The sequence below is a fragment of the Pseudopodoces humilis genome, chromosome 26 (assembly GCF_049639895.1).
Source record: "Pseudopodoces humilis isolate 2021_Gansu_Grassland_sample_001 chromosome 26, ASM4963989v1, whole genome shotgun sequence".
Lineage (NCBI taxonomy): Eukaryota > Metazoa > Chordata > Aves > Passeriformes > Paridae > Pseudopodoces > Pseudopodoces humilis.
The window spans coordinates 3,816,237-3,884,705 of NC_142225.1; the positions used below are offsets into that span (position 1 = coordinate 3,816,237).

General features: G+C 56.3%; 1 protein-coding gene across 7 annotated transcripts; it reads left to right on the forward strand.

The window, feature by feature from the left end:
* The first annotated feature begins 4,454 nt into the window (after window positions 1–4,454).
* On the forward strand, window positions 4,455–60,093 carry FOXP4 (forkhead box P4). Of its 7 annotated transcripts, XM_088067010.1 has the most exons (18): window positions 20,955–21,026; window positions 21,127–21,202; window positions 23,659–23,875; window positions 31,425–31,514; window positions 38,686–38,808; window positions 40,464–40,550; window positions 45,654–45,801; window positions 46,409–46,613; window positions 46,879–46,983; window positions 49,351–49,438; window positions 51,082–51,171; window positions 51,678–51,879; window positions 51,969–52,045; window positions 52,182–52,283; window positions 56,225–56,346; window positions 56,453–56,519; window positions 56,873–57,039; window positions 57,877–60,093. In XM_088067010.1, exons 3-18 carry the CDS (start codon window positions 23,675–23,677, stop codon window positions 58,019–58,021), a joined length of 2,019 nt encoding a protein of 672 aa, XP_087923136.1. In that variant the 5' UTR covers window positions 20,955–21,026; window positions 21,127–21,202; window positions 23,659–23,674; the 3' UTR covers window positions 58,022–60,093. The 7 variants fall into 7 exon arrangements, with proteins under 7 accessions (XP_014113559.2, XP_005529402.1, XP_087923138.1 ...); XM_014258084.2 differs by lacking the exons at window positions 20,955–21,026; window positions 21,127–21,202 and adding an exon at window positions 4,455–4,635; XM_005529345.3 differs by lacking the exons at window positions 20,955–21,026; window positions 21,127–21,202 and adding an exon at window positions 4,457–4,635 and having other exon boundaries at window positions 51,082–51,165.
* Window positions 60,094–68,469: the final 8,376 nt, after the last annotated feature.

Genomic DNA, 68,469 nt, shown 5'->3' on the forward strand with positions numbered 1-68,469 from the left:
CTGTGTGGGAGCAGCACTCCCAGGCACTGGGGTTTCCCTCCCTTACCCTTTTCCTCCAGCTCCCTAAAACCTGGCTGAGTCCAACCCTCAGTGTGCAGTGGGGGAAACTGAGGCACGGCACAGCCACCAGCCGGGGATCTGAGGCGGTGAAAGCCCCACTCAAAACCCACACTGAGTTCTGACCTGAGCCCAAATTGCTGATTATTTCCTTGATATCCCCTCTCTGTGCAGCTCCGGGAATGTTGGGATCCCCCTGCCCGGGGAATCACCGGGAGTTCCTGTCCGAGGGTCCCGGGATGCCTCTGGCTGGAGCAGGGGAGCAGAGTGCCAGCCCCTGGACAGGCAGCAGCCTGTGGCTTTCCCGGGGAGCCAGGAGCCTCTCATCACTTACAGGAACTCGGTGCATCATCCCCTGGCCTTACGCAAGAGGCGAGCGCGGTCCAAGAGCTGCAGCGGCCGTGGCCTCGCCAGCACGTCCGGGCAGAGCCGGATTGCTCCGTGTGCTCACAGCCTGGGAGCGTGGCCATGCCAGCACCGACCCTCAGGGGTCTCTGGGGGACCCCCCGGCCTCTCCAGCCCTGTCCTGGTTGGGGGTGCAGCTCCCAGAGCGGGGATTGCCCCGGGAAGGGTTGATCCTGCTCCGTGCTCTGCTCACCCGCGATGCCCCGGAGGGTGTTTGGGGGCCGGGATGAGTCCTGGGGGTTCTGACCTGGATCCTCAGGAGGGAGAGGGCAGAGGGCTGGGCTGTGGGTGCTGCTGGGCATGACAGGGTGCTGGGGTGAAAATTGATGGTGTAATTCATGTGGAAAACCAAATTTGCTGCTCACCAGTTGAAACTTCCCCCTTGGAAGGGATGGGAATTTGGAGTTTAGCTGTGTCAAAGCACAACACCATCCCCCAAACACTGCTGTGGAAGGGAAAATTAACTTTCTTCCCTCATTCTCTCCATTCTCCCATCCCCAATTCTCCTCTTCCTCATATTTCCATTTGCTTTTTTTCTTTGTTTTGCCTCAGAAGCAGGAGGGAGAGAATCGATTCAAGGCAGGAAGCAGAGGAGTTCAGGAGGACTCGGTCCCATCACCAAACACTGATTTTCCAAGCGACCACATTCAGAAATCTCAGGTTTTGTTTCTGAAGTTGCTCTTCCCATGGAAGAAAAAAGAGAAACCAAAGGAGATGTTCCCCACTACCAGAAATGCCGGTTCAGAACCTGTGGCAAACAGGCTTTGGATTCATCTTGGAGAGGACTTTCCTGGAAGGATGAGGAAGTTTCAGATGAAGTGATTCAGAGCTGCTTTTCCTTGGGTGGCATTCAGGAGAAACCCAAACTGACCTTTTCCATGGAAGATTTCAGTTTTCTGACAACCTTACAGCAAACTGGGGTTGTTCCCATTCCAGGCAAACACGGGATCACCATCCTTCGGCTGAAAAGGTTTTTTTTTTAGGTTTTAAAGGTTTTCAAAATCCTGGTTGTGAGATCAGACAGTCCCCAGAGGGAAAAAAAAACCCAACTTTGTTAGGAAAAACAATTTTCCACAGCTGGGAGTTCGGGGGTGGATTGCAGATGCTGAGAGTGAGGGTGAGCTGGGAAGAGGTGGAAGGTGGAGTTTTCCTGGATGAGCTGAAGGACTCGGGGTTTGGGGCTGATCCCTCACGCTGCTCTGACTCTGCTGCTCTGCCCACGTGGCTCAGGGCTTTATATCCACACAAAGTGTTTCATGCCAGAGCTCCAAATCCTCCTGCCTCCGCTGGACCCTTTGGAGGTGATCCACGCCCGAGGCTTTACCTGGTGCAGAACAAAAGGAAGTTTTTTTCCCCTTCCCTTTTTCCCTGTGTCTCTCTTTTGGGAGCTCAGCACTGCTGCAGGAGCACCTATGGTCTCCTTCCTGGGAATTTCTTCATCCCTGCAGCCTCCCTGATGTCCCCATTGGTTTTCCAGGAGTGAGGTGGTCCCCCAGCGACCAAACCCCACCAGGGAAGGAGCTGTACCAACCCTGTCTGACCCCGATCCATCCGTGTCTCCTCACCCAGATCCCTCCTCCCTGCTCTGCCTCATTTCCAGGCTGACACAGTTGAACAAAGAGGGATTTTGGGGCCACACTGGATTCACAAACTCCCCTCGGTGAAGGCTGCCCACGTCTTTTAGTGCGGCTCCTTCCCTCTCTGATGATATTTGATGTCTTCAAAGGGGCTCCTCTGATGCAGGGAAAAGAGGGCAGGCGCAGGTTGGACGAGGCTCATCACTCAAAGCTGGTTTTTTGCTCAGAAAAGTGCTGGTTTGGGATGGAATAAGTGTGGGTATTGTGTTTGTCATGGACTGATGGCTGGGTGTAAAACTCACAAAGGTCTCGGAGCTTCCAGCACTCCCTGGGTTTGGAATGTGTCAGGAGCAATCTGGGCTGAACTGGGGGGGTTGAAGCTGCTGCACTTCCCATGTGGGGACCCTCTAAAATGAGTTGGGGTGTCCCTTAACTCTGAGTGCTGAGCACGGAATGGATTGAACCAAGGATTGATCCAAGGGCTGGATCTCCCCTGTCATACTGGGAGAGCTGGGAATGTTCAGCCTGGAGAAGTGAAGGCTCCAGGGAGACCTTAGAGCCCCTCACGTCTAAAGGTGCTCCAGGAGAGCTGGAAAGGGACAAGGACAAGGGCCTGGAGTGAGAGAAGTGGTTGCTCCGTCCCTGGAAGGGCTCAAGGCCAGGTTGGATGGACTTGGAGCAGCCTGGTCTGGTGGAGATGTCCCGTGGGTGATGGGCTGGGATGCAGAGCCCTGCTGGGCCATCCTGGCCCTGGATCTGAGGGTCACCCAGAATCCAGAGCTGGCTGGAGAGGTTCTCCCTGGTGTTTGATAGCAGGGGAGAGGGAATGCTGTCCTCCCATGAAAGGAGGTGCTGGCAGGAAGCGGAGCCGCGGCGCTTCTGAGAAACGGGGCCTGGGGCGCCTCTTCCACGAACGCCGGGCTCCGTCCACCAGGAGTGGGCTCTGCAGAAGTGGGAGCAGCAGAGGCTCCCTGATTGGGAGCTCCAGAGGGGACTGAAACCAAGCCAAGCCCTCTGGAAAATCCCTGGACTCCAACAGGGGTAGGTGAAGACCTCGGTTTCAGGCTCGGCACAGCCCAGGAGCTTGCCCTCATCCTGTTTGTCCCCTTGAAAGGAGATTTCTTTGGACAAAACCAATAGGATATTTCCTAGGGCCATCAGAAAGTAGTTGTAGAAAACCAGCTTTCCCATCTCACAGAAATTCCCTAACTTTTCATTCAATAATAGATTATTAAAAAATAACCAAACCAACCATAAACAGTCTTCCTGTAAAAAAAATCAAATTATAGGGGGAAAAAAAAAATCCAGGTGTGTTGAAATACTTTTCATTCCAATTTCACCTCTTAAAGATACTTTAGCTGTCCATAAAACGGAAATTTCAAAAGAGCTACTTTTGAATTAAAAAAAAAAAGGGAACAGAGCAGCTGCTCTTTGGTGCCATCAAGACATAAGTGGCTTTGGAAAACTTCTCCATGTGGGAATGGGATTGTCCATCCCCAGCCTGTGCAGGTGGGAATTCACCCCCCAAAGCAGCGCCACAGCGGCAAGGCTGGAACGCTGGTCCCTCCTCTCCTCCAGCTGTGTCACCCTGCCCCGTGTCCCCAGCGCTGGGCCAGGGTTGGGAGCAGCACCTGGTTGCTGGTTTGGGTCCAGCCCCCTCACGGAGTTTTGGGGCCTCTCTGCAGTGTTTGGGTGCAATTTCTGGGTGCTGGTTTGGGTCCCTGACACAGCTCTGCTCACCCAGGGGCTCTGGGGGCCCTGTCCCTGCTGTGGGATGGGATGTCGGGGTGTCACGGGGAGTGTCACACAGCGGACTTGGGGCTGTTGGGGTCACCAGCTCAGCCCCTCGCTGTTCCCATCTGTAAATCGGGCTCAGCGCGCCTGTCCTGGCTCTGCCCCGTGCGTTGAACTCGACGTTCCGAGCGCTCTTTCCCCACCCGGCCGATCCTGTGATCCCAAGGAGCGCCTGGAGCCGTGTCCCCAATCCCCCCGTGCCTCAATTTCCCCGCCGCTCCCCCCTTCTCCGAGCCCAGGGCTTCGCCGCGCGCCGGGGACCGAACGCGGCAGAAACCAATTAGCGCAGGCATTAATGAGCAAAACGCGGGGTGGGGGTGGCAAAGAACGGCGAGGTGGGGTGGGGGAGGCTCCATCCAGCGGGGTGCTCCAACCAGCGAGGGGACCCCCCCAAAAAAAAAAACCGGCCCAACACCCCCGAGCGAGCGGGGGGCGCGGGGGGGATGCTCGGGCGGGGAAAGCGGCTGCACCTGCTTTAGAGGAACTATGGTAGGGCGGCCGGCGCCCGCCCCGCGCCGCCGCGCCCGCGCCGCCGCCGGGCCGCGCCGGACCTGGGCGCGGCCACGGCCCGGCCGGCCCCGGCTGCCCGCGCCCCCCGCCCCGCACGGCCCCGCTCCGCCGCCGCACGGAGCCCCCCCTCCGCCCCCGGCCATGCCGCGCCGCCTCTGAGCTCCGGCCCCGCCGCGCCCGCCCCGTCGAAGTTTGGGGAAGGTGCCGGTGCGGGGAGGGCTGTGCAGGGCTGGCGGGGGAAGGAGCGGCGCGGCTCATGCCCGCCCCGGAGCCCGGCGCTCGGCGCGACCAGGTGGGTGCGAGCGGCGCGGGAGGGTCCGCGGGTGTCCCCGGGGGAGGCGGGACCCCCCCGGCAGGTGCGGGGGGTGCGGGCCGTGCCCCCCGTGTCCCCCCCCGCTGCCCCCGGCCGGGCCGTGCCCCGCGCTCGGCCGCGCCGCGCTCGGAAGTTTTGTTACGGCTCCCGGACAAAGGGAGCGGGGCCGGCGCTGGGGGAGCCGGGGGTGCGGGCGGGCCGGGGCTCGGGGGGCGCACCGGGGTTCCCCGGGGGGGGGGTCCCCGCGCTCGGTGCGCCCCGAGCAGCGCGGGGGTCCCGGTGCGTGCGGGGTGCCCGGCTGGGGGCGGGCGCGGGGGTCGCCGCCGCCCCCGAGGCGTTCGGGCGGCCGGCAGCGGGGAGGGGGGGTCGCAGCCCCCTCGGCGAGGGGGGGTCGGGCCCCGGGAAAGTTGCGCTGCCGCCGGCACAGCCGCGCTGCCGGTGCCGGATCCGGACCCGCCTCCGCTCCGGCGCTTCGGGGGCCCCGCACCCCCCGAGGGGGCAGCGCACCGGGGCTGGGGAGGGGGGGCCCGGCCGCCCCTGCCCTGCAACCGCCCCAGCGCTCCCTTTGTTGGTGCTTCCCATTTCCTCCCCATCTTTTCCTTTCTCTCCGGCAGTTTTGGTTTAATTCCGGCTGCTGGAGGGCTTGGGTGGGTTCCCCCCCCCCTTTTTTTTTCCCTCCTCCATCACATTTTAACTCAGCCTCGACCCGCCGCTGCTTGGGCCCGGGGGTGTGATTCCCTCCTTGGAGAGAAATCCGTAAGTCTGCCCCAAGTTTTGCAATTCCTGGGAGAAGCAGCAGCCGCCGCCGTCCCCGACAACCTGCAGCCAGCCCTGGGAAAATCCAGCGCCGCGTCCAAAACCCTAACCCAGACTGCCAGGTGAGGGAGAGGAGGACGAGGCACGGCTTCGGATGGAGCTGGAGAATATTCCCGAGAAACCCCCGCAGGTTTGGATTCCGGAGGGGCTGACGGCAGCCGGCTGCCTCGCGGCTCAGCCGTGCCTGGCTTTCACCCGCTTGTAAAGTTTGCGGGGGTTCCGAGCTCCTTTGTTTGGACGGGGAGAGAGGTTGGGGGGGCTTTTCCAAGGATTTGGGGGGGGTCTCTGTAAGCCGGACACGATTCCCGGTGCCGCGGGAGCTCTCGGCGGGGACGCTGCCGGCAGCGGCTGCTGGTGGTACCGGCGGTGATAACGTGTTTGGGAAGAGTTTTTATTACGGAGCATCGTCTTCTGGGAGTTCCGAAATTCCCGGGCAGATAACTCGTGCTGGCTCACCCGGAGCTCTGGATCAGCCTCCGGCAACATCCCCTTCCCACCCCGGTGTCCGCCGTCGTTGCGATGCTCTCCCGGCGCTGGCAAAGTTCAGGGATTTCTATTCTTGCCGGCTCCGTGGGATAAACAAACGCGCCTCTGTCTGCTCTCCCCCTCTCCGGGAGAAAAGGATGGCTCTGGATATTTGTCTGGGTCTAGGAAATCTGGTTTGAGTTGGCAGGCGCGTTCGGAGGTGTGGATGGCAGAGAACAAGTGGAGTGGAATTGGGTTTTCTTTTTCCATTTGGGAGCGACGCTGGTTTCTCTTTCCCCGTTTAAAACGCGAACAAGCCAAGGGCCGTGTGTCTCCCCCTCTCTCCCTCCTGTGCACTTCTTAATACAAATTAAAAATGTGCGGAGGAGAAAGCGGGAATAATTCACAAACCCCACTTTCCTGGGAGTCGTGTTTGGGAAGTGCCCGCTCGGAAAACTTACACTGAGATTATTATTATTATTTTTTTTCCTGCTGCTCTTAATATAGTCCTGGAGGAATTTGTGTCCGAATTCCTGCCTGGAATCATTCCTTAGCTTCAGGCAGCTCTTCCCTCCCCATCAGTTGATACCCCAAGATTTTCCTTTTCCCACCCTCCACCCCAACTTCCATCGGATTAAGACCTCACTTCTCCGCGAGCGTCGTAAAGCTGTGGGGCAGACAATAAAATTCTTATTAGTTTCTGTATTAAAAGCTTGGGTTGTTTTTAACCCAAACCAGAAGGAGGATTTACTTTTACAAATTTCTGCTGGTGTGTTAAAAATTTACACGGGGAATACGTTCCGTGGAGGGCAGGGATTTGATGTTAAATCAACCCAACATGTGTCTCACGCAGACACCGGTCCCGGGTGTCGGCAGGGATGTGTTCCCTTTCATGCCTCCCCATATCCTCGATTAAAACCCAGCAAAGTCTCAGGGTTTTTCAAAATCTTAACTCTAAATTAAGCATTTGAAATTATTTTTTTTAATTGCCACCCCACCTTAAAGTCCATCAAAAATAAATTGAACAAGCTCCAGGAGCGGGTGCGTGGAGGAAATAATCAGGTTTGGAAAAATTACTCTGCTCTCCCACTTTTTATTTAATTTTTTCCTCCTTCAGGTCGCTTAAATTGAACTGGGAGAGGGGAAAACGTGGGGGAGAAGGGGCAGAATTCCCTGTGCCAAGCCAGGGAGCTTTGTGGAGCCCTGGGAGGCTCTGGCTTCTCCTGCCCTTTGTGGTGTGGGACCGGGGGCTGTGGAGAAGATCCCGGAGCCCTCTGCTCCCAAATAATGCTGGGAGCTGCTGCTTTGAGCAGCTCCCCGTTTATTTTGATGTGTGATTTTAATTTATTATTTGTTTTTGGGGGGGAGGTTTGTGGGTCTCCCCAGTCCCAAAGCCCCTTTTGCATGGGATTCTCAGCGTGGGGATGGGGGCGCGTCCGTTCCCGGCCGGATCGAGCATCGCTCCGGAGGTAAAATAGAAAATCCAAAGTGGCACCGGCGAGCAGCACAAAGTTGGATTTGATGGAGGGAGAAAAGTGCAGGAGAACGGGAACGGTGTGGAAAATCCACCCCCCAAGCCCTGCAGCCCGGGATGCGTCGCCCAGCGGGGTCAGGGAAGGAGGAGGTGCGGGGTGGGCTGGGGGCTGCGGGTGGGGAGGGGGGAAAGGCTGAGCAAACGGAGCGAGGTGGGATAAAACGGATTAAAGTTGCTGCTGGGGGAGGTGAGGAAGGGGCTGGAGAACGGATAATATCCAAAATATCTGTAAAAGCCGTGTCCAGCTCCGCTGTCCTGCCTGGAAACCCGGCAGCCGTAGGTTTTACATCCCCTTTGGAAAGGGAAGAGCGGGGAGTGTTCGGAAAACAACAACTACAAAAAAAAAAAAAAAAAAAAAAATCAGCGCAATGTATAAAATCAAGTGACACTAAAATATCTCCTCGGGCCCTCGGCCTTTCTCTCCTAATAACCCGGCAGGAATGCGAGTGCACTCAGTTGTGAAGTTGCTGCCCGGAGAGCCCGGGAGCTTTTCTTTTCCGCCGCTGGCTCGGGGGATGCTTTGAGTCTGCTGATGTTTGTGTCTCGCTGTGGGGCTGGGGAGGGGCCGAGGGGCTCCGGCTTTCAGGGTTTTCTCTCTCCTTTGATTTTTTTTCTTTTTTTTCCATCCCCCCCACTCTCTTTTCTCTTTTCTTGTCGGTCTGGCGGGGAGCGGGGCTGGAGGGGGAGACTTGTGGGGCTGGGATTGCCTTTGTGGCAGCAAGGTGGGGGGCAACGGGAACGGGCTCATTCTTCTCACCGGGGAAAGGCGGGAGGAGAAGCCCGGAGGTCCCTGGGTTTATAACTCATACACATTTATGGCTCCTTGCCTTTCCCCTCACTGGTGAAGTTTGGGGGCTTGAAGGATTTGGGAAAATTCTCTTAATTTTGGGAAGGGAGAGCTGGAATGGTTTTGTTCCCCCTGTGGGTTTGAAGCCCAGCGGAGTGCTGGGATGGGGCTGGCAGGTGGGTTTGGGGTCTCCAGGGGTTGTTCCCCATTTCTGGGTGCAGGGAAGGTTCCCACCTCCTCCTCCAGGGCCACCCTGGGTTTTTCCTCCGCTCCCAAAATGACACTGCCGGCATCACCTGCCGCTTCTGGAAGTGGGAACTTGAAATTTCCTGTCCCTTCCTCTTTGGTTTGCAGCTCCTCCAGCATGGACAGGGGGATTCTGCAGGGTGGGGAGCTCGGTCCTGCTCCATGGGCATCTCCCCACAGAGAGATGAGCTCCGGTAGCGGGAGAGGAAAGGAAAAAAGGAGAAAATAAAACCACTCAGAGCTTGGAATTTCCATGTATTTGCCTCAAAAGGTGTAAAAATCCTCCATGAGCCACTCCTGGATGCACCTGATTGAAACTCAGGGGGAGCAGCTGGCTTGGAAATAACCCCAGGGACTGGGACATGGCCCTGCACGGATCTGGGGACCCTTGGGGTGGCCCCAGAGCCCCCTGAGTGGCCGTGGGGCTGTGACCAGCAGTGCTGGATCCTGGGCCAGCTTAGGGCAAGGACTTGCACCCATTTTATCTCTTACAAAACCTCCCTGTGCTGCACCTTTTCAAGTCAAACAGAACTTGTAGATCAAGATGGGGCCGGGCACAGCTTGAAAAACTTCCTAATCTTTTTTTTTTTTTCCTTTTTTTTTTTCCTCCCCCCTCTCCAAGTGTTTGGGAGATAAAATCCAGCCAAGACGCTGCTCGAGGGTTTGTTTTTGTTTTTTACAAACTTTTCCTAATTTAAACGGCTCTTGGCATGGCTCAGGCGAGGCTCCAGCATGAAACGTGTTGCGGTGATCCGGCTGCCCGTGACAAAAACGTGTTTGGAAGTGGAATGGCATCAGGGAAAAGGGAGAGAGGAGAGGCAGGAGAAGCAGAGGAGGAGGCGAGGAGAGGTCCAAAGCCACGATTTATTTCACAGGGATCCTGCTGGAGCAGGGATGAGCTGGAGGGGAGTCATTAAGGGCACCGGGATGCGCAGGGAAAAGAGCCCGGCGTGAGTCGGGATCCTTTCTCCTGGGGTTTATTTATATTTTTTTAAGGAAAATGCAGGCTGTGTTTGCAGCCCGTTGTGCTGGGGTGGGGTGATCCTGTGCCGGCGTTCCCAGCCCTGGGTGACACTTCCCGGCGGCTCCTGTGCCCTGGCAAGTTGGCAGCAGCCGCTGGCAGCGTGTTCCGGCGGAAGCCGTCCCTCCTCCTGGATTGTAGAGCCAGGTTGGCAGCAAAAGCAGGGATTTTTCCTGGGAAAATAAGGAGCAGAGGGTGGATGCGGAGGAAATCTCACCTTGCTCTGCTCAGGGCTCCACGCTGGGTTTATCAGAGGGAGAAGTCGGGGTGAGAAAATGATGTGATGGAAGATTCCTTTGAAAACTGTGGAAAAGTGCACAAAAATATTTAAGGTGATAGAGGAGGGAAAAAATCGCGTGTGGGGGGTGATTTGGAAGTGTTTTATTCTTCCTCATTGGGAGAACTCCTTCAGCGTGACCGGAGCTGGAACGGGCTGGGGAGCACCGGGAAGGCCCCTGCAGGAGGAGGAGGAGGAAAACAAAGAGGAGGAAGCCCCAGTGGGATGGGTTTGTGCTCTGGGTGCTGTGCAGCTCGTGTTTGGCAGCTCCAGAGCTCGGGGAGATGCTGCTCCCGTTTCCACAGCCATGGATCCGTGGCCAGGATGAGCCGCTCGCCCTGAGCAGGTGCTCATGGAGCGACTCCTTGGAACAGCCCTTGGCCAGAGCTGGGGTTATCCACAGGGATTTCACTGCTCCAGGGCTGATGAAGGCACACAAATGGTGCCATTCCAGCTTCCTGGCTGAGCATCCCACTGACAGGTTCCCTTGGGATCTGTCAGCTCTGATCCCAAACCCTGCGGCCCTTCCCTTGCTTTCTCCAAGTCCTGCTTTATTCCACAACCTGTAGATTTTAGGTGAGTGATTTTCCTTTTGCTGCTTACTGGGAATCTGGGAGCCGGGGCCTGGCTGCAGCAGGATGTGGATGGGACCACCCGGGAGAAGCTGTCATGGACTGGGAAAAGAGGGAGCAGTGGAGGAGGGAACAGGTTGGAGGCTTAATGCAGAGTACAAGGCCAGGATTGTGCTGTGGAGCGAGGGATGAGCCGGGATCCCGTGTTCCCAGCAGTTCCCTCTGTCTGGAGGCCCTTTGGATTCAGATTCTGGGTGCCTGGGAGTGGGGATGTGTCCCCTGCTGCTGCCCCATGGCCCAGGACAGCTCCTGGAGCTGGCACCGGGCTCACGGCTCCACTGGTGCCTCCCATTCTGTGCTGGGATCACGGTGCATCTGTTGGGATGGGGATTCCGGCACAGGGGATCCCACGCTGTCCTGGAGCTGCTGGGAGGATGCTCCTGGAGCAGGAGGGTCCCCACAGCCTGTGGAGATTCCTCAGCTCCTGGACTCTGCACCTCCAGCTCCCGGGAGAAGGGAATGCCTGGCAGGGATGGCAGGGAATTGCAGAGGACATCCCAGGATGGGGGTCCCACTCAGCCTCAGGAAAAGCTTTTGGGGCTCGGGTTGGAGGGCTTGGAGGAGCCACCCGGGGTGAGGGGACAGCTCGTGGCAGGACATACCCGGCAGATCCAAGGTTCCTTGTTGAGGATCTGGAGTTTTGGGCTGAACTGGGCCAGGATCCGGGCAGGAATATTGGGCAGAGAGAAGAGCTCTCCCGTGTCCCCTGTGTGTGCCACTTGCCAGGCTGTGTCCCGTGTCCCAGCAGGGAGGGAGGAGCTCTGTGCCCCCAGGAGCGTTTCTGGCACCCAGCAAGTTGGTCCTTCCTCCGGGATGCTGCCAGACCTGGCAGTGGGAGGGAAATTCCCTGGAGCGTGGGGTAACTTGGATCGGGAAGAGAAACACGGCACCACCAGGGCTCTTAAAAACAGAAGAAGAGCAAATAAAGGCATGGGGAGAAGTGTCCTGTAAGTTTTAAGGCAGGAAATGTTGATTTTGGAAATGTGCTGGGCCAGGCAGAGCTGCAAACCCCTGGATTTTTCCCGGGGTGGATTCAGGTGGGATTATAAAGTCTCCAGCTTTGCTTTTCTCTGGGATTATTTCCCAAGAATTTACATTTCTTCTTTACATCCCAACCTGCCTTCCCTGCAGCTTCCTGGATGGATTTTTATCCTGCATTTCTGCAGCATTTCCAGGCTGCTGCTGCGACGGGGTTGGGTTTGTCCCCCCTCCCCATCCCCTGCTGCCCTGCCCCGCACTCAGCCTCGGCTCTGCCCGAGCGGGGTTTGGGGAGCCAGGCTGCCACACATGTTCCCCATTAATAAATCAAACCTTCAAAATCAACAGTAATTCCTCATTTGGAAAACAAGAGAGGCCCTTGTCACCTGCTGGGTGGGAAAAGCTGGGGCTGGGGGGTGAGGAGGAGGAGGAGGGTGATGCTCCTGCTCATCCCATCGCTCCCAGTTTGTCTCGGCTTCTCGGCACCTGTGGTTTGGGGCACTCATCCTCAATTTCTCCTCTCCAGCAGGACCCGTTCCTGTTCCTCTGACCCCAAAGCACTCGGGGTTTGTTGGGGGTCTGCAGGGGTCTGGGTTCAGCAGCAGAGCCCTTGTTCCCCCATGGAGGTGGAGGAGAGGAGGAATTGGGGCAGATCTCCATCATTCTGGCTTTTTGTGCATATTGGGGAAGGGATATTCCCTCAGTGTGCTCTCGAGAGAAACAGGTGAAGGGAAATGGCCAAAAATGCATCCTGTGAGAGGTGGGAGCGCAAGCGTGCCGGAGAAACCCTGGGAAGGGATTTCAGGCTGAGCTCTGCTCTCGTGGCACGGCACAATCTTCACTTCATCCCCTTTTTCTGAAGTGCCAGGAGTGAGATTTGTCTGGAATTGGGATTTGACTTTCCCAAAGTCAAACCCCAACGTGCTGGGGGCTGCAGGGTCCAGCTCGGCTCTTTCCCACGGGATGGATCTCGGGGCTGGGCTCTCATCCTGAGGGATGCTCGGGACCCTCCGGATGCGGCAGCACAGCCCTGTCTGGGTTATTCCCACTTCTCCTTTTAACCCAGGTTTTATTTATAAAAAGATACACGGCAGGGCCTGTTCCCAAACCCCTTGATTCTGGTGGGCTCCCACCAAACAAATTCCATTTTCCCTGGGAAGTGGAGCCATGGCTCCAAATCTGGGTCAGACTTGGGAGGTGTCGGAGCAGCCCCGTCCATGGATCAAACCCCTCCTCATTCCTGTGTCCACAGGTTTTCCAGCAGCTCTGACTGGCACGGGGGCTGTGCCTGGGAAGGAGGAATGCTGGAGTGATCCCCCTGCTCTGGGGGTTTAAAATACTCCCTGAGGAAGAGTCTGCTGTGTTTGGGAATGCAGTGGGAAGGAGTTTGGTGGGCGAGGGGGTGGTTTGGGGGTTGCTGCTGGCTGATCCCTCGTGTCCCCACCGTGCTGGAGCATCGGGGGCGTCGCTGCTGCTGAATTTCCAGCTGTAAATTTGGGATGGAGCTGCGGGAGGAGAGAGGGCCGTACCCATCCCTTGGGGGAAAGGATGGAGGGACAGACCCCTGTCCCCTCAGGGGGCACACACAGCTCCTTCCTCTGCAGCCTTGGTCCTTTCCAAGCGCTGTTGCAGACACAAACGCTCTGGGAATCGTTCTGGGACTGAGCACAAATTGCTGGGTTTGCCTGGAGGTTTAGGATAAATAACTGGGGGTTTGAAAACTCCTGGCAGGGGGCAGGACTGTGCTGGGGCTGGGGAGGACATGGGGGACACGGGGCCAGGGATGTGGCTCGTGTCCCTGAGGGATTTGGTGTCCCCAGCTGTGTCCTTTTCCCACCTTGTCTGATCCTGTATCCTGGTGGTGCCTTCCCTCACCACCATGAGTTGATTTTTGGTCTGGGGACAACGGGGGACATCCCCTGTGTTGGTGCCCTGCCCGTGACAGCCCCTGGGACACCACGTCCTGCCGTGGGTGATCTCAGCACTCTCTGCCCACCCAGGGACAGTTTGGGGACAGCTCTGAGTGCCCCTGGCTCTTGGGGGATGCGGGAAGAGGATGTGGCCGGATTGTGGAGGAGCGGGGACTCGGGGGCTGCCGTGGGACAAAGGTGGCACCCAGAGGGTGGCACCAGCCCGAGGTGGGCACCCTCACCTGTGACCTCGTGCCAGAGCCCTCGGCTCGGGGATTTTGGGATCTCCCCTAAAAGAGCAGCTTCCAGTTGTGCAGTGGCGAGTCCTGCTCAGGCAGGGGACACATTGGGAGCCAGGTGGGCACCAGGGACCTGGAGCTGCTCACAGGACCCCAGGACTGCAGGAGGGTGACAGCAGTTGGTGAATCACTAATTAATATTTTTAAAGGATGAGGGTTATTTTTAGGAGGGGTGGAGGGAGCCCGATTCCTGGGAGTGATCCCTGGGATTTGCACGGTGCCGTCTGTCCCGCGGCAGTGGGAAGGTGCCGGGGGCTTCCTTGGCCACCGAGCTGGAGCAGCAGCAGCCACCTGGGGACCAGGACATCCTGAAGCTGGGCTTCAGGATCTCACCATTCCCAGGAGGAAGCTCTGCCTGGGATGAGCAGGGATTCAGGACACGGATTCACTTCCCCAGCTCTGTCCCAATCCATGGAGCAGGGATGTGCTGGATTTGGGAAGCAGCCGTGTCCCACTGAGCTGTGAGGATGCTCAGGAGCCTGGATGGAGCAGTTTGACCTGGGAATACTGAGCATGACCCCGGAGCAATGCTGTGGGACCAGATCCCATCCCCGTGTGCCCAGCTGGCATCCAGAGGGACGCTGGAGCCGTGGAAGAAGAGGTTTGCTGCCATCCCTGCAGGATACACCTACGCACCTCCCGGATTCCCCATGGAAGAGCCACAGTGGGGGACGTTCCTGGGAAGAGGACGTGGTGGCTGGACATGGCACATCCAGGTGACACCGAGAAGGGAACCCCGGTGACCTTTGGATTTCAACACAGGGTCCTGGTGGGAAGCGCTTCCCGCAGCCGAGGGATGCTCCTGCCTCTCCTGCTCTCTTCCCAACACCTCAGATACTAAATGCACCACCCCACTCCCCTCCACGGGCACCCAGCAGCATTCCCAGGTAGGATCCCAGCACAGCCCTGCCAAACACGCTGCTTCCCAGATTTTAGCAAAGTGCTGGAGAAATCTCCGGGGTTATTCCCAGCCGAGCTGTCGGGAGCCGTGTTCGACTGCAGGGCTGGCTTTGCTCCGTGGGGGTGGCAGGTGCCCAGAGAAGCCAGGAGATGCTGAGGCTGGCCACGGAGGAGCCAAGCTGTGCAGGAATAAAATCAGGGAAGCTGTTTGGAAGCGTGGAGCTGGGCTCTGGCAGGGCTGTGAGACGGAGCCGGCCTCGGGTCACGCCGCCTCCGATCGGGATGCGAAGGAAAATGGACTTCAGACCAGGAGTTTGAAAATGCCCAAGGATAGTTCTCCCCCCCACTGCCTTTCTTCTTCTCCCTCCTCGTGAGCAGCATAATTTCTGGATGGAAACCAGGCCTCTTCCTGCATAGAAATGGGATTTGCCGTGGAAAGCATCGGGGAGTGCATTAACCAGAGCCTTTTCCGGATAAATTTTTGCACAGACATGACGGAGTCTGGGAAAACCTGTGGCATCCGAATTCCTCCCTCGTGTTCCATAGGTACCATGCCTGTTTTTTCCTCCCCTCTGGATTATTTGAAGGCCAGGAGAGACTTTTAGCAACTTCCAGTCTGACTTCCCGCAAACTCGGCTGGAAAATTCTGCTCGGGGTGGGACGTGGGAAGTCGAGTCCCAGCCCTGGCATCGCTCCTCATCCCATTCCAGAGTGTCCCTCACCTGCTCCAGGGCATTTCTTCCTCCCTGGCTCCATCCTTGCTCTTTGCAGCCTCTCCTGAGGGGATGGGGCGGGGGGAACTCCTGGAGTTTGGGGTTTATTTTGATTTCAGAGCTTTCCCCATCGCTCCTCTTTTCCGGGAGCTTTTGCCCTTCCCAGGGATGGAGCCAGGACATTTTCCTGCTCTTCCTCACTCCCACAGGGCAGTGTCCTTTGTGCCTCCATCCCAGAGGGAGATCCCTCCTCTTCCTCAGGTGTCCCAGGCTCTGGAAGGCGAGCGTGGGACCGTCCTGGCTGTGAACGGGAGGCAGGAGCAGATTTTGGCTGGAGCGTTCCGTGTGCTCCAGGTGGGATGAGGGTTCTCACGCTGCAGCAGGAATTCCAGGTGGGATTTGCACCAGGGGGATCTGTCCCCAGTGCGTGAGCGTCAAAACCAGTGTGAGCCGCGTGGGAGAGGCTTGAACCGAGCCGGGATTTATGGGGAAGTGCTGGAAAAACCTTGGGAAAACCGGTGTGGGTGATGCCGTGTTGGTTGCAGCTCTATCCCACACCAGCCACGGGAGCTGCTGGTAATTATTTTAATGGGATTTTGGAGGGATTGTGCTGAAAACCTCATCCCAAATCCTAAAACCCTCATCCCGTGTGGGAGCGCAGAGCGATGGACGGGAGTTGTGTGTGCTGGGAATCTCACCTTATCCCGTGGATTTGGGTTTTTTTTCTTTCCTGGGAGTTTGGAGGGCTTTTTTTTTTTATTTTGTTCCCTCTGAAATTTTTTCCCCACCCTCTTCATTATCATTTTTGTTAATTAGATTGTGCTGGGGAACAGTCTCTATTCAAAAGCTCAAAAAGCTCCGAGATGGGTTTTTCCAAGTGCGGCTGCGTTCCGGGAGAAGGACGGGGAGGGGGGGAGAACGAAGATGCTTGAAAGAAATATAATTTTTTAAAAATAATTTCTTCATAAAGCTTTTTAAAAAGAAAACCTCGGGCCCCCTTCCCCCACCATGGCCACCTCCCCTCTTTCCCCCCCCCCTAATTAAACGATTTGAATTTCCACGTTAACTGCTTGGTGCTTCCTCGGCGCCTCAGATGATTAGAAAGGGATATTCATTTATGCCTTTTAAACGCCGCCCCGATTAAAATCAGAGAGATTTTTTCCTTCATCAAAATCTAACATCCTTGAAAAATTAATTTGATGCCTCTTGTTATCAATTAATTGAATCTCGTTGGGAGAGAGGCTCGTGCGGCGGGTGGTTGGAGCCGGCCCTTCTGTTCTTAGTTGCTTTCCCCCCTCTCCGCTCCCTTCCGCTGCTTCCAAACACTGGGACATTATAAAACTCGGCCTTTTTTATTTTAAATATATTATTTTTACTCATCTCATAAAATAAAATAAATGAATAAAACTTGCTCTCTCTCTTTCTCTCTTCCCGCCCTCCTCCTCCATTCCCCCCGAGTTCCTCTCGGATGAAAGACCCTTTTTTTCCCTTCCTTTCTCTCATCCCTCTTTCCTATAACTTCCAAGAAAGGGGGAGAGAAAGAAAAGTTGGGGCTTTCAGTAATTTCTCGGCGGCCAAGGTCCGTCTTTCTTCCTTTCTTTAACGGGGGATATTGGATATTTCATTTGAATCTCCCTTTTTTCAATTAAAAGTGCCCCGTTCCTTCTCTTCCAGCCGCTCCATTCTCCTGCTCTGGCTCGGCAGCCGGAGAAGCGATTTTCCTTTCTTTAATATTTCAGCTCTTCCCCTGAGACGGGCTGCCTGCCTTATTTTTTTATATTTTTTTTTAATAGACTTTTTCTCCCTCTATTAAACTTTTCCAATCTTCGTCCCTTTATTTTTTTTCCCTTCCCACCTCTTTAAACAAAAAAAAAAAATTAAAAAAAAAAACGAAAAAATGAAAACCAGGGAGGAAAAGTTATAAAATGGGAAGAACTGGGTCATTCAGGAAGTTATTGAAATAACTTCAAAATTAGGCTTCACTTTCACTCTCCTTGGAGTGGTTCTGCCTTTGGATCCAGTCTCTTCCCTGGTGGCTCCGCTGTTGATGTCCAGTTGGGAATTTGGGGTCAGAGGTTTTGGGGGATAACCCAGGTGAGAGCAGGGAGGTGGTTTTGGTTTTCTTTGAGGGAAGGATCTGGGATGGGATTTGGTGGCTGTGTGCCATGCAAGGACTCCTCAGGGATGGTGAGGGGATGTGTCCCCCCAGTCTGGTGCCCTAAGGGGTGATTTGGTGTCAGGACCCCAGTGTTACCTCCCCTGTGCCCTGCGCTGTCCCCTCGCCTCTTGTGCCCAGCTGGATTTGGGATCCAACAGGTGAGAGGCTCTTCCAGCCCTACCTGTCCTCACTGAGGGGCCTCTTGTGCTCCTGTCTGGGGTCACTGAGGATTTTGGGGTTGGGCAGAGGGTGACCCCGATCCATCTGCACAGAGGGAGTGTTTTGGGATGTTTAAATTCTCATTTGGATTGTGTTGGACAGAAGGAAAGTAAGGTTTTAGGAGGATGAGAAATTCGGGGATGCAGGGCTGGACCTGGCACTGTGGTGGCTGATGTAGCTCCATGGGGGCTTCCTGGATTTTGGGGCGTGCCCCCAGTGGGCATCCTGCAGGATTTGGGTACTGGGCCTGCATCCCCAGCTGATGGGACAGAGGTGCCAGACCTGCATCCTGACATGATGGGATACCAGGCACGGGTCTTGCATCCCAGCCTCAGGGGACATGGGTACCAGACCTGCATCCCACACTGAGGTGGCACAGGTACCAAACCTTTATCTTGACCACTGGGACATGGGTACCAGACCTGCATCCCAAACTGAGGTGGCAGAGGTACCAAACCTTTATCCTGACCCACTGGGATGCAGGAACTGGACCTGCGTCCCAAACTGAGGTGGCACTGGTACCAGACCTTTATCTTGACCATTGGGACGTGGGTACCAGACCTGCATCCTGACCTGATCGGGAGCTCATCCTGCATCCCGACCTAATGGGACCTGCAACCCCACCTGATGGGCCACTGCTACCACACCTGCACCCCATCCTGGTGGGACACAGGTGCTGGGCCTGCATCCTCACATGGTGGGATGCAGATATTGGACCTACATCCCAACCTGATGGGGTTTGGGTGCCAAACTTTCATCCTGACCCACTGGGACATGGGTACCAGATCTGCATCCCAACCTGATGGGACACAGGAACTGGTCCTGCATCCCAAACTGATGGGACACAGATCCCAGACCTGCATCCCGACCTGATGGGACATGGGTACCAAACCTTCATCCTGGCTCAGTGGGACACAGGTACCAGACCTGCATCCTGGCCCACCAGGATGCTCCATCACCCCACCAGTGACCCATGGTGGGTGCAGAGACCAGCAGCACCCACCGAGGGGCTGCCCTGCTCAGGATCCCCAGGTCCCCACGTGTGGTGGCTCCAGAGCAGTGAGGTGGGAGCCCCATGCTCCACGTCACTATTTAATTAGATGTCCCTGATTAACAAAACTTGGCGTTCACTTCCTCCTGCCCTCATCTTTCCTGGCTCCGAATCAATGGCTTTGATATGCTAATTAGGGAGTAATTTAATTTCAAAAGGCCGCAATTAACAAGGGTGTTGTGGACATGCTGTAGTTAAGCGGCGTAATCTAATTTGCATTAGTAACAAGCAGGGACTAATTAGAAGCTTAATTAGACACTTAGACGGCTCTTGTGTTTACTTTCTTAATGAGATGGAGTGGGGTTCCTTTTTTTTTTTAATCTTTTCAAGAGCACAGCGAGGGAAGCCGGGATGGAGCAGGATGGAGCAGCAGCCCCAGTGCCCGGCACGTGCTCCGGGATGGAGCAGCAGCCCCGCTGTCCCAACACTGGCCTGGCCACCTCCAGCCGGTCCCACACCCACTCTGGGAGGGGTTTTGTGTTCCTCGAAGCTTGGCAGGCACTGGGAGAGGTGCCAGGCGGACATTGGTGTCTCTGGGAATGCCTTGTGTGGGGTGGGCACGGGATCTCCTGTGGGGTTGGGCGCGCTCGGGGCAGCTCCGGAGAGCAAGGGATGCTCCGAAGGTGACAGGTTTTGAAGACGCAGGTGGGGCTCCCAGGAGCACAGGAACAATCCCAGGGCTTCCCATGTTGGTGTCTTCACACTTGCAGGTGCTCTCCAGCTCCCTGAGTGAGCTGATCCAAGGATTCATGATTTTTGGGGAAAGGAGAACCTCGCTATGGTTTGCAGAGAGCAGCAAAGGCTCCTTGCTGCCTGCCAGTCCCTGGTGCCCACGAGTGTGGCTGGGCTGGGCTGGCACCAAGGCAGGTGAGGAGAGCCAGGGGTGAAGGTGAAGCGCCAGAGGTTGGCTCTTCCCAAAGAAGTTGCTGGGAGCAAGATGAAAGTGGGAGATGAAAGTGCCCAGAGGTGAGATCCCATTAAAGCAGTGCCTGGGCTTAGCCAGTCCCTGGTTCCTTAAATATCTTCTAATTTACAGTAATGCTCCGGATTCCTCTCAGCTCCCCCAGACTTTTATTTTAATCCCCTTTCCACATTTCCATGTGTTTATGTGTTAATTAAAGGGTAAAAAGCCACTCTCGAAGCAATCCTGGGCTGCTGCTTCTCTTCTATCCGAAGCCTTTTAGGATTAGCAGCCGCTTCCCAAAGCCTCACGGTGCTGGAGCAGGACAGGCAGGTTAGGTTGCTCAACTTTCTGGAGCTGGGAGCAGATCCAGTGCCTGAGATCGAGCTTTGCCGAGTCCTCTTCTCCTTCCAGCTGTGCAGAGGAGCATCCTGCAGATTTCCGAGGGTTTTGGGGGGATTTGTCGGGTCCGTTCTCCTTCAGGATCCGCCGGTACCAGGGGAGAGGCCACCTGTTCCCCTCCACCTCCTGGGGAGGCTGGAGCTGGGAGGAAGGTTCTGGAATACTGCTTTGGGACTGGGATGTGGTGAGAAGGGTGGGAAGAGCCTCTGGAACATCTCAGTTTGTGTCGTGTCACCCGTGCTGTTGTGATGTGGTGGGAGAGTTTTCCCAGCGGTGTTTCCCACTGTTTTTCCTTATCCCTTCCTCCTGGGTGATGCTTTAGGAGCTCTTGGATTTTGTGGGCAGGGTCACCCACAGTGGCCGAGAACAGGGACAGCAGGGTGGAGGTGACACTGGCTCCGGGTGTGGCCCACAAAGGACAGCCCAAAATTACGGAGCTACCGAGGGTTGTGATGCCGAGGATAATGAAAAAGAGGGAAATCTACTGAAATTGGTGTTGGGGCAGTGGTTTCTGAGGAATTCGTGGCTGTTCCAGCAGGGGCTGGGAAGTGCCACTGAATTTCCATGTCCATGGAGCAGTGGCATCGCTTCGGACAGGTCTGGATAGCCCAAAATTCCTTGGGAGCTTCTTGTGGGGGAAATCACTTCTTCATCTGCTCTTGCTGCTCCTAAAATCCCAAATCCATTGCTTTGAGTCCATGGTTTTGGTCACCTCCACGTTCATCCCTCCCTCCTGGAGGGCTCCGTGGCACGGCACACTCGTGGTGTTCCCACGGGAATCGTGGCACACGCGGTGGGAGCCGTGTCCTCAGCGCCTGCTCCAGCCCCTCCCTCCCAGGGAAACTCCGGGCATCCATCAGCCTGTTAATTGCGCTAATTAGAGAGTGCGGAGGTGTTAATTGGAAAACCCTGGGATCGTGCCTGTTTGCGGGAGGGATGGATGTCAATAAAGCGGGATTGATGACTGGGATGGCGCGTGCTCCGCGCAGGTTAGCGGCGAGTCGGGGGATGTCAAGGAAATGTTACTGCTCAGATGAAGCAATTGTTAATTAAAAGCCACGGTAATTAATACACCCTCGTTGCCATATGGTCCTGCCGAAGGCTGGGGGATTCGTTGCTCCGTTTGTAATTCTCCGTTTCCTTCCCTTTGTCCTGTGGAAGGTGCGTGGTTGGATAAAAGGGGGGAACAAAAAAGGCAGAGCGGTGGTTCGGCGGCGGAGCTCGGGAGTCTGAAATGGTAATTAATGGTAATTAACGATCCATTTGTGCAGCTTCTGTTGCTGTTGCCGTTGGAAGGGGGCTCCTCCCTCCCCTTTTAACCAAACCCACCCTTCCCCACTGGATGCGGGTGGTGTTGGATCTTCCCGCTGACTGTCTGGACACCGTCCCTGCCTCTCTGCCTGGGGGAAGGTCTGATCCTGCCGAGCCCCTCCGGATGCCGCGTACGGAGAATCCCTGGAATATTGCTCGTGTTTGAACTGCGAGGGATGAGCAGCAGGAGCTGGGATGCTGCGGATCCCTCCCGGCTCTGTGCAGGGCTGCACGTGTGCTCCGGCATCGTTCAGCCGAGTTCTGCTCTTCTCAGTCATCCCGGATCTGTCCTGGCTGGAAAAGTGCTTGTTCCAAATTTAAATCCACTTCATAACCTCGCAGACACCGGCTTCGTTTTTATTTTTTTGTTTTCTCCCCCCCCCCCCCCTTTTTTTTTTTCTTTAAGGTTTTGTAAAACTTTTTATAGGAATGGAAATATTTCCATTATTATGATGATGACTTTCTTTTATGACTTCCCTCGCAGCGTTGTTGGGATCCCAGACACTCCAGCATCCCAGAGGGGTTTGGGAACGGGAAGTGGAGTTTTACAGGACTTGGAGAGGGAACTCAGCTGGCCCGGTGTCCCCAGCTCCGGGAATCACCCGGGCTGCAGGAATCTGCTCCAGCATCCCGCCTCTGGCAGGGGCTGGAACCACCAGAGCGAGCCCACAGCTCCTCCAGCAGCAGAGATTTCCTCCTAATTCCCAACAGTTAAACTCCAGTTTATGCCCGAAGCCAGGAAAGTTTTATATCCTTTCCAAAACAAATTTTTTTTTCTTTTTTTTCTTCTTTTTTTTTTTTGGCCTTTTTTAATACTTCCTGTTGTAACTCTGGATATTCCTGTTCTCCGTGTAAAAGTCAAATCCCTGCTTGAATCCTGACGAGTTTCTGGCCCTGGTGATGCCGTTGGAGTGTCAGACACGGAGCGTTCCCCGTGGATTTCAGAGGGAAAATGGGAACAGGAACAGCAATAATCTCATATTTCTGAACTTGAAATCATTGAAATTCTAAGTGGGGAAGAAAAAAACGTAGTTTTAAGGCAAAAGGTGAGGGGTTTATTGTAGATTTTTGCTCCTAACTCAGCATCCTGTGAGCATCCCATCCTTGGGAAGCTTCTCCAACCACGCCGTGCTCCAACCAAACCCAAATCCCAATAATCCCCTTAACCTTGGGCTGTCCCACAGCCACCGGTGTGTCAGCCCCAGAGCCCTGGGACAGTGGGAGGGAGCCAGGAGCTCCCCTTGGGAATGGATGTCACTCATATCCCCTGCGGAAATGACTTTTGAAATGCAGATAATCTCCAACATGCAAATGAGCAGCTTGCTGCTCCCTGTTTAATATGAATGATCAGCCCCTGAATAGCGATTATTACACGCCACATTTCAGCAATTATGTTGTTCCTGGTTTGTCTCGCTGCCTTTTGGGGTGTGGAGGGGGGAAACAGGGAAAAAAAGAGTGGGGAAGGAGAAAGGGAGGTGGTGTTTTTTCATCCCATCCCTCTGTTTTTGTTCCTGTCTTGTTACAAACTCGGCGAGTGGTGGTGGGTGAGCGCTGAGCCCGTGCTGGTGGGATGGAGGGGTGTGGAAATAAAACTGCTTTTCCAGGGAGGAAAACATGTGTTGGGAAGGAGGGAGAGACCCTCGCTCTGGGTGGATTCTGTGCTGCCACTTTTCTGTGTCAGGGCTGGATGTGGCAGAGACTAGTGGTGGGTGTGCTGGTCCTGTTTCCTCCAGTGCCAGCCCAAATCCTGGAGTTTCTCCCAGAAAAAGGCACCCTCAGCTTCACAACCACCAACCTGCTGCTCATCCAAGCCCACTGAACAAAAACTGGGAGCAAGGAAGCATTTTCCAACCCGTATGTCACTGTGCTCTCGTTTCCACATCCCAGCTCTGCCGTTCCTTTGGGTTTCCTCAGCCTGGCACCTTCTGCCAGGTGGTTTTTCCCTGCCAGGTGTTTTTTCCTGCTGGGAAGTGGTGGTTTGCTGGGAGATGAAGCACTTGGAGGGAATGTTTCGACTTTGTTAGGATTTTCAGGGTGGAATCTGAGGTGCAGGTTCCCTGTGCTCGGTGTGCAGCCTCGCTGGGGCTTCGGCTGTGCTCTCACCGTGAAATACTTTGGGATTTGGAGAAAACAAGCGGATTCCTGGAGCTCTGTGCCTTGCACCAGGCTCAGGGAAAGCTGGAATTGTGAGTTTTCCTAAGGAGTGGGTTGCACTTGCTTCACCTAGAGATGTGCAGCATATTTGTGGCAGCTTCAGATTTCTCTGTTGGGGTGAATTGAGCACAGCTAAAACCCAACAGGGTTCGACACCCCATCCCACTGGGATCTGGGACAGCCAGGGATGCCAGTCCCCATTCTCAGGCTCTTCTCTCCCCTCTGTAGGTCCTGCTAGCGAGTCATGATGGTTGAATCTGCCTCGGAGACGATCCGTTCCACGCCGTCGGCGCAGAACGGGGTGAGCAGCCTCAGCAATCAGCCCGATGGCGGCGGTGGCGGCAGCGGGGGCGGCCCCGGGGGCGGCGGCCGCGACGGAGCTGCCGGAGCCGAGGCCAACGGAGAGATGAGCCCCGTGGAGCTCCTGCACTTCCAGCAGCAGCAGGTAGGCCAGGAAACCCGTTCCTTCGAACCTGGCTTACAGAGGCATCCGGGTCCTTTGAGGATGTGGTTTGGGAACAAGAGCAGGTTTTGCCCCACTTTGTCCTCGGGGTTGGGTTTCCACCAGATTTGGCCGTTCCTGGTTGAGCTGGGGTGCAGGTGCTGCCCCGAAAAGCAGGGGTTTGTCCTTGTCCCACATCCCTTGGGAAGCAGAGCTCTTCCATCCCCACAGCTCGTGGGCTCTTGCTGTTCTGGGGGGAAGGTCCTGTCTGCTCTACCACCCATCAATCTGAGGGACACCAAAAACCTTGGCCGTAACTCCAGGAGCAAGAGCTCCCTGAGAGGATTTTGGTCGTCCAGGAGCTGCTTTCCCATTCCCTGGGGGAATCTCTGGGAGATTGAACCTCAACCACATGGCCCAGGACACGTGTGACAGTGACACGTGTGTGCAGCAGCTCTGGATGTGCCCCTCGGGTCGCCCCTGCCACACGCGTCCCCTCTCAGCCCTGGGGACTCACCTTTCCAAACAAACTTTGGCAAAAAAACATCAGTTTCCCTCCTCAGCTACTAAATAAGGCAATGATCCCTCTCCTCGTGCGGAGATCGCTTCCCTGAGCCATAAATTCCAGCGTGAAAGCTGTAAAAAATTGCTGTGTCTGATACTTTAGTAGGGAGTGCTGTAAATCCATTACCTGGATAACAGGCGTTCCGCACGCCGCTAAGCCCCTGTTCCCCGCATCCAAAGGGTAATCATGCGTGTAATGCTGCTGCCAGGGCCCCTCCGAGGAGCTGCCTGCTCTCCCTCCTGGAATTCCACCGGATAACGGGAGATCCGTGTCCCCCCCCAGCCAAAAAGATGCAAATCGTGGCTGTGAAACGAGGGCATCTCCTCCAGAATGTCGGGTTTGCCATCCTTGTGGATGCTCCCGGTCAAGGCTGATGTTTAATTTCACCACCTTGGCGTTTCTCCTGGTGGATTCCTGGTGGGAAGCTGGCTGGCACATGGGATTGTTAAAGCAGAGGGTTTGGTGAACTTCCAAAAAAACCAAGTGACACCTTCACTTGTATGGAAGGGAGAGGACCTATTCCAAGGATTATCCATCTTCCTGCTTCAGGGAGCAGGCTGAGCACCAGCTGGGGTCAGGAATAAATGTCCCCACCGCGGGAGTTTTGGACAATTAGGTGCTTGATGGAGGCTTTGCTCCATCCCCGGGAGCATCCAGCGTTCTCAGCGGGTTCTCGGGCGGCTGGGCTCTTCCTGTGTGCTCGCTCATCCCGGAGTGTCGGCACTCAATCCTGATTCCTGTGGAACTTTGTGAAATCCCCCCCAAGAGCCCTGCAGGGGTGGGATCCACCTCTCATCCCGGTGGGCCTAAAGCTCCATGTCTGTGGGGATTTCTTTCTTGGGAGCCCGTGCTCCCATTTTGGGCTGGATTTGACCTTTTTTGGTTCCTGTGACCTCGCTGCTTGTGCAAGGGTGAAGCCAAACAAGTCTTTGCAGGGAATTTTTGGGTTAAAGCTCCTCTCCAAGGGTGCTGTCTGGAGTGGGGTGGGGGATTGAGGCCATGGGGGTGTTGTGGGGTGTTGTTTTGGGGTGTGTGGCAGCTCCAGCCTGGATTGTTGAGACAGGATCACCCAGCTCTGTTGCACTCTGGAGCACAACATTCCCTCGCCATCCATCCATCCATCCATCCATCCATCCATCCATCCATCCATCCTTCCCAATCCACGCCACTTCCAAGCATCCCGCAGAGCCTGGGAGGGGAGAGCAGGAGGTCGGTGGGGTGGGGAAAGGGCATCCCCCTCCCCTTCCTCCCCTCCCTTCTCCCCTCCTTCTCTCTCCCGCAGCCCGGGGGGCTGGCGCTGGGGTTAAATCCCTGGATTTCAATGCTCGGGATGGGGCTGAAAAGCCTCAATAGCTCGCGCCCGCTTTGTGCCGGGGCTGGCGGAGGGGAGAGGTCGCCCGGGGGCACCGGGGGGCAGCCCCCGGCCCGGGACCCCCCCGCCGTTGCTGTGGGAACGTGGAGGGACCTCCGGCACTGCCGGGCTCCAAAGGGATCCGCCAGCCCCCCCTGCCAGGCTGGATCCCCCCGGAATTCCCGGTGGAGGAAGGAAACAGGGGCAGCGGGGTGATGGGGCTGGCACATCCCTGTGCTGGGGGATCCTCTGGAATTCTAGGGGAGTGGGGATAACAAGCGCTGCTCAGCCACGATTTGGGGTTTTCCAGGGTTATTTTTTTTGCTGACTTCCTGCAAAAAATTCCAACTTTTAGCCAGCAGCTGGTGTTTAAATGCATGGGGTGCAGAGAATGGGGTCACTGCAGCTTTGGGGTGCAGGGAATGGAGAGAAAGAATGGAAAGAGATCCTTGCAGGCACGGCAGGAGTTGCACGTGGAGAACCCAAATCCCTGCGAACCTGGTGGAGCAGGGATGACCTGGGAGAACCGAGGGGACAATCCCCGAGTCTGACATGCCACAGGAGCTCCTTCCAGCTCTCAGTCCATGGAAAAGGAGATATCCGGAAAATCCAGCTGCTCTGGTGTTCTTTGGGGTTGTTTCATGGTGCAAAAAGTGCCGAAAAAAAATTGCAGCATGCTGCAGACAGACGTCAAAGAAACGAGGAGGGATAAACAAAAATAAGGCTTGTTTTGCAGAAGGAGCAAACAGGACTTTTTTGGGAGTTGGGGCAGGGTGTGGAGGGGGAGGAGAGGCACTTTGCTGCCCTGGGAGAGATACCATTCCATAAAACATGTGATCACATCTCAAATATATTGTGTAATCCTCTATTATTAGGGTATTTAAGATAAAAATGAGGCCGGAGCACTTAAGAGAAACTCATCTCTCTCTTCACTTCCCTGATTCATATTTAATATTTCACTGAGGACAAATGCAGGAGCAGTTTTTCTTTTTATTCCCCTTTCTTTTTCCCCTTTTTTTCTCCCCTTTCCCCCCTTTTTTTCTCCTTTTTTTCCCCTTTTTTTCCCCTTTTTTTCCATGGGCTGGGATTGTCAGGAGCGTGTTCCTTGTGCTCTTAATTAGTGGGGCTGAGTTTAACCCCTCGCCTGTGAGGACTGAGGAGTCAGGAGCAGAGGAATAAAGTCCAGGAGCACTGGAGCAGGGCAGAACAGCTGGAGCTGGGCCACAGACACGGAGCTGGGTGTAAAAAGGACTTTTTTTTTCCATTTCCCTGTGAGGAATTGTGTCATTTTTTTTGTTCATTTGGATCTCTTGGAGCCATTTGGTTGTGGTTAAGTGAGGCCAGGGCTGGGCTGGTGGAAGTGCTCCTCAATATGGCATCATTTACTGTTAATATCCAGCTAAAAATATCCCTGTGTGTTGTTTTAATGGTGCTAATTCTGGAATGTGACGATGTCATTTTTATGAGGTTAGTGTAAAAAATCTTCCTTTTTTTTTTTTACCTTTCTTTTTTTTTTTTTTTTTAAGCCCTTCCCAACTTCTTTCCACCCTCCAAAAGGATTGGAGGGGAAAGGGAAAATAAAAATTCCCTTCCTCCCTCTTTCCATGCAAAGTTCTTGCTTCAATGGAATTTTTCAGGTGCTTTTCCTCTTTTTGGAAGGTAAAACACCATATAAAGCTCTGATCCAGGTGGAAAATCCCTCAGCTGATTTTGGGCAGCTCTTCCCAGCTGGAGCATCCAGGCTGGAATTAAAAACTCCATCCTCATAAAGTGAAATATCTGGTTAATGAGGCACTTTCAAATACCCCAGGCAAGATTTTCCTTTGTCCTGGGATTATTTTGGGTTGAATTTTTTGAGGGGGAGGCTGTATGACCCATGGATGTCTCCATGCTCTCCAAACTTTTTTTGGAGCTCTTGACCCATTTCTTCCCAATCAGAAGGCTTCAGAGAGGCTCTGTTGGGGCAGGTTTGGAGGAGGAAAAGGCAGGGATGAGGATTAATCCAAGGTGTGGGGTGAGGCAGCTCTCCCTGGGCTCTTCCAGGGCTGGAACCAGGTGTTTCCCCACGGCAGAAAGGGAGTTTGTGGTGTTTACCATGGAAAAAGCAGCTAAAATCTGCCCTTCCTGGGGTCTGGAGTAGCATCCAGCACATCCAGGGGTGGATGTGTGAAGTCCTACAGGCTGGAGAGGGAAAAATCAGGATAATCCTCAGGTAGGCTGGGTGGAAGTTGGAAGAAGGGGCTGCTCCCCTGCTGGAGGATGAGATGTCAAGTTGGGGATGGTCCAGAGAACTGGAGGGATTTGGGGTCTGAGAGGAGGGAGGAACATCCCTGGGGGGATCCCGAGAGCCGGGAAACCTCCGGTGCTGTGGGAGCAGGTCCTGGCAGGGTGGGATTAATCCCTGCATGGTTGGGCTGTTTATTGACCCCCATCCCTGCACACACCTGCCAGCATCTCCCACCTTTCCCTGCAATTTCCAGGTCTCCATCCTCTTCCTCATCCTGGAATGTGCTGCTCTTGGGGAGAGCAGAGCCAAACCACATCAGCCCTGGCTGGGTCTGAGACACTGCAAACTTCTTCTGGGATCAATGGGTGATCAGAAGGAGCCATCCAGGCATTTGGCACCAGGAATTCATTCACAGTTCTGGCTGATGTGCACCTGGATAACAGCAGGCAATGGGATATAGGTTGATTTTTATTTATAAATAACTTTTCCTGTAGTTCACAGAGGTAAAATCCCATCTACTCCCACAGAGAAGCTCTTCCTCTGCTTCCCACCTCCTCAGCCCCAAGGAGAGGCTCTGAGTGACACTTCCCTATGGAAAAGCTTCATCCCCCCACCCCCGGGCTGCTCTTCCTGCAACAAATGCAGCTGACAGGTGGCTCTGCATCCCAAAATTCCATCCTGGGTGCTCCACGTGCTCTGCCCAGCCCTGCAACAGGTTTCCATCACTGTGCACAGGCTGAGCCCAGGGAGGGGGCAGCTCCAGGCACTCCCAGAGAGGCCCCTGTGTGCAATTGTGAGGCCATGTCGGGTTTCTTTTCCTGTAAATCTTTGTAATTTCGTGCTTCAGAGCACAGCAAAGTGAGGGAGCCAGCGGGGAGTGAATTAAATTCCCCCCTGAGAGGCAGCGCAGTGGGGCCAGGCCGGGCGGGCACCCCAGGCTGGCCAGGCCTTGGGTTTGGGAAGAGAAAATTCCAGGAGAAGTCTTGTGCAGCATTTTTTGTGTGCTGGAATTCTGTTCCTGAGGCTTTTCCCTCTCCGTATTTTCAATCCCTGCTGTGCTGATTTTTGCCAGGCCAGGGCAGGGGCCTGCCCTCACTGGGTCTCCTCTGTGAGGTGGTGCTTGCAAACACAGCAGGAATTGCACATGGAGAAGCCAAATCCATGAAAAACTCATCTAAAAGACCCTTGGAAAAGCAGCTAAAGCCAGGCCTTGGGTTTGGGAAGAGAAAATTCCAGAAGTCTTGTGCAGCACTTTTTGTGTGCTGGAATTCTGTTCCTGAGGCTTTCCCCCTCTGTGTTTTCAATCCCTGCTGTGCTGATTTTTGCCAGGCCGGGGCAGGGGCCTACTCACGCTGGGCCTGCCCTCACTGGGTCTCCTCTGTGAGGTGGTGCTTGCAAACACAGCAGGAATTGCACATGGAGAAGCCAAATCCATGAAAAACTCATCTAAAAGACCCTTGGAAAAGCAGCTAAAGCTCAGGGATTTGCTGTGGGGATGTGGGATGCAGCCCAATGCTCCAGCACCCATCGGGCCTGGCACTGAGCTGCCTCCAAGCAGATTCCTCCACCTTGACTTTTAACTGGAATTACTGTTTTCATTTCCAAAAGTAATTAAAATATCAGACCTTGAGCTGTCATAACTGTCACAGGGTTTTTGTGCTTTCATTAGCGATGCACATCTATCCCTGGTAATAACAGGGAAAATAAAATGCCCGTGGAGAAACACTGGGGCTGAGGTGGCTCTGAGATCTGGACCGTGGGATTTTTCCAGCAGTGATTCCCAGCTGGAATCACTGGAATTCAGCTGGAATTGCTGTGTCTGTCCTCAAGGATCTAAGTTTTAAATTGTTTGGATAAAGGAAGTTTGGAAGTTTTTGGTTGGGCGGTTTTGGGGGTGCTCAGTGGTTGTGGGGCAGCTCTGGGTGCACAGCTCTGGCAATTCACCAAAGGAATAGGAAATTAGGATCCATTTGCTTATTAAATTCCTCAGGTTTCGATTTTCTTGGGGCTGTCTGGTTCATGTGATGGTGACAAACACAGCCAAGGGTGCCCAGTGCTGTGCTCAGGGTGTTTGGTTTGGGATCCCTGCTATGAAATTACAAATTTTTTATAAATTAAAGCTGGGTCTGTTAAACCCTTTGCTCTCAACCTCCACCTGGAAATTTCCTCTTATTTTCCACATGCCCTTGTAGTGCCTGTCCAGCTGCACAGGGCAAGTCAGGTGGATTTATCCACTAAAAAAAAGATGTGGCACGGCTAGGGCATCCTTTATTTTTTATGTGCTCTTCCCAAGAGTTCCCTGTGCAAAGGAGAACAGGGAGGAGCTGAAATGGGATCTAAAATGTAGAGAATGACTTTTCATGGATGCTTCATTTGAGGAGGGGCTCTGGGTTGGGGTTTTGTGGGTGCTCCTTGGTTTGGATCGACAGGTGAGGCATGTGCTGAGCTGGGAATGGATTTCGGAGGGGGAGGAAGGAGGGTGGAGATTTTTCAGAAATGTGCCCAAAAAAAAAACCCCAGAAGGAAGAAAAAGAATCCTTGTAAAGCAGAAATAAGGAGCAAACAGGTCTGGGAGCACTGGGTTGTTTTCCTCAGAGCTTTATTCCTTTTCTTGGCTCCCAAACTCTTTTTCTCAGCTCACACTTGCTCCTCTTTCCTCCTCATCTCTTTGTAGGATTTTCCTTAATTTCCTGTTTTCTCCAGCTGCCCACAGTGCTGGGCATGGCTGTCTCGTACCTGTGTTTTTCACAAGTGCATTTTATCCATTTCTATTGTTTTTTCCCTGCTTTTGTGGGATTCCCAGTGAAACACCTTCATCCCTGTGAAAAAACTTGAAGAAACTCATCACTTTTTCTAGGCAAACCCCCCTAAAAAGAATCAGGTTTCATAGTGGTCACTTGTGTGGGTTGCTGAGCACCTTCTGGGTCACCATCAAATCCATTTGGACACATTCCTGGATTGTTTCAGCCTGGGATCTTGCACTTGGCTTCACCCAAACCTGGAACTGTCTGCTGCTCCAGTGCCTCAATCCAGTTAATAAAATTAAATACCCACAGTGGCTTTGGGCACAAGGGACAGCAGCAGGAACATGGTGGTGGCTCTGGAATAAATCATCCAGGAGCCAGATCTCCGGGTGGCTGTGCCAGGGCTGGGCTTTGGGAATGACCTTTGTGACATGAGAATGCTGGACCCGGATTTTTGGAAGAGGACAGGGCTGTCCCCATGGGGGCTGGGAGAGTGCTGGTCTCGACTGGGATGTACTGGTGTGGCAGTAGGGAGCATCAGGGAGCGCTGGTGCTCCTTGTGCATCAAACCCATCCCGTGAATGAAATCCATGGAGAAGCAGCCAGAGCTGGAGGAGGAGGAGGAGGGAGCCTTCCTGATGCCCACCCCTGTGTCTCTCTTGCAGGCTCTGCAGGTGGCTCGGCAGTTCCTGCTGCAGCAGGCCACGGGGCTCAGCTCCCCCAGCAGCAACGAGGGCAAGCAGCCGGCGGTGCAGGTGAGCCCCGAGGACGTGCAAGTGTCCCCTGTCGCCCCCTTCCCGGGAAGGGCTGGGCCATAGCTGTGTGACAGCACAAACCCCTGTCACCGCAGTGGATGGAGCACTCTGGGAGTTAAATCCTCTGGAAACCTCCAGAAGTTTCTTGGGAGGCTTTTTTTTGTGTGTGTGTGGGAATGGAGAAGGGTTGGGGAGGGGAGGTTTTGTGTCACCGCTTTTTGGGACAGTGTTTTGGATGCAGTTTCTCGGGGTTGGAGCATCCCAGGATCGATGCTGGGGGCTGTGAGGGTGGCACAGGGCTGGAAAAGTGAACAAGCCTTTGGGCTGGAGCCAGGGCAGGTCCTCCAGGATGGGACAGCTGGGATGGGGATTTGTGGCACTGACGGGAAAATGGGCTTTGAGCAGGCACATCCTGCTCCTTGTAGGCATGGGGAACCTCCCGTTTGCTCCCCTTCTCTGCCAAAGGAAAAGGGCAGAAAATGGGCAGGAGAAGGGTGAAATCTGGAGAGAGGCGGGAGGCAGGGAGAAGCAAAGCCCCGGCGATGGGAAGTGACAATTTAAATAGCTGTGCGGAGGGGCTCTCCCTTCAGGCTAATTAAATTTATCGGAGAACAGCAGGTTACCTTATTAGAGCCACGTGGGTTTAATTAACAAAGGAAAGTAATTAGCACAAGCGCTCTTGGAGCTGGAGGTCCTGCCTGTGCCAGGCTGAGCCAGGTGGCAACAGGAGCCAGGCTGGGATGGGCAATCCCGGGATCCTCTCCTGGCTTGGAGTGCCAGGGCATGGCTGAGCCATCCAGCAGCAAATCCCAGGGCTGGTCAGGAGATCCCAGAACCCCCGGCTTGGGAAGCAGCAGCTGGGTGGGAGCAGTGGGAATTAGTCAGGGCTCCTACGGCACAAACAGGCGGCTTTTTCCAGCGGTGCCGGCAGGAAGGAAATGCAGTCACTGCATGGAAAATGTCTGCAGAGGACAAAGGCGGCGAGGGTGAAGTCAGATTCCGGTAACCGGCGCCTCGCTCCCCTCCGTGGGTGTGCGTCCCTGCACTCCTCCTCCTCCTGCTTATCCCTCCTTGCTCTCCCTGGTATTCCCGGCTGGATGCAGCCGAACATCCCGTCCTTCCCTTGCCTGCTGCTCCCCAGCCTCCCCTCCCTGCCTGCCCATCTGGCCAGCGCCTTTTGCCGGAGCGAACTGGATCTCCTTCCTCCCTCCCTCCCTCCCCTCCTCCCTTTTTTTCTCTCTCCGTGTTGCAAAAAGGACTTGTGAAAGTTGTAGACGTGAGTCAGAAATAGCTCATAACTCAGCAGCGCCCGGCAATCCCTCCCCCCGCGGCCCCGCCGGCAGCTGGAGCGGGATCTGACCGAGGGGAGATAGGGGATTAAGCAGACTCCTTTGAAAGGAAGTTTATCTAAGGCACGGTGGTGTGGATGAGACTGGCCAGGACGGCTGCAAGAGGAGGAGGAGGAAGGCTGGATCCCAGCACAGCCTCCTTGGCTTGGAGGCAGCAGGAAGCACAGCAGAATGGGAATGTTTGGGAATTGGGGTGTCCTTGGGGTGCCGGCCTTGGGTCCCTGCCTGTGGATGTGCAGCCCCCAACGGGAATGGATTTCGACATCCACAGGGAATTTTGTCTCCCCTCGGCTCCGTGCCAGCTGGCTCCTGGCCCCCAGTCCTGGGGGAATGAGCAGGAGGGTCCTGGTGCTGGCAGGGAGAGCAGGAGACCCCCTGTGCTTGCCCACACCATGCACTCCCCTTGTCACCCCACTGATGGGGCTGGGATGTTTTTGGGGCACCAAGCCAGCGGGAATATTAATGACATTCCTGACAGGCTGCGCTTAAAAACAACCAGAGAGCTGCTGGGCTCAGCAGCATCTTGGATTGGGAGTTTTTTTTGGAGTAGGGACCCTCTTCCCACAGATGCCTGGAGGTGTGTGTGGAGAGTCTCACGTTGTCACTCCAGTTACAGCTGCAGGAAAGGAGAAAATCCCCCAAAACCCATCTTTGGGTTTTCTAAAACACTTAAGAATAGGTTTATTTCTTTTTCAACTTTAAAACTCTTGGAAACTTGGTGGGCATTGACAAAATATTGCTTTCAGTGTTGCAGGGCATTGTCATCCTGGGATGGTGGGAGCAGCAGATCCCTCTGGGATCCAGTAAAGCAAATCCTTACAAAAATGGAAGGAGGTGCTGGAAAAGCAGCACCCCAAGTTGTCAGTGCTGGCTTGGAGGCACCTGGGAGTGATGGGGTGCCCTCTTTGGGTGCCCTCAGAGCTGGGAGTCTCCCAGCTCTGCTGGGATCAAGTGGCTGGAAGGGGAGCGGGGCTGGAGGGCACCCAGGGAAGGGAGGAGAGGAGTTTGGAGCAAACTGCGGGAAATTGCTTTTCTTTTGTCTGCTGCAGCGGAGAGGGCAGCGGAGCAGAAAAGTGTATTTTGTTGATTTGAAACTTGAGTGAAATGGGTAATGAAGACAGATCAATACCAGCCCTTCTGCGTTCCCTCTCCGGGAAAAAAAAATCCAGCAGCCCGTCCATCTGGGCTCGTGCCGAGGTTTTTCCATTTGAACTTGGAGCATCCCTGTCTGTCCCTGCTCCATCCCAAAGCCCCCAGCACTGCCAGCCCCGTGCCACTGCCACCATCCCACTCTGGGACTGGTGTTTTGGGCTCACAGAGGAGCAAAGGCACTTTAGTCCCTGTAGAACAATCAGTGTGAGAGCTGTGCCAGCACCCCGTGGCCACGCAGGGGATGGAGGGACCCTGCCCGGGTGGTGCTGGGGACAGGGGCTCGCTGAGGAGGGGGCTCAGTGCTGTCACCTCTGCTGCCACTGTCCCCAAGCAGCGACTGGAACCCAGCCAGGTGTGACTGGGGCCTCCCCAGCGGGAAGGCTGCGCTAATGAGGATGCGCTAATGAGGATGTGCTAACGAGGATACACGGGCTGAACAGGCCGGGGATTGATTCCTCCTTTTCCTCACATGAAGCTGAGCATCAGGGCCTGGTGTCCTCCACGCTGGTGTCCCCTCACCTGCTCACCCTGCTGCCACCCCACCCAGGGCACTTGAACCTTTGGTGCTGGAGCTGTTCAGAGTGTTACTAAAATTGTTCCTAAAACCACCCACAGCCTCAAAACCCAGCCTGGCACGTGGGGCTCGGCTTCATTTCTTTGATCCTGGGCAGATTTTAGTGTACGTGTGCCTTATCCCAGCCTGGTGAGGTCCAGAGGGGGCACAGCAGCATTTAGGTGGCCCTGTGCCACCCTTCAGGGTTTATAAGCCATGGCTGGGGTCACCTCGGTGTCAGTGGCATCACTGCCTGGCCCTGGGCACTGGGAGCACTCCCAGACTGTCTGAGCCAGCTGGATCTTGGAGCTTGCCCAAGGATGCTGGGTGCAAGAAGGGAGGCCAGGATGTGCCAGGGGGGTTGGGGTTGCTCTTGTCCTGTGAGAATTGGGTGCTCTGGGGTGGGATTTGCTCATCCCCTGCCCCTAAAACAGCACAACTCAAAGCTGCTTTTGGTGGTTGTTTCCCCCATTCTGTTCCCAGCCTCCTGGGTTTGTTTCTATTGGGTTTGGATTTGAAAAGAGTGGTTAAAATTAGGAAAAACAGCATAAGCGTTTTCTGAGTTAAACCCCAAGATTGGATCAGAGCACAGATGTGCAGCCCTGAGCTCTGCGGGAAACCAGGAGCACCCTCCAGAGAGAAAGAGAGGGGTGTTCATCCCAAAGATCCCAGAGCCAGCAGGGATGGAGGGGACGAGGTTTGGGCTGTGTGGCTGAGGCAAGGACCAGGAGCTGCCCCTTCCCACAGTGGTGGTGACGTGTGGCCCTTGGGGACGCGGTGGCTCCTGCAGTGACCTCCCGGCCCGGGTGACAGTCGGAGCAGGGGTGTTTGGAGACTGACGGAGGATGTCCCCAGGCTGTGCCAAGCCAGCTGTCCCCGGGGTCAGGAGGGCACTGTCCCTCTGATGACAGCCCTGCTGCGAGCCGAGGCCGCTGGGCCGTGGCTTTCCCCGCTCTGCCTCGCGCTTGGGAGTTCAATCCTCTTCCCGTAAAAACAACCCAAAAAAATTTAGGAAAAATTTCTCAAGAGCCTCGCTCCCCATCCTGCCTCGTTCCACACAGCCAACTCCTGCTTCCCTCAGCTGGCTTTGGCTCAGGGAGGGAATATTCCCTGGAATACCTGCCTGCTTTTCCACCCACCGCCTGCTGCTCCCGCCCCGTCCTCTGGCACGGGGATTACAGGCGGGCCCGCCTGGAAAAGCAGCCCCTGGAGATGCTGCTGGCCAGCCGGAGCAGCGCCGGGTGTTTCTGGGAGCAGCCAGAGCTGTTAGTAAGCAGTTTCTGCGGGGTGGCAGCCGGCCAAGGCGTGAGTCAAACCCTTCCTGACTCGGTGTCTGGCAGATGCCAGCTCGTGACGCGTCGGGCTGGTCCCCAGGCACTGCTGCTGCTCCGGGGCTGCTGCCGGGACCTGCTTCCCCAGGGATGTGCCAGCTGCAAGGACATTTCCCGGCTACTCCGGTGCCTGGGGCTGGAGGCAGCTGGGTGCCACTCACCCCTCACAGCCCCTGTGCTGCTCTGGTGTCCAGGGGTGGTGGCAGCTGGGTGACATTCACCCCTCACAGCCCCTGTGCTGCTCTGCCTGGCACCCTTCAGCTCTCACTTTGACCACCTGCATCCCAGGTTTTGAGGCAGTTGCTGCCCAGATCCTGCTGTTACCCAGGGATGAACTGTGGCCTCATTCCCTGCCATGGGCAGTCTTGTCACTGAGGGCCACGGCTGCAGGTGAAGGGATGTCCCAGGGCCACCCTGGGGTGTGTCCCTGTGGGGCTTTTGGCCAGGTTGGGATGAACATTTCCAGCCCCATTTCCATCCCCATCTCGTTTTGCCAGAGCAGCAGCTCTCCCTCTGTCCCCAACAGAGGCAGCTGGCACTGTCACCAGAGCTTGGGATAGAGAACCCCCAGCAGTGGGGTTTGCTGGCCCGCACTGGGGTCAAGGCAGTGCTGGAACATTCACAAGGCATAGGATGAATGGGAGCAAAACCACCTGTAAGTTGGAACTTCCTCTTTTACTAAAAGTTGCTGCTTTCCCTGGAAACCTTAACTGGGAGAGGAACGTTTTCCACGCTGTGGGGAAATTCTTCACGGGAACCAAGGAAGCAGCAGAGCTGCCCCTCTCAAGTTCACCCCATTCCCACCTCACCCTCACATGGATCCACCACCATTTCTCCGTGTCAGCTCCACATCCGAGTGGGGGGGGAGGAAAAAAAAAGCCATTTAATGCAGACAAAGGTTGTATGAAAATATAATTCTGCTTTTGTTAGCAGCCATCAAACTCTAAAAAGCATCACTTTTGTTTTCTTGTAACATTGTGAAAACCTCGTGTCGGATCGAGAGCTGGGGCCCTCTCGACTAATCGCCTCTCCTTTGTGTTTTTAGATTATAGGGGCAATTAGTGTTGTCAAAACCTCTGGCAATTCTCTTTGCTCTTGACAGGGTGTCAGTCCGCTGGGCGAGAAATGGAAGGTGTTATAACTCTCCGGTAATTAGGATGCCTCCGATTTGAAAATGCCAGCAAACGTGTTCGAGGGGCCGCGGGAGGGGGCAGGGAGCCCTCCCGGGCTGGGGGGGATGTGGAGGAGCAATTAATTAGGGGCTCTCATTCCGAGCACGTTGCCGGCTGATGAATTGGCAGAAGGAAATTAGCGGCGCTCCTGGGCGCGCACTTCGCTCTCCTCGCCAGCTTCCCTCCTGCCCAGATGTTCACCCAGGGCTTGGCACAGCTGGCTGGGAGCACCTGGGTGCTCAAACAGCAGCTCTTCGCTGGGTGCTGGTGCCACGGAGGGCTCGGGGCTCTCTGGTGGGTGCCAGAGCCTTGCAGGGTGCTGGGGCTCATTCCTGAGCTCCAAGCCCTTGGGTGGGAAGTCAGAGGAATTAATCAATAGCTCTGCCACGGAGGTGGCTGGAGGGGGAAACGCTGGTGACAAACAGAGCTCGCTCCATGTCCCACGCCTCCCTGCAGCAGAATGCCTGAGTAAATAGATAAGGCTTTGCAATCTCCCTTGAAGGTCAGCTGGACACCCATCACAGATGGGAGGGACTGCAAGGGGCCACCCTGTGGTCCCATCCCCGCTGGAGTGGCTGGAAGGGGTCCAGACTGGGCAGCCTGGGCATGACTGGGGGTCCTGGCTGGGGGAGGCCAGGTGGAAGCAGGGTCTCAGCGGGACTTTGCTGGGTTTCTCTGCTCTTTGAGGTCCTGAGATGCTGGGCTGAGGAGTTGTTTAGTTTGGATCAGAACTAGATCCTTGGCGTGCAGCTGGATCCTGGCTTGTGCTTTGTCCCATCCCACATGTCAAGGAGTTGCTGCTTCTTCCTGGGATCCCCTGGAAGAGCCTGTGGCTGCTGGTGGCTCCTACCCAGCAATTCTTATTTGCTTTCCCAGGAATAGAAGGCATCCAGGAGGGTCATTAAATTACAGTGAGGCCCTAACCCTGCCCAGAGCCTCAGGAAGGGCTTCGGGCTTGTGGGATCAGTGGAAGGCCAGGACAAGGCAGCTCCTGATGGCTCCATCCGGGCATTGCTCCACCTGGGCAGGACCCAGCAGGGCTGGGATCCATCACTGACACCTTCCCAGGAGCTTTGCCTGGGGTGTGGACCCGTGTTTTGATAACCAAAGGCAGAGGCTGGCAGGTTCCCTCGGCCCTCCCTCCTCTTGGCACAGTAATTACGGGAGTTACTGGTGTCAGCTGGAGGTAAAGCTTTGATGTGTCTGGAGAACCCCGTAACCTCTTCCTCGGTGCTCTGCAGAGTTATTTGGGTGATCGGTATCTTCCCACTTCCCTGGCTTTTCCCTCCACCCTTCCCATGCTCCCAGCAGGGGAGGGAGCTGTGGTTTGGTGCCCAGTTCCCCCACTTAAATTGCATTTAAAGGAGAGCCCTCAGCTTACTGTGGGGGAGCTCATGGTTCAGGAAGCTTCATCCTGGTGCCAGCAGCACAAGGGGACACCTCCCTGCCATTGCCATGTCCCAGGGGACGGAGCAGTGGCCAGGGGCTTCACCCAGAGGTGACAGAGATGTGGGAGGGGAGACACGGAGGATGCTCTGGGAGAGGCACTGCTGGTGTTTGGGGCGAGTTTTGCGGGTCGGGGTTGGGAGTGGTGACGTGTCCTTGCTGTCGCAGGTCCCCGTGTCCGTGGCCATGATGTCCCCACAGATGATCACGCCGCAGCAGATGCAGCAGATCCTGTCCCCGCCCCAGCTCCAGGCTCTCCTGCAGCAGCAGCAGGCGATAATGCTGCAACAGGTAACGCTGCACTGGAGCTGAATCCAGCCAGGCAATTCCCACCGCGGTCTCGGAATGCTGGAGTTTGTCGGAGGCAGAAGAATGGGTCCTTTCCTCCTTCTGCTTTCCACATGTTTCCTTTGGGATTCCCAGCACGTCCAGGGATGAAAAGAGCTGCAGGTGCTGACAGTGCTGGTGCTGCCACCCTGAGCCAGGGTCTCAAAACCTACAAAATTCCTGCTCAGGGATTTGGGGCTGCCCAGCTCCTGGGCAAAGCCGGGGTTGGGGTGGATGCTCTTGGTTCGATGTGCCCCAGGCAGAGCCCCCGTGGCCACTGCTGGGCTTTGGGCAGGTGCCTGTGTCCAGCTCCAGAGCTGAGGTTTGTTTCTCATGGCCCTTCTCGGCTTTTCCAGAGATTTTAGTCAGATGGGGAGGGAAGAAAAAGGAGGAGAAGGAAAAAAAAGCAGATTTCCACTCTGAAACAAAATAGGTCTGCTTGGGTAAACAGCTCCCGCCGGCGGGAAGGAGGGAGAGAGGGAGAAACCCCCCAAGCATCCTCCACACCCTTCCTCCTGCCTCCAGTACCTGTTTACTCCAAACAGGCTGATAAGGATTCAAGGTTGGCCCCAGGGAAAGAACAAAGGGTAAACACTACCCTGGGTGGGTCCTTCCACAAGCCTCTTTGGAGCCGGATAAAGAAACACGTTTGACTGCAAATTAAACAACCCAGGCCGGAATAGCTCACATTCTCCACCGGCAGCAAACCAAACATCACACCTCTCACCCCTGACCCAATGTTCCTGCTCCCAGCCCGGCCACGCCGCAGCTCCCTGGCTCGGGCTGGCTCAGGGGTAAACACCCAGCCCCTCCAAACCTGTTCTCCGACACAAACAGCCACTCGCTGCCGGCAGCCCCGAGCTGATAAAGGCTTCCCGGCATCCCCAGGGACATTCCTGAGCCCCTGCGAGGGGGCTGGGGGGTCTCTCTGACCTCCCCGTGCCTTTCTCCCCCTCCCTGCACGCAGCAAATCCATCACCCACGGTTTATTTAGGGGCCAGGGCAAGAGCTGGCAGCGATGCCAGCAGATCCCAGCGCTGCATGTGGACACTGGGACCTTTTCTGGTGGCTCCCTGTGGATCCAGGGGGTTTATCCCTGTTTTAATGGCTCAGAAACACCTCTGCTTTGATTTGAGGGGCTATTTTGACTGCAGGACTGAACCCCCAGCTCTCACAGGCCAGGGGTTGCATCTGCTTCTGGTCCTCCCCAGCTGGGACCCCACTGGCTCTCACAGCACTTGTCAGGCGTGTTTTGGGATGCCATCATGCCAAAACTGGAGTTTCCCCACCCTGAAATGCTCTGTGATGTGCCAGCCTGCTTTTCTCTCAAGGGGCAGTGGGTTGGCATTAAAATAAACAGCAGGGTGGGCACTGGGGAGGTTCAAGGGCCATGGGGATGCAGGGGCTTTGGCAATGCGTGCCCAGGGCTTCTCTGCTGCCCTGACTCCCCTGGTGGGTCCTTTCCCTCCCACCCTGCACCGGGTGACACAGGGAGCCTGCCCTGGTGACAGTGCCAGGAGCCGGCATGGCTGTGCCGAAGCCTCGGCGCTGGGCACGGGGTGGTGAGATGGGAATGGGGTGGTTCCTCTGCTGATCCTGTTGCTCTCTCCCCTTCCCAGCTGCAGGAATACTACAAGAAGCAGCAGGAGCAGCTTCACCTGCAGCTGTTGACCCAGCAGCAAGCCGGAAAGCAGCAACCCAAAGAGGTGAGCTCACCTGGAGGGCACCGGGCCAGCAGAGCTGGCAGCAAATTAAAAGTGGACCCCAGCACCCCAGGGAGCCACAGGGATGGGACATGGGGACATGCTGCTCTGGATGTGCCAGGGTGGCCAGTCCAATCACTGGGAGTTGTTCTTCCTCGTCTTTTTCCTTCTCCTCTTCCTCCTTCCCTGTGACCTGGTGCATCCACAAGATGTGGGGTGACACAGAGGCCTCTCTGGTGACAGGGACAGGTCCCAGCCCCCCAGCAGAGAGTGAGGACTCCCCAAATCCTGCCGTGGTGGGATCAGGGAAGGCTCAGCCCAGCCCTTGCCCTGCCAGGCTCAGCTTGGGCAGCCCAGTCCTGGCTGAGTTGGCGCAGCAGTGCCCTGGTGGGTGGGCAGGGCTGGGCAGGTGGCAGCTGAAGCAGAGCTTTTCCTGCCAGGAAGGGCGGCTCTCCAAAGCCCAGGGAATATGAGAAACAGCAGTGATCCCAGCAAAGGGCTTTTCCTCAGGAGACTCTGAGGTGGGCAGGGCTCTCAGCCCCCCAGGGCCACGTTGGCAGTGCTGGGCAGGCCGGTGCCTAGTGGAGACTCATTTTGTGCTCCTGTGAATCCCCTTTCCACAGCAGGTTTTGCCCCCAAGGGCACAGTGATGCCCCCCAAGGGGTTGTGGCTGTGTTTTGGTCACACAGAGGCTGGGGACAGAGCCCAAACAGCAGACAGCACTGCTCCCTCCCTTCCTTTTCCTTGGGTATTTTTGCCCTTCTCTCTTTCTAAAATGCTTCAGACAGGGTTTTTTTTGCAGTGCATTTTTGCAGAATTCACGTCTGGCATTGCTGCCCCTCTGCTGAGTGTCCTTCCATGAGCTCCCAGTGACAAGGGACGAGCTCCTGAGCCACTCCCTCCACGTCCCTGGTGCAAGCAGAGCTGCTGGGGCTGTTTGTGGCCGTCACTCTACCCAAAATCCAGTACCCTGACAGACACAGACACCCAGCACTTGAAACTCAGATTTTTGGCAGGGAGGGAAGATTTTAAGTCCAGACTCTGTGTTGGGGTGGCACAAGGGGGGCTCAGTGGCAAAGCCACGTTGGCATCAGGGGACCAGTGTGGCTGCAGTGGTTCAGGGTCACCTGCTCCAGCCTCAGCCAGGCTCTCAGTGTGGGATGTTGGTGCATTTACAGGCTCAGGGTTATCAGAGCCATCTCCAGGAGCTGCTGGTGCTCCGGGAAACGGGGGAGGCGTAAATGTGAGCTTCCTCAAGGACTTTCCTGCTGGCCCTGGCGATGTTCTCTTGCAGCACCGAGCAGGGATATAATTAAGCTCTAACAAAGCGCTTGCTTAGCGGGCTCTGCTTTAAAAAGCGCGTGTTAACTTTTAATTAAATGGTACAGAGGAGATGGGAAATTTATCCAACAAGAAAGGGTGTAGCAGGAGGGGGAAGGGGTGTTGGATGCTGCTGGAGGGGTGTGGGTCCAGCTTTCCAGCTGGGAAAAGCACTGAGGGGGGTCCCAGCGAGGGGATGTCAGTGTTTTCCTTCCTCAAAATCCTTAGGTAAGCTTTGGTTTCACACCAAAAATTTGGGAAGCTGATGTTCCTAAAGTCTGTGTTGATGTTTGCCTGCTGGGAATGGTCCTGCTGTGGCTTCCCTGAAACACAGGGAAGAGCTGGAGTGTCTGGGATGCCTCCACAGAGCTGCCCCTGCACCTTTCATGGAAACCCACTACCAGATTCAATTCCTGCCCCGCTGCAGGATTTGTAAATCCAGCTCCTGCATCCCCTCCGCCTGATTCCAAGGGCTCCTCTTGGCACTGCTGTGAGTCAGCAGCTCAGAGCGGGATCTGCAGGTGGGAAGGGCACCAGGAAGGAGCTGGGAGCAGGGGCAGCATCTCCTGGAGGAGCAGCTCTGATCTCCCTGGGGCAGGGGCAGCATCTCCTGGAGGAGCAGCTCTGATCTCCCTGGGGCAGGGGCAGCGTCTCCTGGAGGAGCAGATCTGATCTCCCTGGGGCGGGGGCAGCGTCTCCTGGAGGAGCAGATCTGATCTCCACAGGAGCAGGACAGCTGGGGGTACCCCAGAGAAGGGGAGGACAGATAAGAGGATGGAAATGTGTGGGAAGAGCCTGTCAGCAGCGTCCTGTCCCTAAGGATGCTCTGTGTCCATGGGTGCTGCACCACACTGGGGGCATGAGGAAGGGGCAGAGCAAGGCAGCTGATGCATGAATCCATGCATCCCACCAGGATGAGCTGTGGCACACTCCAGCCCATCCTGGAGCATTTTCCTGTGCTGGGGTGTGAAGGCCACCCCCCAGCCTCCAGCAGCGTCCTGGATGTGGGGGAAACAAGGAGCTGTGGTGCAGCCCCTCACCCTCGTGTCTCCCATCCTGCTCTTCCCAGAATGCTTGGTTCCTCCGAGCAACAACGGGGTGCAGAGACCCCAAAATCCCTTGGGAGGGTCTCTGTGTGTCCCCAGAGCTGCTGAGGGCAGGGGTTGTCCCTCTCCTGAAGCAGGCAGGGTGGGGAGGGAGGGCTGCTGGCGCCTAACCCCGGTGTCAGCTTAATGAAGTGCTGCTGTCAGTCCCGCGTGTCACGGCGCAAACTCCTCCTGATGTGCTCATAAATCAAAGTGACGGCGCCTCTTGCCCCGGTAGCTGCACCCACTCAGCTGCATCTAATGCACGGTGATGCTGCAGACCCCCAGCCCCGTGCTGGGAATGAGCTGGGAATGGACTGGGGGAGCCAAGCCCAAGGATTCAGCCCCAACACAGAGCCAGCTCCTCCTGGAGTGGCTTTTCCAACAGGAATGGGGGTCGTGAGGATCAAAGGGGTGTGAGCTGGGGCTGTCATCCAAGCTCTCCCCAGGCTGGTTTGTCCAGGGAAAGCTTGGCTTGGAGCCCGTGGGCTGGTGGATGGCTCTGCATCCACCCATCACTCAGGGCTTTAGAGGTGTGTGGTGCCACAGTTGCTCCCTGGACACGGCAGGTTGGCTCCCCATAGGACCAGAGCTTGGTTTGGCTTGGATTCGAGTTCCTGGGGCTGCTCCTCCTGTTCCTGGTCTGTGGAAGCTGGGGGGACATGGGATTCGAGGCATGTGAAGCTGCAGGTTCAACCTTCGCATCGCCAGGATCACCAGCATCCCCGGAGAGTCACGTGTGGGTCAGGGCTGCCCGGGGGGCTCCGGGGGTCTGAATCCGACCAGGCTGGGTCAGGAGAGCCGGGCTGGCCTGTGGGATGCAGGCAGCGTGCCCAGGGATCCTCCTGACCTCATCCACTCCTAGCACCACAGCCTGGAAGTGACGCGGATGAGGCTGTGTTGGAGCAGAGCTCGGGCTTGCCCCGAGGCCCTGGGGGAGGGCGGTGGTGGAGCCGGGAAGAGGAGGAGAATCCCATCCTGTCCCATCCCATCCCTTCCCACCCCAGCTGCTGTTTCTAACCAAGGCGAGGCCAGTGTGTCCATCCCACACGGTGGCAGAGCTTCCCCTCGCCTGGGGGACACCCTAGGGGACAGAGAAGCTGCTGTTAAAGCCCTCGGGCTGCAGTCTGGTCCTGCCCTTTTCCCTCCATCCTGCTGATCCCATGGCCTGGAACCTTCAGGAGTGGCTCAGGAGTCAGGGATTTCTCTTCATTGAGTAGGAATTGCTTTGATTTGTGCCTTGATCTTTAAGCCTCAGAGGTGCAGGGCTGAGACAGAGCCAGGGAGGATCCAGATCTGACTCCGGGGAGGCAATTCCGCTGTGGCCAAGGGGTGGAGAGGACAGGGAGAGTCCACATGTCTCTCTGAGGCTGAGAAACTGGAATTAAACTCCATCTGTACCCTAGTCAGGACACGTGGTTGTGCCTGATGCTGCAGAGAGGGGTTTGGAGCCCATCCTCACCCTCTGATTCACAAAGCCAAGGCTGAGCATCAACAGCATCCACAGGGGTGCACCTGCATCCAGTGAGACCCTGGGTGCTGCCCCCAAACCCAGTCATGGGCTGGGATTGCCCCAAAGAACTCAGTCATGGGCTGGGATTGCCCCAGACTCAGTCATGGGCTGGGATTGCCCCAAAGAACTCAGTCATGGGCTAGAATTGCCACAGAGTCTGTGTGCTGTTCCCTGTTGATGCAGCCTCAGGGATCACCAGTTCCTCGGAATTCCGAGTGCCTGGGGGGTCTGAATCCCCACGATGCTCACAAAACAGGACATCCTGACTGCAGAGCTCTTGTGCTCCTCAGTGAGAGCACAAACATGGAAATAATCCTTTGGGGGGCTGCAGAGTGCAGCGAGAGGGGGGATGTGCCCCCAGCCCGGCTCCTCGCTCCCCGCCGGCACCGTCTGTCCAAACAGGGGGGTTTGGGGGGGTTCACGGGGTCACGGAGCCGCCTGCCCCACTAATGAGGCCGGGCAGCCCCAGGGCAGCTCCCCTCTCCCTGCCGGCTCGGATTAGCAGCTGCCTGTCCCCAGCCCTAATTGAATTCTCTCCCCTTCACTTAATTCTCATGGATTTCTCGGCGCCTCCCCAGGGACCCATCCTGCCTAACTAGTTTAGGGCCAGCGATGCCGGTCAGAGCCTGGCCAGCTTTGGGGGGGTGGGGGGAGAGGCACCTACTTGGGGGTGCTTGTGGCCAGGGTGGGGACACTGCTGCTGGCACTGGGCGCCCCCTCCCCTGCACCACTTTCAGCCCCTCACCAAGAAAAGGCTCATAACTGTAATTTTTTACAAACAGGGATAAATTTCTGCCTTACAGGAGGGTTCTGTGCCTGTTGCCTGCTGGGACCCCCCCTTTTTTTACACCAACCCCGCAGCTGAGCCTCCCCTGTGGGGACCCCCGCCAGCCGGGCTTTGCGAGTCCCTCCCGGCACAGCTCCTCTCTCTCCCTTTCTTTCCAGCGCTTTATTTTTCCCTTCCCCTTTTCCCTTTCCTTCCCCTCCTCTTCCGATAGATCAAAGCCTCCGTCCGGCTGAGCCGGGAGCTGAGCAGGCCCCGCAGCCAGGATGGAGGCACGGCCGAACGCGGTGTCCCCACCGCTGCCACCCCTCGCTGCCAGCGCCCCTCGCCGCGGCCTCCAGCCCCCGCCTGCCCTGCCAGGCCGGGAATAAGGCCTGGATTTGTCCCTCCTTTTGTCTCGGCAGCCGTTGGGGAACAAGCAGCTGGCCTTCCAGCAGCAGCTCCTGCAGATGCAGCAGCTCCAGCAGCAGCACCTGTTAAACCTGCAGCGCCAGGGCCTGGTGAGCCTCCCCCCGGGGCAGGGCACGGTGCCCCTGCAGACCCTGCCCCAAGGTAAGGACCCCAGCCTGGGGGGGCTCCTGGGCTGGAGCTTGCCCAGCTCTGGGTGAGGGGGGCTGGGCAGGGGCTGTGGTGTTGGGTTTTGTGATGCCCCCAAAGTTTGGGGGGTGATGGTGTCAGCAGTCGGAGCCATGCAGGGCTGGGCTCAGGGTTCCTGTGGCAGAGGGGTGCCAGGATTTGGGGCATCTCTTCATCACAGGGGTGTCAGGATTTGGGGCACCTCTTCATCACATGGGTGTCAGGATTTGGGGCACCTCTTTGTCACAGGGGTGTCAGGATTTGGGGCACCTCTTTGTCACAGGGGTGCCAGGATTTGGGGCACCTCTTTGTCACAGGGGTGTCAGGATTTGGGGCACCTCTTTGTCACAGGGGTGCCAGGATTTGGGAAAACAGGCTCTCCTCCCTTCTGGGAGCGGCTCTGTGGGTGCTGCAGGTGCCTTGGTTTGGATTTCCCAATGGGGTCGTGCAGCCTCCCCTAGCTGTGCCCAGCTCCAGGTGATGCTCTCCCAGTGCTGGGTGAGATTTGGGGAGTCAGGGAGCAGGGAGGAAGCCCTGGGTGCTGCCTCGTGTCCCTGCTGACCTTGGTCACTCTCTGCCACAGCTGTTTGCCCCTCAGACCTCCAGCAGCTCTGGAAGGAGGTCACGGCCGCCCAGCCCGTCGAGGACAGCATTAAGCAGGAAGGTCTTGACCTCACCACCAACACCTCCAACTCTACCTCGTTTTCGGCCACCAAGGTCTCACCTCCCATTTCCCATCACCCTCTGCCCAATGGACAGAGCACCATGCACACGCCGAGAAGGGACAGGTAGAGCCGGGTCGGGCCCTGGCACTTTGTGTTTTTATTCCTGGAGAGATGGAAGGGGCTGGGATCCATCACCCGCAGGGCTGGGAGGAGTGGGGGGTTTCTGCCCACCCCATGAAAGAAGACTGGCACTGTTTTGCTGCACCCACAGAGGACAGGGAGCCATCACTGTGGGGTCTCCCATGGGTGTCCCAGGGCTGTCCCCATGCCTGGGAATGCTGGAGCATCTCAGCTGCACCATCTGAAGGCTCCTTTCCCTCTTGTGCAGCTCTTCCCATGAAGAGACCCCCGGCTCCCACCCGCTCTACGGCCACGGAGAGTGCAAGTGGCCTGGCTGCGAAACCCTCTGTGAGGACTTGGGGCAGTTTGTCAAGTAAGTGTCACCTTTTTGAGGAAGGTTTTTCTGACTCAGCCTGGGACAGAACGGAGCTGGCGGAGGGGAAGATCCTGGGAATTGGTTCAGACATCCCAAAGTGTGTTCCCAGAGCTGGGTGACCACATGGAGAAGGAGAAAACACAGCAGGGCTTGCTGCTGGTGTTGTCCCATCCTTGGAAGTGTCCGAGGCCGGGCTGGCTTGCAGTGGAAGGTGACCCTGCCCATGGCAAAGGTAGAATGGGATGAGCTTTATGAGCACTTCCAAGCCAAACCCTGGATGAATGAATGATCTGGAGGAGGCCAGAGCCCGGGCAGGCGCCGGCAGCAGGCGAGGGGGGCTGGCAGCCCTGCTGGGGGGCGCGGGGGGAGGCAGCAGATGGCAGATGGCACCGCTGACACCGCTTGTGGGCTCCGGCGCTGACTGATTAACTCTGCTGTCGGAGAGCCCTCTGCTAGCGTCAGGGTCAAACAAATTGTTTTCACGCTTCGTCAGAGGTTTACTTAATTAGTTCATTTGCAATTAGATCTCTTTGTAGCCAGGATTTTTAGCAAAGACATCAGAAGGAGCTGACGGGCTGGCGGGCTCCTTCCCCCGCCTCCCCGGCTGTCTGCTCGGAGAGCACCGCGCTCCACGGCCGGCGGGTTTTGGGGTTTTCCAGACTCATCCTCTGTCCTCTGGGCTGGCTCCAGTGGGAACATCCCTTGGACTGTGCCACTCTTTCTCAGGGAAGGAGCTGAGCAGAGGCCTTGCCCGGGAGGATGAGGAGGTGCGAAGGCAGCCCGGGCATGAGAGGATGACTCAGACTCTCTCGTGTCCTCCTTCCTCTGCCTCTGAGTCACGGGGTGAAGCCAGATAAGGCGTCTCCTCCTGCCTGGCAGGGCATGTTTGGGTGGCACGGGGCAGATGAGCAAGCTCCAGGATGGGAGCTGGAGTTGGCAGGGAAGGGTCACGGGGCTGGCAGAGCCGTGCTGTGCCAGCCAGGGTCCCTGTGTCCCACCTTCCCGTCCCCCTGGGCACAAGGGCAGCCTCCCAGCAGCACTGGGGAAGGGTTTCTGTCCCTTCCCTGCCAACCTGGTGTCTTCTAAACCAAGACACCTGGGCATGTGTTGGGGTGTGGGACAGACAGACAGACAGACAGAAAACTCATAGCTCCCAAAGGCCAAGCCCAGCTGGAGCCTGGACCCTGCCTTGAGTGTGGGCAGCAGCTCGGAGCTGCTCCGAGCACCCCCTGATGGAGCAGCTCGGGTGGTCTGTGCTGGGCTGCGAGGGGGCAGCGTGGCCTAGGAGCTGTGGTTGATCAGGGTGAGGTCAGTGGGAAATGGCTCCGTTCCCACTTGGCTCCGATGGCTTTTTTTCCCCTGGAGAAGCAGCTGTGCCCTGGCTGTGCCATGCAGGGAGAGGAGCAGGGCTGAGGCTCTGGGGGCTTTGCTCACGGATGGGTTTGGCAGCAGGGCTTGCTTCCCTGGCTTGTCTGTGCACGCTGGGGCTGGAAGGCTCTCACAGGCAGCCGGGCGAGACTCCTGCCATCCTCTGCATCCAGAGCCAGCCTGGACAGAGCTCCTGAGGCGCCTTCTCCTGGGATGTCTCAGTCTCAGTCTGGGCAGCATCTGGCACAGAGCTCCTGGGACCCCCCAGCATCACCTTTTGGGGTTGTTCTGAGGGTGGCATCTGCCCAAAGTCCCCCTCCAAACCATCCCTCTCCTCCAGTGAGGATCCCCTGGGTTTGTGCCCACCCCAGCAAGGACATGGTCTGGCCTTGGGGCTGGCTCTGTCCCCAGGCTGCTGCTTTGCTGGGTTTGGGGCTGGATGTCCCTGGCTCCTGTCCCCGGGAGCCCTTTCCCTCCCCGAGGAGGAGGGAGGGCATCGAGGACTAAAGGTCCTGGTGCTTCCTAAACAAAGCACCTTGTGAACACGAGGCAGGAAAAGTGGCAGCATGGGGAACAGCCTGGAAATGCCACCTTCTGCCCTCAGGGCTTTCCTTGGAGCGTGTAAGGCAGCCTCCCATGACGCTGCCTTTGTCCTGGGAACCTGCTCCTCAGGTCCTCCTGGCACCTCCTGCCAGCAGCCTGCTCCAGGAAAATCCATGGGCTTTCCCTCTGCCAGAGGCTGCTCCTAAACACCCCTGGGCGGCCTCGGGTAGGGCTGAGTGTCCTCCAGCCTGGGTTTGGGATGGTGCCACAGCCTGGTGTGCTCAGTCACCTCCGTGCCTCAGTTTCCCCCATGCTCCCCCCGCTTTGGGCAGCAGTGCTGGAGCATAGCTGAGCAGTTTGCAGGTCAGGGCTGATCCCAGGTGTGGCACCAACAGAGGGGCTGAGTTTTGGGCACGTCCAGGCCTAACCAAGCCTCCGTGTTCTCCTCCCCAGACACCTCAACACAGAACATGCACTTGATGACCGAAGCACGGCCCAGTGTCGAGTCCAGATGCAAGTGGTACAGCAGCTGGAGATACAGGTGGGTGCTTCACCCCAGCCCCCAACAGGGGGACAAAAAGCCACCTCTTTGTCACCCTGTGCTTTTGGATGCAGGAGAGGGTGACAGGGTTGGGGACTCGTTTTAAACACCCTTCCCAAACAGGAATCCTGCATCCAGGTGCAAATCAAGCCCTCAGACCAGTTCTCCTCTCATCCCAAAGTGTCCCCATGGCTAAAAGGAGATGCCACAGATGTGGAAGGCAGGTGCTGCCAGGAGGGTTTGTCCCCACATGGGCTGTGCCACCTCCCTGGGAGCCACGGGGCTGCTTGGAAACCAGGCCACTTATTTTGGTGGCTGAACGTGGTCTTTGGAGCCCAAGTTTGAGGCGCTATTTTTGGCAAGGCAGCTCTTTAAATAGTGCTTTTCCCAGCCTCTCTGAGCCCCCAGCGTGCTCTGCATAATTTGGTTAATGGAGAAGGGAGGTGGGGGGAAAAGGGGAAGAAATGAGGGGGGATTGGAAAATTGGATGGAGCAGGGGGTCACCCCCATGGTGTGACAGCACCTGGGGCTGGCAGGAGCTCGGTGTGACACCACAGGGGACAGCGGCCCACGGCACAGCAGGACGAGATGTGCAGCACCCTTGGGACCCCCTACCCAAAATTAGATTTACAGGGGCTGTGGGATGAGGGGACACAGCCAAACCCGGGTGGGTGTGGGGGCTGCGTCCTCCCAGGCCATCCCTGCCATCCACCCTGCTCACCAAAGCCAGAGGTTGAAAGCAATTAGTGGGGCTTAAAGAGGGGAGGGAAAGGAAAAAGGGAGGAGGGAAAAAATAAATAAAATAATAATAAAAAAAAAAAGCTGAAGGGCGAGAGCAGAGCTGTGTGTGCAGAGAGGAACCTGCCACGGAGCCACCAATTAGAAAGTTTGGAGCGCGGAGCTCCCGCTGTGCCGGCTGCATCACGAGGGGAGAGCTGTCAGCTCTAATGAGCACCGGCAGCACGAAAGCAGCCGAGCTGCTCCAAACTTGCGGCAAACTCCTGCTTTTAACCCCTTCCTCGCCTAGTTCTGCCAGGGGGCTTGGCTGGAGCGCGGGGACCCCCCGAGCTTGAGGGGTTCCGGTGGAAAGGGAAGGTGACGGGAAGGGAGCGGGGTGTCAGATCCCATCGGCTCCGCCGGGCTCAAAATCTCTCCTGGTGCCAGAGTGAATATTTCAGCCTTGTGCTCACTGCGGGGAGTAAACAGCGGCGGGGAGCAATTACAGCGATGTGGGAACACGGGGGGATGGATGGACGGACGGACAGGGAGCTGCTGGGGAGCAGCAGGAGGGCAAAGGGGACAGGGACAGCAGGCACTGGCCACGGGGACCAGAGCACCCAGGGCTGTAGTGGGTGGCCCTGCCGGTGGGTGGCAGCCTGGGGGCTCTGGGAATCTGTGGATTTTCCTCCTGAGTGCACACAGGGAGCTGGAGCGGCCCCTGTGCCCCCCATGGTGGGTGCAGCAGCCCCCACAGGGTCACAGCCCCGCTGGGGCAGGAGGTGGCACCTGCAGGGACACCCTGGGGGTTGCTGCCTGTCCAGACCAGCTCTGGGGGCTCGTGGCAGCTCCTCCAGGCTGGGGGCACCTCCGTGGTGACTTTGGCACTATGTGACCATCCCCCTCCTGCTTCCTGCCTCCCCCAGCTGGCCAAGGAGAGCGAGCGTCTCCAAGCAATGATGGCCCATCTTCACATGAGACCTTCAGAGCCAAAGCCTTTCAGCCAGCCTGTAAGCGTGAGTCCCTCTTCCTGCCCTCTATGTCCCCTCCCTGATGGCTGCTGTCCCCTCCTTGCCCTGTGCACCGTCACCTGGGTGGGCTCCGTGGGATGGATGTGCCTTCCTGGCCACCTTCTGGCACTGCCTGGGCCCTTTTGCCACGAGCAGGAGGGAAATGCAGCTGCTCCAGCAGCTCTGACAGGGAGTGGGTGCAGCCCCATACCATGGGTGCAGCCTAGGGGTTCATCCCCATCCCATGGATTCATCCCCTTCCCATGGATTCATCCCCATCCCGTGGGTCCATCCCCATCCCATGGATTAATTCTCATCCCATTGATCCATCCCCATCCCATGGGTCCATCCCCATCCCACCGTTGCATCCTCACCCACTGGCTGCCTCCCATCCTTTCCAAGCCCATCAGGTGCCCCCCCTGCCACCCCCTCCCTGCCTGCTTTGGAGCTACCGCTGTTCCTGGGGCTTTCCCAGCCTTCCCAACCCCATCCCTCCCTGCCTGTCCGTGCAGCTGAACCTGGTCTCCAGTGCCACCCTCTCCAAGAGCACTTCCGACACGTTTCCTGATGGTTTACCTCATCCCCCCACCTCGGCCACAGCGCCCATCACCCCCCTGCGGCAGGGCCCCTCCGTCATCAGCTCTTCCACTTTACACAACGTGGGGCCCATCCGCAGGAGGAACTCGGAGAAGTTCTGCACCCCAATCTCTTCAGGTGAGCTCCGGGGTGGGGCTCAGCACCCTACTGAGGGGCAGAGTGGGTCCCTTCACTCCAGCTTCCCCCTGTTTGTTGTCCCCCTGCAGAGCTTGCACAGAATCACGAGTTTTACAAAAACGCCGACGTCCGGCCGCCCTTCACGTACGCCTCGCTCATCCGGCAGGTGAGAGGCTCCCTGAGCCAGCTCTGCACCCCAAAACCCTCCCTGAGTCCCCCCTCACCTGCTGAGCCCCATCTCTGCCCCTCGGGATGGGTGTCCAACCCCGCGAGTGACAGCCTTGTCCCCTCTGGCTGCCCAGGCCATCCTGGAGACCCCCGACAGGCAGCTAACGTTGAATGAAATCTATAACTGGTTCACGCGGATGTTCGCCTACTTCCGGAGGAACACGGCCACCTGGAAGGTGAGAGCAGCCCTGCCTGGCACCCTGGGCTCTCCCCAGCCCATGCTGGGCTCACCCCATCCCACCTTGGGCTCACCCCAGCCCACCTTGGGCTCTCCCCAACCCACTTGGACTCACCCCATCCCACCTTGGGCTCACCCCAGCCCACCTTGGGCTCTCCCCAACCCACTTGGGCTCTCCCCAGCCTGCCTTGGGCTCACCCCAGCCCGCCTTGGGCTCATCCCATCCCACCTTGGGCTCACCCCAGCCCACCTTGAGCTCACCTATCCCACCCAGGCCTGGTTGCTGAAAGGAGATGTTCCTCTGCTAAAGGACCAGTTCATTGCCCAGCTCTAAAACAGTGCAGGAAGTGATTTTAGGACCAAATCCTGCTTTTTTTTGCCCCCCACAAAATGCCTCACTGGGCTGTGGGGATGCATCATTCCTGCAGTGGGATACAGGCTGTGTGGTAAAATCCAGGGATTTTCTGTGGAGAAGAAGGGCAGAGGCAGGAGGGAGATACTGGAAATAGTAAATAAGGTTAATGATAACCTGGGGGCAGGTGACACTGCTGGTGCCTGGATCTTGGTGGTGGTGACTGGGAATGCAGGTCCTGATCCTCAGGGAGGGATGAGAGGGGGTGGCAGGGGGACCATCAGCAGGGGAACCCCTCTGCCACCCCCCAGGCAGCTGCCTGTGCCCATCAGGTCCCCCCCACACCTCTCACAGGCAAAAGTTTTTATCGCTGAGGAGGTTGTGCCACCAGCCTGGGCTGCTGGAGTGAATTTTGGGGCAGCACATGGGTGCTGGGGCTGCTCCCCCTTTGTTTTTTCAGAAATCAGAGCTGGGAAAAGCTATCTCAGAGGAGCAGGGGGGTGTGGAAAGAGCAGTTCTGTGACTCTGTGATTCACTTCTTGCCTCGACCAGGGAAGATTTGTTTATTTATTGTTTCCTGCTGCACATATTTACCGAGAGGCGGCTCAGCTCCCTCCTGCTCGGGGCAGCAAGGAGTGTGAAGTGGCAGAGGGAAACCTGCTAGTTTAAATAAAAATAATTAAAATCAGCAAGGTGCAAGTGAGATGGAGCTTTTGGAGAGGCTTGAGGAGGAGGAATCCATTCTCCAGGAGCTCAGGGCCCCCGTGTGTCGCTGCTGCAGATCCAGGCTTTGCTTCCATGGGAGACTTTTGGGTGGATATCAGGCATTTTGGCAAATCCCTGGAATGGGTTTGCTGCAGGGTGGCAGCAATGGGGCAGAGTGCAGCCATCACTGCTCCCAGGGCCTCCGTTTCCCCCTGTGCAATGAGATAATGGCAGGTGAAAATGCCTTTTTTCCTCCTTTATATTGCTGAAAGGAATAAATATTTTGGATTTTTTTTCAGTTTCCACATGTCCTGTGTTAGCAAGGGCAGAGTTGGAGAAGGACATCCCTTAGTTTTCTACTTCCCTTTTTTTATTCTTTATTTTTTCCTGTTCTGCCACCAAAAAGGGCTGGCAGGGGACTAAAAAGAGCTGGGGGGGGAGGGATAATTCCCTTCACGACTTGCAGTGTCCAAGGCCAGGCTTCTTCTGAAGGAGGGGGATACACAGGATAAAATAACGTATTTCCTCTCCTTGAAAAACCACTTTTCTGGGGCTTTTCCCTCATTTCCTGTAGCTTCCCCCTGGGATGGGACAGGAATGCTGGGGACCAAGGTGGGGAAGCCATGGGGAGACCCCAGCAGGGCCCAGGCAGTGGGTGGAGGGTGCAGAGCAAACATCATTAGAGGAAAGAGATGAGAAGCAAACAGAGCAGCTGGGCCTGGCTCTGAACAAACACTGCCTGGAAACACAAAAGCCACCTCGGGCTGAGGCAGGGGATGTGTCCCCTCTGCCATGGGGGGGTCCCAAATCGGGGGGCTGGCCTGGGACCTCCTCTGTGACCTGGGAACAGCACAGGGATGGGACACCACAGGCTCCAGGGATGCAGGATCACATCCTGCCCGCTGCCAGGATTTGTTTTATCCCGACCTGAGTCTTTCCAGGCCCATCTCTGCCGGTGGCTCGGAGCAGGGGGTGTCACTGGGGCAAAGAGGGGACACGGTGGGCAGGGAAGATTCTGGCTTTGCCACGTTCCTGGCTGCAGCCAGGGCTCAGTTTGGGCAAAAGGAAGGAGGGGGTGTGGGCAGGACCTGGCCTGGCGAGGGAGGGACATCCTGTGTGTGCTCACAGGGGACAGGGGCGGTGACAGGACCCAGCCCTGCAGCGAGGACAGAGTGGGGGACAAAGGCTTGTCCTCTCCTTGGGATTCCTCTTGGAATTCCAGGTCCCTGGGATGTCTCTCTGCATCCTGACCCCCCTGTCTGGGTGATGCCAGTGCAGAGCTTGGGGCCAAGGGGTGCCCAGGGTGCACAGCCCAAATGGAGCGTGTCCCTTTGGGTGGCAGTGGCACCAGGCTGCGACCTGGGCCTGGCTTCAGCCACACCAAGTGTCCCTCAAGGAGCTGGGTCAGCTGAATCAGGGTTCTGCTGTGGCCCAGGGCTTCCCCCCAAAATCCCATCAAGCAGCTCTGACTGGGCCTGGATCTCCCTCCCCAGGGACCCTGGGAGCTGCTTACAAAGTGTCTCCAGGGCTGGCTCTGCCAAAGGCTCAGGGGAGCCTGTCCCTGCTGTTTGTCACCATGTCACCTGGAACCATGGCATGGATGGATGGATGGATGGATGGATGGATGGATGGATGGATGGATGGATGGTGGATGGATGGATGGTGGATGGATGGATGGAGCAGGATCGGGTGGGATGGATGGATAGATGGATGGATGGATGGAGCAGGATTGGATGGATGGATGGATAGATGGATGGATGATGGATGGATGGATGGATGGAGCAGGATCGGGTGGGATGGATGGATGGATGGATGATGGATGGATGGAGCAGGATCGGGTGGGATGGATGGATGATGGATGGATGGATGGATGGATGGATGGATGGATGGATGGATGGATGGATGAAGATCCCAGCTTTGTTTTTCTCCTCAAATTTCCAGCCAAAGGGGGGATGCTGGTGCCATTTGCTGAGTTTCTGGGCACTCTGGCACTTGGTGGTGCAGGGGGGGCTCAGTCCTTGTGTCTCCTTTTGCCTTGTTGTGCTGGCCAGGCTCCTTTGTTTATACAGCCCCCGTTCGACCTTTTAAATTGCTGTTAATGTTTTAGCGTAACGAATTAGTCTCTCATCACGAATCAGGACTCGAAATAAAAAAAAAAAAGGAGAGAAAAAAAAAACCCTCCGAGGCCAACTTCCTGAAATTGGGGTCATTCTCATTTGCAAGGCAGAGAATCTGAGAACCTTAATGCAAGGAAATTTATTCAAAGGCAGAGCCCCGGCGTGATTAGGCCCTTTGTAATTATAGCTCGGAGAGATTCCACTCCAGCCTCCTGCCTCCCTCATGGATTAGCAAGTGAGTCGGAAAAATACACAGGATTTAATTAGAGGCAAATTAAAATTGGTAATGAAATAGGGGCAGTAGCAAATGGCAGGGAGTTGGAAGGGGAAAAGGGAGCTGGTATCTCTTGGGGCTGCGCTGTCTGCCTACGTGTGTGTCTCTTTATTTTACATTTAGAAATGTAAAGATGGTCGATGTAAAGAAGAAAGGGAGGGAAAGGACCAAAATGGGAGGGGAGGGGTGGGGGGAAAGAAAAAGAAAAAGAAAGAGGAGCTGGCTTTGCTGAGCATCACCAGAGCGGAGCTGGTGTCCCTTGTCCCACCCTGTCCCCACCTTCCTCAGCCTCAGGGTCCTCCGAGTGGGGTCGTGACCACTCAATGCCCTCAGTGCCCATGGGGTGAGGGAGCGCCCAGGGGGCTTTGGGGAGTGTTTGGGGTGGCAGGACACCCCCAGGAGCTGTGGGGCTGGGCAGGGAGGAGGATGGCAAGGAAGAGGAGGGTCTGGACAGCGGGATGGCACCGAGGTCATGCCCTGTGTGCCCGCAGAACGCCGTCCGCCACAACCTGAGCCTGCACAAGTGCTTCGTGCGCGTGGAGAACGTCAAGGGCGCCGTGTGGACCGTGGACGAGCACGAGTACCAAAAGCGAAGGCCACCAAAGATGACAGGGTGGGTGCTTCTTCCCCGTGGGACACGGCCCCAGAGCTGCCAGCACCCCGGTCCCCAGGCCGGGAATGCTCAGCCCTGCATCCCTCTGCTTTCTCTCTTCCTGCAGGAGTCCCACCTTAGTCAAAAATATGATTTCAGGACTCGGTTACGGAGCACTTAATGCAAGTTACCAGGTAAGGACCCAGCCCTGGCCCCGACAGGGACATGGAGACACTGAACCCTCCACAGTCCTGTTCTCCATTGGGGTCTTGCCTCTCATCAGGAAATGAGGGACAAGGGGGATGGGTTCAAGTTGAAAGAGGGGAAATTTAGGTTTGATATATGGAAGAGATCATTCCCTGTGACGGGTGGGAGGCCCTGGCACAGACTCCAAGAGCAGCTGGACGTGTCCAAGGCCAGGCTGGACAGGGCTTGGAACAACCTGGGATAGTGAATGGTGTCCCTGCCCATAGCAGGGGGTGGGATGAGATGGGATTTAAGGACCTTCCAACCCAAATTCCATGCCCCTCCGTGCTCCTTGTTGCAGGCTGCGCTGGCAGAGAGCAGCTTCCCCCTGCTCAACAGCCCCACCATGATCAACACCAGCTCGGCCAGTGCCATGCTGCACGTGGGCCATGACGATGTCAGCAGCACCGTGGAGCAGGTCAACAGCAACGGCAGCAACAGCCCCCGCCTGTCCCCACAGCAGTACAGGTCAGCCTGGCCTGGGCAGGGCCACAGGGCTGCTGGGGGAGGCTGCCACACTGGAAGCTGGGGGGCTCCTGTCACCAGGGTGAGGGGGTTTGGGTTTCTGTCACCAGGGTGAGGGGGTTTGGGTTCCTGTCACCAGGGTGAGGGGGTTTGGGTTCCTGTCACCAGGGTGAGGGGGTTTGGGTTCCTGTCACCAGGGTGATGGGTCCTCTGGACCAAGAATTTCAGGGAGTTTTGGGTGGTGGGACCCACTCCCCAAGGCTCCCTCTCCCCACAGCCAGCAGGAGCTGCTTGTGGTCTCTCATCCCCAGGGTGAGGGGGGTTCTGGACCAAAAAACTCAGGGAGTTTTGGGTGATGGGATCAGCTCCCCGAGGCTGAAGGCTCTCCCTCCCCACAGCCACCAGGAGCTGCTTGTGGGCTCCTGTTTCCAGGGTGAGGGGGGTTTTGGTTCCTGTCCCCAAGGCAAGGGGGCAAATAATTCAGGGAATTTAGGTGATGGGATTATCTCCCCTAGCCTGAGAGCTGCTTGTGGGCTCCTCTCACTGGGGTGAGGTTTTGGCTAACATTTCCAGAGTGAGGGGGCTTCTGGATCAGAAACTTGGAGGAGTTTTGGGTGGTGGGATCAGCTCCCTGAGGATGAAGGCTCTCCCTCCCCACAGCCACCAGGAGCTGCCTGTGGGCTCCTGTTCCCAGGGTGAGGGGGGTTTTGGCTCCTGTTGTCAAAGCTAGGAGGGTTTTGCTCCCATCCCCAGGGTGAGGAGTGTTCTGGACCAGAAACTTGGAGGGGTTTTGGGTGGTGGGCTGTGCTCCCCGAGGCTGAAGGCTGCCCCTCCCCACAGCCACCCCGTGCACGTGAAGGAGGAGCCAGCCGAGGCGGAGGACGACAGCAGGCCCGTGTCGCTGATGGCCACCACCAACCAGAATGTGACGATCCCCGACGACAGGGACCTGGAGGAGGAGCTGCCGGTGGAAGACTTGTCCTAAGGACTCCTTCCTCCTCCCCCACTGAGGGGCAAACCCTTCCCACCCTCCCGGACGGAGACCAAGAGCGACGCTCCCACCTCCCCAAGGTGACCTTGGCGTTATCCTGCTCCTTTCAAGGCACTTCCACAAAGCAAAAGGTTTTCCTTGGGACGACAACGACAATGACACCAACCTGCTGCTGCTGGCGTGTCCCTCACGCTGCCACTGCCCGGGGATGGACTGGCCCTGCCACGACATGAGAAGCAAAACCCCAAGAGCTGGACTTGTCCTGCCCTCCTCCCTTGGTTAGTGACTGGTGGATGAGGATGGTAGGTTGGTTGTTCCTGTCCGAAATGGTCCCTCCTTCCTTCCTGCAGGGAAGGCACCTCCGTCCCCTCTTCTTTCCCCGCGGTGCCCGAGCCCCAGGGAGCGATGGCAGGACCCCGCTGTCACCTCTGAGTCCCCCGCTGGGTTTTGCACTACGGAGGGATCGTGGACCCTGCCCGTGTGCTGCCTCCACCCAGCTTTGGGGGAAGAAACAGCAGAAATAGGGCTGAATCCTCTGCTGGATGTGGGGTTTGTCACGGAGCTGGGATGGACACGAACCAGCACGGTGGTGGGACCCCGTGTCCCCTTGTCACCTCTGCCTAGCAAGCAGAGCAGCCTCCCGGCTTGGCCACCCTCCCCGAGCCACAGCTGTGGGGGGCTGCTCATCCAGCAGTGCTGACCACCCCCAGCAGTGCTGACCACCAGTGCTGACCACCCCCAGCAGTGCTGACCACCAGTGCTGACCACCCCCAGCAGTGCTGACCACCAGTGCTGACCAGCCCCAGCAGTGCTGACCACCAGTGCTGACCACCAGTGCTGACCATCAGTGCTGCCCACCCCACCAGTGCTGAACCCCAGTGCTGACCACCCCCAGCAGTGCTGACCACCAGTGCTGAACAGCCCCACCAGTGCTGCCCACCCCACCAGTGCTGACCACCCCCAGCAGTGCTGACCACCAGTGCTGCTCACCCCAGCAGTGCTGGCAGTGAGGACACAGCTCCCTCCTCAGTGCTGGACATCGGCCACAGCGGTGTCACCTCCCAGCCAGCAGGGATGGCCACAGCCCCCGTTCCACTTCAGGCTCCCTGCGCCTCCCGTTCCACCCCCAAAGCTGGGCCAGGGGTTTGGTGGAGCAAAGCACGGCCGAGCACCTGCAGGGGACCTGGGGGTCATCAAAGCCGGCCCTGGAGGGTCCCCATGGTGGCCAGATCCCGCCGTGGCCCCTGAGCTCAGCCTGCTGCAGGTGGTGGGGGTGGGGGGGGGAATTCTGCTTTTCATCTTTTCTTTTCCTCATCCTTTTGTTTGTGTCCAGATGGGAAGATACCAAAAGATTTCTAGAGACAGAAGGTCCGTAGTTCAGGTGAACAGATGGTATTCATGCCAAAAAAAAAAAAAAAAACGAAACAAAAAAACAAAAACACACAAAAAAATAATAATAACGAGAACAACACAACCAAACACCCCTCTTCTCCCTGCTCTTTCTTTCTGGGGTGGTGATGTGGGTACCCAGTGCCAGGCTCCCCTGGGAGGCAGCGTGGCATTCCCAGTGTCCCATGGTGGCTTTGGGGAGCATCACCTTCCCTCAGGAGCATCCCCATCCCTGGGAATCATCCCCTTCCTTGGGAATCTTCCTGTTCCCTGGGAATCATCCCCTTCCCTGGAATCATCCCGTTCCCTGGCACAGCCAGGCTGGCTCTGGCTGTCCTGGCACCCAGCGGTGCTTGCTGTGCTGGGCCTGGAGCTGCTCTGGTTTTCAAGGGCAGCTCTGGGCTCTCCAAGGTGACCCTGAGGTCTCCTCCGTCCCTCTCTGTCCCCGTTCTCCTGGAATGCGACATTCCCGAGGGGCTGTTGGCATCAGGGGAGCCATGGCTGGGGGGAAGGCGTTACCTGTCCCCATGTGTCACCTCTGCCACCCCCCGAGGGGCTCCTGGCGCTGTGGGGTGAGGATGACTCCCCTCATCCTTTTCCTTGCCCTGTTCATCCTCCATGCACGGGTGGCTGCAGGGACTTTGGGGGTCCCTGTGTCCCCCCTGTGTCACCACGTCCCTCGGGGTGTCCCTCAGGGTGTCCCTCGGGATGTCCCTCGGGGTGTCCCCTGGGGTGTCCCTCGGGGTGTCCCCCGGGGTGTCCCTCGGGGTGTCCCCTGGGGTGTCCCTCGGGGTGTCCCCCGGGGTGTCCCTCGGGGTGTCCCCTGGGGTGTCCCTCGGGGTGTCCCCCGGGGTGTCCCTCGGGGTGTCCCCTGGGGTGTCCCTCGGGGTGTCCCCCGGGGTTGACGCGGCTCTCCCGTGCCCGAATCCCGGGATTTTCGCTGTTCCCCCCGACACCCCTCTAGGTGTCACCCGCGGCCGCGGCTCGCGATGCCGAGCGCCGGGCCAGCCCCTTCATTCCCGGCACATTCCCGGCACATTCCCGGCACATTCCCGGCCTCTGCCGGGCACCAAAGACCCTGCCCGGGCTGGGGGGCACCAGCCGAGCCCCCGTTTTGCTGCGCCCATCCCAGTCCCCCCCGTCCTGCCCAAGGAGCTGCGAGGCGCCGAGGATTTCCCCGTCTACCTTATTTTTTCCACTTATTTTTATTTTCTTTTTCTTATTTTTTTAAAAATTTTTCTCTTTTTTTTTTGTCTCTCCCTTTCCCCCATTTTTTTCCTTTTCCTCTTCTCCTTTTTTATCCCTTTTTCTTTATTGCCCTTATTCCCCCTTTTTCCTCTCTTCCTTTTTTATTTTTTCTTTTTTCCTCTTATTTTCCTTCTTTCTACCCTCATGTTTCTTTATTCTCCTTTTTCCCTCTTTCTTTTTTCTTTTTTTTCTATTTTTTCTTTTTCCTTTTTCCTCCACTTTTCCTTTTCTACCTCCTTTCCCTTTTCCCTCTATTTTTCTTTATTTTACTTTTCCCCTCATTCCTTTCCCTTTCCTTTTTTCCTTTTCCTTTTTTTTCCATTTTTCTTTTTCCCCCCATTTCCACCCTCTTTTTTTTTTTTTTTTTCTTCCCTTCTTTCCCTTTTCCCTCCACTCTTTAAGTATTTTTGGAACAAGTTTACAGCTGCCATGGGGGTTTTATCACCAATTGCTGCTTTATTCCCGGGAAGGAGCAGGAAGAGCCGGACTTTGGGATGCTCGGCCACCCTTCACCCTCACAGGAAATCCTCTGCCTGCATCCAGGCTTTTGGGATTTTGGGGAATTATTGTCCCTCTTTGCCAGCCCCTGCTGTTCAGCCCCCTCACTGATTTTTGGGGGGGTTTCAGTAGAAAAAAGGGTGTTCCCCTTTTTTCCCATTCCTGGCCCTTTTCCTTCACCTCCCTCCTCGCCCTTTTTTTTTTTTTTCCACCTCCTTGGGTGTGATTTATTTTTTTTAAAGCTTTTCCAGAGGTACAAACACCCCCAAAATGCATCCCGAGGCCCTCCAGATCCCCATGGATTCAGCCAAAATCCCCCTCCAGCACCATCACCCCCAAACCCGTGAGGACCACCCGGCTCCTTCCCCTCCGCTCCGAGAATTCCCGATGGTCCTTGGCCCCTATCCTGGCTCCCAAGAGCACTCCCTATATATTATATATATAAAAATAAATATATAGATATAAAAGAGGGTTTTTTTTTTTCCTTGAAACACAATGCACAGGTTTGGAAAAGCCCAGTGGCTCCAGGTGATGCCTTTTCCCCCGGGAATTCCACGATTCCAAAGGGAAACGTGCCCGGTTTGATACTCAGGGGTAAATTTAATTCCTTCTCTTACCCCCACCCAGCCTGGCCACCTCCGCAGGGTCCCACCTGAGCCCAGGTACTGCGTGTCCCCTCCTGCCTCGCTGCCTCCTCCCTTCCCACCCCTCTGCTTCAGTTCTGGTTGGAATTTTCCGGAATTCTGCGAGTTTTACCTCAAACCCTGCAGGAGGGAGGATCGAGGACCAAACACGTGGCAGAATTGTGTGTCTGTATATATTGAGATAGAGATATTCTGGCTCTCAACCTACCAACACAATTGTTCTTTTTTGGGGGTGGTTGTTCTGTATTTTTGTGGTTTATTTCCTGTTTCTCTCCACCCTTGGGGCACTTCTGTGAGGAGCAGCCGTGGGCACCTCCCTGGACCTAAAGGCATTTTTCTGGTATCTCCCACTGAAGGAATTACTCACTTTTCCACAGTTTTTTATATATTTTTATTTTTTTTCTCGATGATTTCTTTTCCCCAAACCTGGGGAAAGGGGTCAGAACCCAGCGCTGGGAGGGAGGGGCTGCTGGAGAGGGGGCGGGAGAGCAGCAGCTGAACCTGCATCAAACCAAAGGGTTTCTTTGCTTTGTTTACACCCCTGGCCAACCTCACGCCCCGCAGCATCTCCCTGGATCTAGGTTTTTGTCCTGGAAGCGCTGGGGAAGGTCGGGACAGTCCAGAGCCAGGGGCTGGGGAGGGGATGGAGCCGCGACAGATTGGGGACATCCCCCCGCCGGGAAGCTCTGCCACCACCTTTTCCCGATTTATTTTTATTTCCCCCCCTGTTTTATCCCCATCCTCTGGGAAGGGGAGGCTGGGGAGGTGGGGTGAGGTCCGAGGGGGGCGGATGTGTAAAAAGTGAGCCCTTCCCTGCCTCCCTCCCCGGGCTGCCTCCCTCCCTCCCCGTGCTGTATAAAGGAAATCGCCTGGCTGTGTATTTGTACTCCGAGCTCCGTGTGTCTGCGTGGGCAGACGGTAAACCCTTGTACAGTAGGTCTAGCTGCATGTAATCTGTATGGACAATGGCATTATAAAATGCAATAAAAGAAATTACCTATCGTGCTGCCGGCCTGGTTTGCTTAAGGTTATTGGGGGGGGGAAAAAAAGAACAAAACTCAGAGTTTTTACAGAATTTGTGGAATTATTGAGCTCTGTCTTGAAAACCTCCAGGGATGGGAACTCCACAACCTCCCTGGGCAAACTCCTTCCCAATTCCTGAGCTCCTTTTCAGTGAGGAAATTTTCCCAGAAAATCCAGGAGCAGTGGCCAGCCTGGGAAGGAGAGGGGGGAAACGTGGTTTCATCTGCTCTGTCAGTGGTGGGGTGAGCTCTGGGGGTTTGGGTTCCCAACTCCCCCTCCCCAATTCCTTCCAGCTCCCAAATGTTTACTGGGAGCACTGGTGGGAATTCCTGTTTCTCTGGTGGCCTCCCACAGCTGGGATGGGATGGGATGGGATGGGATCCATGGGATGGGACGGGATCCATGGGATGGGATCCATGGGATGGGATGGGATGGGATGGGATGGGATCCATGGGATGGGACGGGATCCATGGGATGGGATCCATGGGATGGGATCCATGGGATGGGACGGGATCCATGGGATGGGATCCATGGGATGGGATCCATGGGATGGGATGGGATCCATGGGATGGGATGGGATCCATGGGATGGGATGGGATGGGATCCATGGGATGGGATGGGATCCATGGGATGGGATGGGATGGGATCCATGGGATGGGACGGGATCCATGGGATGGGACGGGATCCATGGGATGGGATGGGATCCATGGGATGGGATGGGATCCATGGGATGGGATGGGATCCATGGGATGGGATCCATGGGATGGGATGGGATCCATGGGATGGGATGGGATCCATGGGATGGGATGGGATCCATGGGATGGGATCCATGGGATGGGATGGGATCCATGGGATGGGATCCATGGGATGGGATGGGATCCATGGGATGGGATCCATGGGATGGGATCCATGGGATGGGATGGGATGGGATGGGGCAGCAGCAGCCCTTGGAAAAGCACAGCAGCAGCTCAGACAGGAGTGCCCTTCCTCTTCCTCACCAAACAGCTCCTCTTCGATCCTCAGGAAATCATTTTCCTGAAGGCTGGAGCGAAGGTGAGTTGTGGGAGCTCCTGCAGCAGGAATTTCTGCCTGTAAAAATGAAAAATAACCATTATGAATTGTTATTAAAGTGTTTAACACATCCATATCCATGTTCTTCAGAGGCCCTTTAACCCAGCAGCAGGTTCATCCCAGCACTGGAATTCCAAGGATTATTTGGAATCACTCGTTTCTCACTGGGGCTTTCAAAGGCAGGACTGGATTTGCAGCCTCAATATCTGCCCCTTAAAAACAACAAAAACAGGGAGGTTTTGGCATTTCCCTCAGGAAATCAACATCCCAGGGTATCTGGCTTCACCACCAGGAGCTCTGGGTTGTGTCCTTGTCCTTTTCCTGAATATCCTCACTCCAAATCCCGGCCGGAGCTGCAGCAGCAAAGGGGCAGGGGATGAGATTCCAGATGCCAGCCCCCCAAAACAGCTGCTGCTGCCTGTGTGCAGCCCCTGCCAGCATTAATTATTGTTAATTAATTAGCAGACTCTCCCATCCCCTCTCCCTCTGCTGCTCCAGCCCAGCCAAGCTCCCTGAATATTCCAGTGGCTCAGGAAGGCCCTTTTTCCATGGCCCTGAGCTGTGCTGGCTTCCCGGGGTGTGCTAGATGTCACCTCACAGATCCTGGCACCCATCTGGGGGGCTGAGCCCACACCTGTGGGTGCCTCAGGGTGGGGGGCAGATTCCTGTCCCCTCCTGATGTCCCTGTCCCCTCCCAGTGTCCCCATTCTCCAGTGTCCCTGTCCCCTCCCAGTATTCCTGTCCCCTTCCAGGCATCCCCATTCCCAGTGTCCCCTTTCCTTCCTGGTGTCCCCATCCTCCAGTGTCCCTACTCCCTCCCAGTGTCCCTGTCCCCTTCCAGTGTCCCCATCCTTCTCCAGTGTCCCCATCCCCTCCCACTGTCCCTGTCCCCTCCCAGTGTCCCTGTCCGTACCAGTGTCCCCATCCTTGCTCAGTTCCCAGCTCCCTGGGGTCATGGCTGGGAGCATCCCCGGCTCTGATGGATTTACCACTTGGAGATTTTAACTTTTAAACTAGAAACATTTTTAATCCCTTTTTTGTTTGGTTGTTTTTGGGTTTTTTGGTTGCTTTTTTCTTGGCACAGACACAAAAGCTCTCCCAGCTTGATTGCAAAACCAGTCTGGGATCAGAGGGGACACTGGGACTGGTCACCCCTGCCTGGTGCACAACAACCTCCTGCACCCCAAAAACCGCTGAGGAGGCACCCACCCCTCTCCTGCTCTTCCTAATGCTTTGCCCCAAATCCATGGGATTTTCCTCACCCCAACACTTTGCCCCAAATCCATGGGATTTTCTCACCCCAACACTTTGCCCCAAATCCATGGGATTTTCTCACCCCAACACTTTGCCCCAAATCCATGGGATTTTTGCTCACCCCTGAAGCACAACTGGGGGGAGTCACTGCCTTGGATAACCCAGAGCCAGCGCAGCTTCCAAATAACTGAGGAGAGCCAAAAAAAAGGAGGGAAAGCTTTGGGTTGTTTGGGTTTGTTTTTTATCATAAATGAGAGTTAAGAAATTGGAATATCAGGGTCAGGAAGGGAAGTAGCCAAAAGGTTCTTGATCCGAGATCTGGGCCCTCCCTGAATCTCTGGTGTCTTGGGGGTCTCTGTGGCCGCATCCCTGGGATCAGGGCTGAGAAGAGACCCCAAAACACTCGGGCCACTCATTCCTGAGCCACCAGTGGGGTTTCTGTGAACCCCCCGCTCTGGGGGGCTCAAAAATGTTCACTGCTACCCCCATTTTTTTTTTTTTTTAAATATTAAATGTCCGTTTCCTCTTTCTTCTTTTGCCTTTTTTTAAATTTTTTTTATTATTATTATTTACAGAAATAGCTCGTGACTCATCAAAATCTTTCAGCAGCACATGTAAAACAGTGGGGTCATTCACTGCAGACGCAGGCAGGCAGAGCCTCCTCCCCCCAGCAGAAGGCTTTGGGGAGGTTATTTTGTTTAGAGACTTTGTGTGTGTGCAGGGACAGGGGAATTCTGCTCCACGGATCAGGGGGTGATGGCTCAGACCCCAAAAAAACACGGCTGGGGCTGCATAGCCCAGCTCTGTCCCAGGACCCAGCCCCATCCCAGCACACTCTGTGGCTCCAGGGCTGTTTCATTCCTTGTTTTCAAGGATCACACGCGGTTTCTCTTTTTATTTATTTTATTCTCAAAGCCTCTGCCCAGGGATAGATGCCGGGAATGTTGCAAAACCCTCTTTGAACCAAAAGTCGAGGCTTTAGTGCTAAATCCTCGCCGGAGACGGGAAGGTCAAGGAGGTTTAAATCTCCAACGCCTCCAGTCTGGGGGACGGGGAGCTATGGGGAACCCACAGGTTTTGGGGTGCAGATCTGGGGGTTTTGGGGGGCAGATTTGGGTGTTTTGGGGTGCACATCTGGGAGTTATGGGGGGCAGATTTGGGGGTTATGGGGGTGCAGATCCAGGCATTATGGGGTGCACATTTAGGGGTTATGGGGTGCAGATCCAGGCGTTATGGGGTGCACATATGGGGTTTTAGTGGGCAGATCTGGGGGTTATGGGGTGTAGATCTAGAGGATTTGGGGCATTGATCTGGGAGTTTTGGGGTGCAGAACTGGGGGTTTTAAGGTACAAATCCAAGGGTTATGGGGTGCAGATCTGGTAGTTTTGGGGTGCAGATCTGGGAGTTTTGGGGTGCAGATCTGGGAGTTTTGGGGTGCAGATCTGGGAGTTTTGCAGTGCAGATCTGGGAGTTTTGGGTCATAGATTTGGAGGGTTTGGGGTGCAGATCTGGGAATTTTGGGGTGCAGATCTGGGAGTTTTGGGGTGCAGATCTGGGAGTTTTGCAGTGCAGATCTGGGAGTTTTGGGGTGCAGATCCAGGGGAGATGGAGCCCAGCCCCTGCTCCCCCCCAGGAGCCCGAGGAGCAGCCGGGAGCTGTGAGAGCTGGGCTGGGTTTACTTTGGCGGAGCCGGGAGCGGCGCTGGGTGCCAGAGTTTGGGAATGTGGGTCAGTGCAGTCACACACCTACAGGAATGGCCTTGTTTTCCCAAATCCAGCCAGATCCCACAGCTTTCCTGGGAGCGCAGCCGGCCTGGGGTAGCGCAGGATGAGGCTGGGTGTGATCGCTGCGGGATTCACTCGGACACTGCGGGTCCCCCGTGCCCCAGCCCTGCTCAGGCTGCTCCTTTCTATCGCCCTTTCTTTTCTGAGAACGACATTTTGGGGAAAAATAATCCTTGCTTTTGTGGGCCACACTCAGTGTGCTGAGTGACCCCCTGGACACTGAGAGTGTTTTCCTGCTCACCTCCATCCCTGGAGCTTTCCAGCGCCAAAGAGGGGCTGGATTTGCCCCCAGACCACCCTGCCCAAGGCCCAGCAGCCCCCAGTGAGGGTGGCAGTGGTTTCTGGCCCATCACTGTTAATGCCACGCACGGATTTTTCCAGGTTGTCCCAATGCCCACGGCACAGGTGGCACCACAGCAAAGCCCTGCTGCTCTCCACCCCCAAAATCCCTGTAAAATCCTTCCCTGCATGGCACAGCTCCCACCATGCCAGGGGCTGCCAGCCTGGGGAGCCCTGTTTGCCCCAAAGCCGGGGCTGCACAGATCCTCAAGCCCCAAAATTGTGATTTAGCTTCCCCACTACTATCTAATTCTTTTTAGCTTATCAGGCTGAGGTTCAGTGGAAGAAGGCTGCTCATCCCCACCCATCCCTGAGCCGATCACCGGCACCCCTGGCTCTGCTCTCCCCCTTCCAGAGCATCCGGACAAGCCTCGTTCCACCTCCCGGAGCAGCTCCAGGCAATCCCGGCGCTCCCGGGCTCCCTTTGGCCGCATCCCCTGGGCTGCCGGGGCAGGGCCGGGCCCGCAGGTGAGCGGGCAGGTGAGCAGGGAGGAATGTGCAGTGGCAGAGCGTGGGGCTGGCACGGGCCGTGACTCAGGTGCTGCCTCAGCTCCGCGCAGGGACGCTGCCCTAAGGAACGCCGGGGAGTGTGGACACGATTTGCTGAACCTGAGAGAATATTCAAGCTCTCAGACGCTGATTTCCCAGGGGAAAAAGTCCCTGGGAAGTTTTTTTCAAGGATTGTTTTATTGTAAATAGATTCTATTTCTCAAACCAATACTGAACAGATGTTCTTGGGATGTTTCCTCTGGTCCCACCAAAGGGGCTGTTGGTTTATTGTCCATGTAACCTGGATTGAAACACTTTATATAAGGGGTTAAAAAACCCCAAAAGGAGGTTTTTATTTGCCTCACGAGAAGCGGCTCTGTGCCTGATAACCTGGGGAACCCTCAATATTTCATGTCCATTCAGTGACAGGGGAGATCTGTCAGAGCCCTGCTGGAAGCTGGAGGGGTCTGCTCTGCACCTCTGGCTGGGTTACGGGGATCAGGCCGTGGAGAAGGGAATGGAAAAGTTTGGGGAATCCTCGCTTTTCCCACGGGGCAGAGCTGAGCCCCCCGGAGCCCCTCTGGGTCGGGGGCCCCCGGTGCTGTCCCCGCCGAGCTTCACGTGCAGAAACTGCATTAAAACCCCACGGGGAGACTCAAATCCAGCAGAGCAGGAGGCTGGAGGGACACAGCACCCCAAAAGG

What these genes read in the sequence shown, in the direction of transcription:
- FOXP4 (XM_014258084.2), top strand. Translation starts at nt 23,675, where the DNA reads ATGATGGTTGAATCTGCCTCGGAGACGATCCGTTCCACGCCGTCGGCG. An exon ending in CCTGCAGACCCTGCCCCAAG is followed by an intron (nt 45,802 to 46,408) that starts GTAAGGACCCCA and finishes TCTCTGCCACAG; the next exon opens with CTGTTTGCCCCTCAGACCTC. An exon ending in CTGCACCCCAATCTCTTCAG is followed by an intron (nt 51,880 to 51,968) that starts GTGAGCTCCGGG and finishes GTCCCCCTGCAG; the next exon opens with AGCTTGCACAGAATCACGAG.